Raw genomic sequence first — 72,089 nt, 5'->3', positions numbered from 1 at the left:
TGTTTGATAATATGTCAAATTGTGTGATATACTTGGAAAATGTGAAATACTACCGAGTATTGGTATCGGCATTCCGTAGAAGATGGTTGAGACACGTGATTGGGAAAAAGGTCCCGTTGAACCTTAGGAATGGATTAGGATACAAGTGACATGTCACCAGGATATTTGGGCATCCGAACTCGTTGAGTTGAGTCCGAGTTCGAGAGATGTAACTAGGCATCCGAGCTCGTTGAGTTGAGTCCGAGTTCACTTGTGGATGCGAACACCCGAGCTCGTTGAGTTGAGTCCGAGTTCGCTTATGGGCGGGTTACATGGTAGCTTGGCTACATATGTGGCACTTTTGTGCAAACTTTCCATGTATCCGAATTATATTCCGATGTGTTCAACGGGTAAAGTTCTACTCAAATGGAGGAATACTAGAGATGAAAGGGACGTATTGATGAGTGTTGTGAAATGGATACTTTGAACAGGTATGTACTTAACCCTCGGGTTGAAAAATCGATATAACAATAATATGGTAAGATGATAAATGAAAATATGATATGAATGTCTTGGTGATGATTATGCAAATGATGTTTTATGTTTGCTTATATGGTTATGTTACTTGCTATTTGCATGTGAACTTACTAAGCATTTATGCTTACTCCATCCTTTTCATTCCTTGTAGTTTTGACAAGCCAGCTTGAAAATCGGGAACGGTCGGAGGTTCGCTCACACTATCTGTATACCATCTTGGCATAATGGCTTGTATATTTTGAGTATGGCATGTATAGCATTATAATCATTTTGTATATATGGTCTTATGATATGGTTATTGAGTGGTATGGAAATGCTTGGTAATGATTAGCCATTGGAATGGCTAATCATGATCATATTTGGTGTTATGTATGTCAAATTGCTAGCTAATCCATGGAAACCATGAAATAGGTAAAATTTACCATAAAATAGATTCTAACAGCAGCAGTGATGTAAATTTGAAAAATCACTAAAAATAGTAGAAATGGAATTAAATGATGAGTATATTATGAAATTGAAGCTTAATGAGTCTATTTTAATATGGATTGAACAAAATAGGTATATGAATTATATTTTATGAGATATTTGAATTTTTGTGAAATAGGGCCAGTGTGATTTCTGGATCCCCTTTTCTGACTTTAAAAATTTATAATAAATTGTAAAAATATAATTAGAAGTTATTCTTTATATGTACAGATTTCTTATTGAGCCTAATTTTAAGAGAAATAAACTTAATAGTCATTGAAATTCTTTACAGAGAGATATCTGATTTGTAATACACAGGGGTCAGAGCAGTCAAACCCTGAAATAGGGGAGACTTTAACTAATAAACTGTACTAATTGGCTCGACCAAAAATTCTATAAAAAAATTAATAAATAGATAAATGAGTCTATTTTCAGAGAAAATTGACGGAATTGGATTTCGAGTTTTGTAACTCGAGATATGAATTTTTAACCGACTGTGATGCAGATTACTAGTTTAACTGGAAATTTTAAAATGAAATTGTTTGAGCTGTTTAAGTAATGAATTAAGTCTGTTAACACCTCATGTTCGACTCCGGCGACGGTCTCGGGTACGAGGCGTTACAAGAATAAAATATGCTGACTTCGTCATATGATCGACAACCCAAATATCATCTTTCTTTCTCAGAGATAGGGGTAAGCTTGATACAAAGTCCATAGTAACGTGTTCCCATTTCCATTCCGGTATCATCAGTACTTGCAACAAACCAGAAGGTACCTGATGTTTAGCTTTTACTTGCTAACATACTAAACATCTCGATACAAAATATGAAATCTCTTGCTTCATACCTAGCCACCAGTACATCTGTTTCAGATTGTTGTACATTTTAGTGCTACTAGGGTGAATGGACAAATTACCACAATATGCTTCATGTAAAATTTTCTAAATTAACACTGTATCCCACGGTACACAAACTCTACCTCTAAAAAGCAAGCAATCATCGGACCCAATATGAAAATATGAATCAGGAGTCGAACTCGACGACGCTTAGAACCAGACGACACTGCTTCATGAACTGAGCCTTGCACGTTGCATTGTACTTCATCATAGTCGGCTCGGTTGGAATTCATCACTATAAGAAAACATGTTTTAAAACAGTCAAGAGATATCACACTATCATAGGTTATATAATAGCATGTATAGCTAGAATCACACATCCTACATTCAGTTCGAGAATGGACTAAACCGTATCTTTGATACCAATAAATGTAACACCCCTAGCCAATATCCATTGCTGGATTTGGGCTACGAAGTATTACCAGAGCATAACATCATATACTGAGCATTTTATTATCATAAACAAATCACATCGTAAATCATAGCAACAACAACCAAAATTATGCATACAGTCCCTTTTACGAGCCCTTGAGGCCCTAAAAAGACATTGGAAATGAATCTGGACAAAATCAAAAACATATGAAATTTTTTAGAAAAAGGAAAAAAAATTCAAACTCCAGGGGTCACACGGCCAAGAGACACGCCCATGTCTTAGGCCAAGTGGGCATTCAAAATAGGGACACACGGCTGTGTCCCAGCCCGTGTCCGAACCCATGTAACCCACTAACTTGGGTCATACGGCCAAGCCACAAGCCCGTATACTAAGCCATGTACCCTTTGAAATAACCCCATAAGCCCATGTGCTAGGTTGTCTAAGAGCTTGACTTGCAACCCTTAGAAAGCTACAAGGGACACACGGCCATTTCGTTTGGCTGTGTGTTACACACATCTGAGACACGCGCCCGTGTCTCTGCCCCTATGGACGAAGAATAGGCCATTTCCAAGCCATTTTTCTCACTCAATCTCACACCTCATGCATAAGCCAATTGCACCTATAATCAAGCATTCAAAACACACTTTACATATGCATATTCAAGCTTACACAACATAGAAACTATCCATTCAACTAACATGGCAATATGGCAGCTCAATTTCAACAATCAAACTTACCTAAACACCTACCCATTTCATTCATCAATTAAACTACTAATTGAACAATTTCAATATCACATTTGCCTTGATATTTATATACCAAATCTAGCCATTAACCACATCATAAACTACCTCAATCCATGCCAAACAATAATTCATAATTGACCATTATAAACATCATTTCATTTCCATCATTTTAACCACCACGTCATCAAAATAACAACCACACATAAAACCATATATATATTCATAATATCATACCAACTAGTTCATCATCCAAAATGACAAATACACGAGCCACACATAACGGTTAAAGTCATCAAACAAGACACCTATACATGCCATTATAATCGTGACTCAAAATCATCAAAATCTACCGATTTAGCCGATGGATAGTATGATGGATCTCTGACAAGCTTCCAACCCTTACGAGCCTCTGGTTATCTAGAAATGTAGGAGAAATCACACAAGTAAGCATATAATGCTTAGTAAGTTCTTAAATCATAAACAATACTTACCATTTCATTATAAAAGCTTAAAGGTAATTAATGAACATATCCAACTTTTCTTGGCAGAAGCCTCAACACTAACAACAATTCACATCAGTGATTAGCACATAACTTAATCAAATTCATTACACAACAAAGAGCTCCCTTATACTTTCCATATAAACATTCATACTATTATGAACATACTAGAAATCTTTAGTCTCTATCATCTCATACCTTTCTCATGCTTTCATGACATTATAAATCGAAGCATATACTGATCCTTCCCTTTTTATATACCCGTTGAACCACTAGAATAATATCAGATACTTAGGAATCTCACACACTATGTGCTAATACGTGGTTGAAACCACTACTATCTCATATCTCATATAATTGCTCTCTCTTGAGCCATAAGTGGGTCTGGTCACACAAGCTGTTAGCAAGGACATAGCTACACGGTGTTGTTCACACAAGCTATCAAGTAACTGCAACACATGCAGAAACTCAGCCATCGGTAAGACGTACAAGACCAACACCTGAAACACGGTAACCCCTAAAGACATGTCAATTGTATCCTATATAGTCCTAAGGTTTAAACGAGATCCAAAAGTTGCCGAAACTTCGTTGGATATTTTCATAGAGTTGTAATATCAATAAAGATAACATAAAATAGTTAAATTGAACATAATTCAATCTATGTCAATTAACGAACTTACGTTAAACGCGAACGGAGAAATAAGATCAATTAATCCAATGCTTTTTCTTTTCCCCGATCTAAATCCTTACGTTGCTTTTCTTGATCTATACAATCAAATTTAATTCATTCAACTTTCATTCTATTCAATTTAATCCAAAAATCATATTTTGACAAAATTACACTTTTGCCCCTAAAATTTTGAATTCATAACAATTTAGTACCTAACTCATTAAAATGGAAATTCATTCAATTTAGTACCAACCCATTATAGCCGAATATCACTTAGGCCCTTAGCAAACCCTAATTTCATTTATTTCACAATTTCACGATGAATAATTTTCTATTTTTCAATTTAATCCCTAATCGACAAATTCATCAAAATTTCCTTTACAAAAGTTTTTCAAATATCATCAAACATTCATTTTCATCCATCAAATAAAAAAAAACTAACATACTTTCATGGTAAAATCTAGATTTTTAACAATTTTGCAAATTAGTCCCCGGGCTAGCTAGATTAAGCTATAACGACTTTAAAAACATAGAAATCATTAAAAACGAGACCAAAAATCACTTACATGCACTAGGAAGTGTTGGCCGAATGCTTGGATGCTAAAAAATGGTGATTTTGCTCCTTAAAAATTCGGCTAGGGGAAGATGGACAAGGTAATTTGGTTTAATTTTACTTATTTTGTTTATTTAATTATTAAATTACTTATATAACCTTACTTAATCCCATTAATGATGTCCCAACTTGTCCACGACTAATTTTAATGGTCTATTTACAACATAAGGACTGATACTTTAATGTTCTATAGCTATTAAATATCTTTAGTTATTAGAACTCAACTTTTGCACTTTACGCGACTTAGTCATTTTTACCAAATTAAGCATGCAAACAGTAAAATTTCTTAACAAAATTTTTATAGGATGCTACTATCATGCTGCAAGCATTAAAATAAGAATAAAATAATTTTTTTAACATTGAATTTGTGGTCTCGAAGCCATTGTTTTGATTTTACTAAAAATGGGTTGTTATAGTACATGTCGTCTCGATCGACCGTGGGCCTTCTGTGGGGTCGGTATGTGGTTATATAAGCTATAAATCATGATTTCTATTAATTTGTTTGTATGAAACTTGACGTAAATGATTTCATGCATTGTGATGAGATAGATATGATCTGTTATGTATGAAGCATACTCTACATTTGTTAAATGAGCATGAATGTAACACCCCTCACCCGTATTCAACGCCGGAATAGGGTTATGGAGCATTACCACCCTTATAAAACAATTAAACATTTCTTTCACCTACATTTTCAAGTTTCATGAAATCATCATTCAAGCTCAATCACATTGTCCCTAATACGAGCCTACGAGACCCTAAACATGCTTTAAAAATGGTTCAGGACTAAATCGATAACTCAAGAAATCTTTGAAACACTTAGAAAAGTTTTGTAAAATACAGGGGACACATGCCCATGTGGCTGGGCCATGTGTCTCACACAGCCAAAGACACACCCGTGTCACAGGCTGTGTGGACATTCGAAATGGGATCACATGGTCATGTCCCAGCCTGTGTCTGACCCTGTGTAACTCTCTGACTTGGGTCACATAGCCAACACACATGCTCGTGTGATTAGCCCAAAATGGCCACACATGGCTGTGTGTCAGGTCATGCCGACCCTATAGGGTATACTGACTTATGCCACACAGCCAAGACACATGCCCGTGTGCTAAGCTGTGTGAAGCATACTGACTTGGTTTCATTTTCAACACCAGGGGACACACGGCCGTATAACTTGACCGTATGTCACACACGGCTGAGACACACGCCCGTGTCTTTGCCCATGTGGACAAAAATAAGCTATTTACCAAGCCATTTTGCCACCCAATTTGCATGTACCTACACCAAACTAAAATGGCACAATTCATGGCATAAAATAGGCATTCAGTCAACCTCAATCAAGCATATTTCATACAATTTCAATACCAAAGCTCATAATCTCAAATCATCAATATGGTCATTTTCAAACATGCATTATTTTACCTAAATTCACCAACATACCAAATTCAAAACTCAACCATTGGCTGCCTAAGCTAATAATCCACAATCTAACCATTCAACAAGCAACTATAAGCCACATCACAAAAGGGTATTAGTACTCTTATAATCACTTCACCAATTAAACCAAATATAGGTCAACTTACATGGCTTTACACAAAACCAAACCATACATCATTTACAAGCCAATTCAAATGGCTAAATTCATTGCAAAACTATGTATCAAAATGACTGTAACATATATACATGCCATATACACAAAATACTTAAGTTCAAAAGTACCAAAGTGATAGATGGATAGTGTGACGAAGTCTCCGACAATCCTCAAATCTGAGCTAGTTTGATTTCACTATAAAACATGAAAAATAAACACAGTAATCTATAAAGCTTAGTAAGCTCGTATGAAAAGAACTCAACTTGTCAAAGATATACAATTTAAACAATTTATCTTATAAATATACAACTCATGTCAATACACAAACCAATCACATTTTCAATCATAAAGTTAGATGTGAACTTCACAAATTTCTTCAATTCAAGCTTATACGATTCATGTACGTACTTGTACCTGTTGAACCATTTGAAATACTATCGGATACTAGGGAATCTCGTACCCTAAGTGCCACATATATATAGCCGAAGCTATCCCAATCTCATATCACATATAATTCTCACTCTTAAGCTGTCAACAGGTCTACTCACACAAGTTGACGGTCATGACGAAGCTACATGGTGCTGCTCACACAAGCTGACGAGAATCCGCAACACATGCCGAATAACTCAGCCACTGATAGGACGTATGGACCATCACCCAAACACAATAATAACCCTAATGACATGTCATTTGTATCCAAATCTATTCCTAAGGTTCAATCGAGATTTCTCACTTGCAGAATCATCGTTGAGTATATCCGCATTGTCGTATTCTCAATTTATGCAATATCAAAATATTTAAAAACACAAATATAGGAAATCTTATTACATACGAACTTACCTCGGATGCAAAAACGGTGAAACGAGTCGATTAATCCAAAACCTTGTTCTTTCCCCGATCTAAGTCTATATTTCACTTTTCTTGATCTATATAATATCAAATTTAGCTTATTTAATAACCTCTATATTCAATTTAGTCCAAAATACACTTTAGAGCCACTTTACACTTTTGCCCCTAATATTTCACATTTTTACAATTTAGTCATTATTTCATAAAATCATAAATTCATGTAGTTCAACCAAAACCCATGCTAGCCAAATTTCAATTAGGTCCCTAGAAGTCCATAATTTTCATTTATTTCATAATTTAACCCCAAAATTTCATATTTCACAATTTAATATCTAATTGGACATTTTACTAAAAATCACTTAACATATGTTGTTTATCTAACAACAAGCTTGCATTTTCTACCATTAAACATCAAAATACATCAAAATTCATCAATGGAAAACCCTAAACCTTTAACAATTATGGAAATTAGTCCCTGGGCTAGCTAGATTAAGTTGCAACGATCTTAAAAACATAAAAATCATTAAAAATGAGAAAAATTCACTTACCAGTTTAGCCTCAAAGTGATCGAACCCTAAATGCTTAAAAATGGCTTTCTCCTTTTTAGTATTCGGTTGAATATGAAGAAACAAAAAGATGATGACTTATTTTATGTTATTTTTACTTAAGTTTATTTTACAAATTACTATTTTAACTATTAATAAAAACATCATAAATCATCTAACTTATGTCCATAATTGTCCACTCATGCTATTAGTGGTCTAATTACCATGTAAGGACCTTAAATTTAAGATTCCATAGCTATTAGACAACTTTAGCTATTAGAACATAACTTTTACACTTTATGCGATTTAGTCCTTTTATCAAATTAAACACCCAAATAATAAAATTTCTTAACGAAGCTTTCACACAACTATTCTATCATACTATAAACATTAGAATAATAATAAAATAATTATTTCAACTTCAAATTTGTGGCCCTGAAACCACTATTCTGATTTGACTAAAAACGGGCTGTTATATTGTATGATAAGTAAATTTCAGTATATGATATATCTATTATTTTGGTTTATGTCTGATCATGAGGTGGGACATATATTATGTGGAGGAAGTGTTCTATGTGAGGTGATATCTTGCCATTATACCGGCAGCACTATTGTGTTTATTCTAAAAAGTGTCATAAGGACACTAAGTGGTGTGTAGGGCTAGGTGGGTGTTTTATACTGTAACACCCTTAACCCGTATCCATCATCGGAAAAGGGTTACGGAGCATTACTGGAGTTCTCAAATCAAACGAATATAAATTTCAAACATTACAAATCATATCAATAATCATATTAAAACCAATCTAAAGCATACATCATGTTCCTTATACGAGCCCTCGAGGCGCTAGAAACACATTAGAACAAGTCAGGACTAAATCAAAAACTTAGAGAATTTTTCAAAAAATAGTGAGAATTTTCAACACTGTAGGGATCACACGGCCGTGTGATTCACACAGCCAAGAGACACACCCGTGTCTCAGGTCGTGTGGGAATTCAAATTAGGGATAAACAGCCATGTCCTAGCCCGTGTCCATGCCCATGAACTCACAGACTTGGGTCACACGGCCAAGCAACACGACCAAGTCAGAGAGTTATACGGGTAAGGACATGGGCTAAGACACAATTGTGTACCTCACATCGAATGCTCACACGGCCTGAGACATGGACATGTCACTTGGCCGTGTGAGCCACACAGGCATGTGACCCTTGTATTAAAGAAAATTTTATAAATTTCATGAAAAATTCCCTAAGATCCCGATTTAGTCCCGACTTGATTCTAATGTTTAAACTGGGCCTTGAGGGTTCATTCAAGGGACAGTATGATTATTTTCAGATATGATTAGTAAATGATATGGATTATCTATATTTTTTATGTAAACTCTAGTAATGCTTTGAAACTCTTTCCGGTGGCAGTTATGGGTTAAGGGTGTTACATTTATTAGTATCAGAGCTATGGTTTTGTCGATTCTCAGACTAACGTAGCAAGTATGAGTTTAGCTATACATGCCATTATGTAATTTTTGATAGTGTGATATCTCTTGACCATTTTTAAATGTGTTTTTTCATCAAACCAAGCTAGAGCTGAATCCGAGGAAGTTGAGAGCACTGCTCAAGCTTCCGTTCAACGAGCTGTGTCTAATAGTAGTAGAAGACCCTATCTGAGGGCCGAGGTGAGGAGGCAAAAGAAGCCTTGTTTCAACTGATGAATGATGGTTCACTATATATTTAAGAACAACTCCTGTTGTACAACAACCTCCCCCACTTGCTTCTCAACCAGTTCCAGATATGCCACAGGGTGTTGAACATGTTAGAATCAGTAAGCCTCTAGTGGATAAAATTCGTAAGTATGGGGTAGAGGAATTTAGGGCTACTGCCGATGATGATCTAGAGAGAGCTGAGTTTTAGTTGGAAAATACCATCAGGGTTTTAGTTGAATTATCATGTGCATTGGTTGAATGTTTTAAATATACAGTTTCTTTATTAAAAGACACAACCTACCATTGGTGGAATACTTTGACTTTTATTGTACCAAGAGAAAATGTTACTTGGAAATTCTGTCAGACAAAATTCAGAAAGAAGTACATTAGTTAGAGATTTCTAGATCAGAAAAAGAAAGAATTTTTAGAGCTCAAACAGGGAAACATGACGTATCTGAATATGAGTGAGAATTTGTTCAGTTGAGCAAGTATGCCAGAGAATGGGTTCCAATCGAGGCTGATATGTGTAAACATTTTGAAAAGGGCTTAAATGAAGATATCAAGTTGTTGATTGGAATTCAAAAATTAAGGAAATTTGTTGTATTGGCTGATCGAGAACACAAAGCCAAGGAATTAAGTGAGGAAAAGAAGCAAGCAGAGAAAGAAGCTCAGATTTCTTGTAAGAGATTTATGGGCAAGTCACAATCATCTACTGCATCAATGCGTTTTCTGGAAAAGAACGAGGTTCCTAACGCTCTAATACGAGATCTCCGTCTCCATCCATTACAAGTGTAGGGAGTGTTGGATGTCTTAAACCAAGATGCAAAGATTGCAATAAATTACATTTCAGTGAATACTACATAAGAAGTGAAGCTTGTTTTAGTTGTGGTTCTTTTTACCACTATCTTAGAGACTGCCCAGAAAAGCCTATAAAAGATGTTGTTTAGACCTCTAGGCCAAGTAATCCTGTCTTGAGAGGCAAACCACCTCGACAACCCAGCAATGTTAATGGTAACTGAGGTGTGACAAAAGATTCAACAGACAAATCTGAAACCAGAGCATCGGTAAGGACATATGCTATACATGCAAGAGAGGATGCTTCTGCAGCTGGTGTTATTACTTAGGCTTTTTCTCTTCTTGACACTGATATTATTGTTTTAATTGATCCTGGTTCAACACATTCATACATATGCATGAATTTAGTGTCTGTTAGAAATTTACCTGTTGAATTCACTAAATTTGTGGTTAAAGTTTCAAACCCCCTAGGCTAGTATGTTGTGGTTGATATAGTTTGTAAAAACTATCCGTTGATGGTAAAGGGTTATTATTTCTTGGCTGATTTGATGCTACTGCCCTTTGATGAATTTGATGTAATTTTGGGAATGGATTGGTTAACCCAACATGATGTAGTGGTGAATTGTAAACAAAAATACATTGTGTTGAAATGTTAGAATGGTGAATTACTGCATGTTGAATTTGATAAACTGGATGGGTTATCTAATGTGATTTTATGTAACACCCCGAACCCGAGACCGTCGCCGGAGTCGAACACGAAGTGTTAACAGACTTCAAACCACTTATTGAGAATTTCCCAGACAAGCTGCCAATCTGTGTACTAGTCGCTTCAAAAATCATAACTTGAGTTTTGCAACTCGAAAATCAGTTTTGTAATTTTTGCCTGAAACTAGACTCATATGTCCATCTACAGATTTTTTTCTAAAATTTTTGGTCGAGCCAATTAGTACAGTTTATTAGTTAAAGTCTCCCCTGTTGCAGGGATCGACTACACTGACCTTTGTGCGTTACGAATTGGATATCTCCCTGTAAAGGGCTTCAATACTGATGCCGTTTGTTTCTGTAGAAACTAGACTCAGAGAGGAATCTACACATATATGGCATGACTCCTAATTATCTCTGGTTAATTTACAATGATTTTCCAAAGTCGGAACAGGGGATCCAGAAACCGTTCTGGCCCTGTTTCACGAGAACTTTAATATCTCTTAAAATAGAGCTGATATGGTCGTTTCGTTTCATCCATATGAAAATAGACCCATCAAGCTTCGAGTACGTAATTTTTTTTTAGCTATTAATTCCACTTCTACTATTTTTAGTGATTTTTCGATCTCATATCACTGCTGCTGTCCGCAACAGTTACTGCAGTAGACTATGCCAATTTCATGAATCCTTCCTTAGCCTTACTAATCATCCATCGTGACGTGACACAAATTATGGCCACCTTATCAAAATTAAGGTTTCTAAGACTCGTGGCTATAGATTCTAGCATCCCACTCAAACGACCACATAGGCCATTTTCACATGGCTTAAAGTTTACAACCCCAAAATTTAATAAAACAAAATAGCCCATACATGCCAAATGTTCTCCTAAGTCGACTAGGAAGACAATACCAAAAATTGCTCGCCGGTGTGATGACTTCGTTGACGGTTACGAACACCCAAAAGGAGACGAGTCCAAGAAACCTAAAATGGGTGACAAGAAAACACCGAGTGAGTTTATAACTCAGTAAGTCATAAGCATTCCACAACCATCCATTAATAACATTATCATAAAATGAAATAATGAAACAAGGCCAAGTGTTCTAGCCATACCGAACTATACCATAGTTCCTTAGATCCTTCGGATCAATCTCATACCAAGTCATACATTTACATTTCATATACTATTCAATAGGATATTTGAAGCAATTTCCATACATCATTTCATTTCCGCAACAATCATGCAATTGAAATCATCACATAGATTTAAATCTTACCAACTCCACCCGAGCATGAACATAGCATCTATTAGCCATGAACTCAAGGTACTTACTCTTTCCGCTGTCCATACTCATCTCGATAGAGTCACACCTCCATATAAATATTCAATCGGAGATATATGTAGAGTTCGCACACATAGTGCTTAATACTCAATCACGCACACTTAGTGCCATGTGATTCAAGCCCGTACACATAGTGCCATATAGTCCAAACTCGCACACTTAGTGCCATACATTACAAGCTCGCACACTCGGTGCCAATCTAAATCACCGTACACATCTATTTCTCGCACACTTAGTGCGAAGCAAACTTCCTACACATTTCACTATCTCTTTTACGTTCAACATTATCATCTTTTCATACACATACATTTGTATATATTTCATCTCATTAAACACAATTGCATAGATATTACAATCATTTAAGCAATATCAAATATATGCTTAATGACTTACCTTGTGTTGGGTAAAATAGTCCAAGTCGGCTACTCGATGACCTTCGTCTTTCCCTTGCTTGATTCTCCTTCTTTAACTCCTTGAGCTTAATCAATAAATCAACTAGTTTAACCATCTTGCTAAACATTCATAATTCAATTACACATGCATATGTATGTTTGTATATTCGGCAACCATCCTCACTTATTACCCATTCAGTCAACAATCTAAGCCAAGAAAAGGCTTCAATATGGTTGCCTCTAACCGAATACATGCACACCAATTTCCCCTCATGTGGCGAATATGCATGTCCATGTTGAGGCCATTTATGCACTTATTACCACACAAAAACAGCATACATTTTACTAACTAATACCTTTCCATATTGTAACTCAATACACATCTATCATTTCCTTCATAACCGAAACATCATCATAAGTAAGTATATACCTTAAGATAGTATATATGTCATGCCAATACATCATGCTCAAACATATATACATATATGTATGCTAGAGCCGAATCTCAAGTTGATTGTAACTAAACATGAACATGATTTCGAAACACAAATCTTACTCTCCATGCAAAGAGCATAAATCACACTTGGGGATGTACCATGGCCGAATACATCACAACAACATAATTTTGGTCATGATTACACAAAGAACTTAGTATATCATTCAAAAGCGCTCAAAGAAAATCTAAGAGTCCTCAATCCACCATCACATGTATCATCATCAAGCTTCATATTTAACATGCAATGGCATTAACTCAAAATCCACCTTGGCCAAATACCATCCCCATGATATAACAAAGATTTGAACCATGGGCTAATAAGAACATCAAGTTAGCAACCAAAACATGCATGAATCTCATGGCACAACATCAAACATACCTTAATCTTGATGCAAATATAGCCAAACCTCTTCCTAATCCTCTTCCAACCCAAGCATGAAGCAAAATTCCTCCCTTCCCCTCTAGTATTTTCGGTCAAGAGAGAATGAAATGGATGAGCAAAATTTTTTTCTTTTCTTTTCTTCCATGTACGGCAATGGGGGGGGGTTTCACTCACACACACATTTTTTTTCCTTTCTTTACTACCCATGCTTATTTGTTTATTATTTCCCCCTAATGCACCAACAAAACATGTTTCATGACATGTTTAGCCCATACTCCCTTGTCATGGCCGGCCATCACTTGTAAAAAGGGGTATTTGACATGCAAGGCCATTGTTTTGCATGCATGCTTTAATTAGTCATCATACATTTCCCCATCATACTTTCAAAGTTTTCTACTAGGTCCTTTCTAGTGAAATTCACATTCATAACTCTAAATTAAAGCATCAAAATGTCACACATGAGTTAACACATATTATAGGCATCAAAATAAATATCAAATTATTTTTATGCCTCGGTTTTGTGGTCCCGAAACCACATTCCGACTAGGGTCGTTTTAAGGTGTCACAACTCTCCCCACTTAAGAAATTTTCGTCCCGAAAATCTTACCGGTAAATAGGTTTGGGTAACGCTCTTTCATAGAGTTCTCGGGTTCCCAAGTAGCTTCTTCCATCCCGTGTTTGAGCCATAACACTTTTACTAACGGAACCCTTTTGTTTCGCAACTCCTTCACTTCACGAGCTAGGATACGAATCGGTTCTTCTTCATAACTCATATCGGCTTGAATTTTAACCTCTGATGGACTAATTACGTGCGATGGATCAGACCTATAGCGTTGAAGCATCGAAACATGAAAGACGTCGTGAATCTTTTCAAGTTCAGGGGGCAAAATCAAACGATACGCAACTAGACCGACTCGTTCGGATATCTCATATGGCCCGATGAACCTCGGGCTCAATTTGCCTTTACGGCCAAATCTGAGTATCTTTTTCCAAGGCGAAACTTTAAGAAACACTTTATCTCTCACTTGATACTCAATGTCTTTTCGTTTCAGATCCGCGTATGACTTCTGACGATCGGAGGCTATCTTGATTTTCACGGATTACTTTTACTTTACATTCAAACATCTTTAATCAAATCCACTCCAAAATTTTGTTCTCACCGAGCTCGGTCCAAAACAATGGTGTACGGCATTTATGCCCGTACAAGGCCTCGTAAGGCGCCATCTTAATACTTCATTGAAAACTATTGTTGTGGCGAATTCAATCAAAGGTAAGTACTGTTCCCATGAACCATCGAACTCGAGGATGCAACATCTCAACATATCCTCAAGTATCTGAATTATCCGCTCGGATTGACCATCGGTTTGGGGGTGAAAGGCGGTGCTGAAATGCAACTTGGTACCTAAAGCTTCTTGCAATTTCTTCCAAAATCGCGAGGTGAACCTCAGATCTCTATCCGACACCACAGAAATCGGTACCCCGTGTAATCTCACAATCTGAGAAACGTACAATTCAGCTAGTTTATCCAATGAAAAATCCGTAAGCACGGGGATAAAGTGAGCCGACTTAGTCAGTCTATCAACAACAACCCAAATCACATCCTTCTTGCTCGCTAACAATGGCAGTCCGGACACAAAGTCCATTGTGACTCGATCCTATTTCCATTCGGGTATCGTAATCGGCTGAAGTAATCCTGAAGGCACTTGATGTTCCGCTTGCACTTGTTGACATATTAAACATCTCGAAACAAAGTCGGAGATGTCTCGTTTCATACCATGCCACCAAAACCGACGTTTCAAATCGTTGTACATCTTCGTACTCCCCAGGTGGATTGCCATTCGGCTACAATGGGCTTTGTTTAGAATCATTGAAATAAGTTCTGAATTCTTTGGAACGCACAGACGACTTCTGAACCTCAGACAATCGTCATCACCAATATGAAACTCCGATTCCTTGTTCGGAACACACTCAGCCCGTTTTGCAACCAACTCATCATCAACTTTCTGAGCTTCACGAATTTGATGAATCAACAATGGTTTGGCCTTTAATTGGCTACTAACACATTGTCGGGTAGAATAGACAAGTGTACATTCATTGCTCGTAAAAGCAAGCGGTGATTTCCGCTTAAGGCGTCCGCAACCACATTAGCCTTTCGGGTGATAATCAATGACAAGCTCATAATCTTTTAACAACTCGAGCCAACGTCTTTGTCGAGATTTAAGTCTCTTTGAGTCATCAAATATTTGACACTTTTGTGATCCGAATACACATGGCACTTCTCACCAAATAAGTAATGTCGCCATATCTTTAAGGCGAATACGATGGCGACCAATTCGAGATCATGGGTCGGATAATTTTTCTCATGTGGCTTTAATTGTCGCGACGCGTGAGGCCACAACTCGACCTTCTTGCATTAATCGCAACCTAACCCAAGTAGGAGGCGTCACTATAAATGACAAACTCTTTGCCGTGTTCAGTTGCACTAAAACTGGAGCTTCCGTTAAATGAGTTTTCAATTGATCGAAACTTTTCGACACTTTTCCGTCCATTCAAACTTGACATCCTTACAAGCGGTTTCGTCATGGGTGTGGCTATCATCGAGAATCCTTTTACAAACCGTCGGTAGTAACCAGCAAGTCCCAAAAAGCTCGAACCTCGTAATATTTCTGGAGGCTTCGGTTAAGTATAGCTGAAATTTTACTCGGTCGACTCGAATACCGATGCAGATACCACATGACCCAAGAAGCTAACCTCTCTTAACCGAACTCACACTTGCTGAACTTAGCATATAACCGCTTATCCGTAAAATTTGCAACACTAATCTCGGGTGCTCGCATGTTGGTCTCATCTCTTGAATAGACCAAGATGTCGTCAATGAACACAACTCTGAAGCGATCCAAATATGATCCGAAGATCCGATTCATCAAATCCATAAATACCGCGAGGGTATTAGTGAGCCCAGCGGCATCACTAAGAACTCGTAGTGACCATATCTCGCTCAAGGCGGTTTTGGGTATATCCGAATCTCGGATTCTGGCGATAATAGCCCGATCTCAAATCTATTTTTGAAAACACCGAGGCTCCTTCAGTTGATCGAACAAATCATCGTCTGTGATATGAGATATTTGTTCTTTATTGTCACTTTATTGTCGACGATAGTCGATGCACAACCTCATGGTTCCATCCTTCTTTTCACAAACAACACTGGTGCACCCCAAGGTGAAAAACTCGGGCGAGCAAAACCTCTATCCACCAACTCTTGCAACTGAGCTTTCAACTCCTTTAATTCCGTTGGTGCCATACGATACGGAGCTATCGAAATTGGTGTGGTCCTGTACAAGCTCAATACCAAACTCTATCTCCGAGCAGTGGCAAACCCGGTAATTCTTCGGAAAAACATCCGGTATTCACAAACCACCGCCTGATTTGGGTTTTATTTCTAACTCCTTATCATCAAGTACATACGCAAGGTATGCTTCGCACCCTTTTCTTACATATTTCTGGGCCAACATTGATGATATTACAGTTGGCAACCCCTTCAAGTCCGTAGACTCAACTCGGATCATCTCATTATTTGCGCATCTCAAATCAATAGTCTTGCTTTTGCAATTCACAACCGCATCATGCACGGTCAACCAATCCAACCCAAGAATAACATCAAATTCATCGAACGGCAAAAGCATCAAGTCCGCCGGAAAAGCAGAACCTCGAATTACTAGGGGCATTTCTTACACTTTGTCGACCAAGACGCGTAACGACCCAAGGGATTTGACACCGAATTACGAACTCGATGAGACTCAACGGTAGAGTCTTCTTGGATGCTAAGGTTTCACATACATATGAATGAGTAGAGCCGGGGTCAATCAATGCAATCACACTAGTATCAAAGAGAGTGAAAGTACCGGTGATAACGTCGGGGAGGATGCCTCCTCTCGTGCTTGAGATAGCATATGCTCTAGCAGAGCACGAGTCTCGGATCGAACAACCGTATCGAGACCCTCTCGATTACCACCCCTACCTCTTGAAATCCTCGGGGTCTACCTCTAGCCGTCGTCCCACTAGATCTTGCACCTTGCATCTTATTCTTCTCATCTAGCTCCGTGCAATCTCTAATGAAGTGGTCCTTGAACCGCATCCATAATGAGCCCTATTAATGACTTACCCCAACATTCACCTATGTGTCGTCTTCCACATTGGGGCATTCGGGCTTTTCTTGGCGATTATTGCCCACACTAGCTATCGATGTAGCTCGTGAGTCCATCGATGGTCGTGCTCTAATGGAAATCCCGATGCGCCTCGACTTATTTGTGTCCTCTCGAACTTCTTTACATGAAAATGGAGCCTTGCCCGTCGATCTTTTAAGATTATCTCTAGCTTCAAATTCAGCCTTCCTCTTCTCCCTTCCGAGCTCTTACGCCTTGCGAGCTCGTTCAACTAGTGTTACAAATTCTTTTATCTCCAAAATACCCACCAGTAGCTTTAACTCTTCATTCAATCCCTCTTCAAATCTTTTGCACATAGCAACCTCATCAGCCACACACTCCCGAGCATACCGACTAAGTCTTACGAACTCATGGTCGATTCAGAGATACAATCATACGACCTTGCTTGAGCTCCAAGAATTCCTTACGCTTTTGATCGATGAACCGTTGACTAATGTATTTCTTTGAAATTCGTTTGGAAGAAATCCCAAGTAACTTGTTCCTTTGGGACTATGGAAATTAAGGTCCTCCACCAATAGTAGGTGAGTCTCTAACAAGGATATAGCACACTTAAGACATTCATCGGTGTGCATGACAGTTCATCAAACACTCTAATTGTGTTATCAAGCGAACTCAGCCCTTTCGGCATCATCAGTAACTATGGCCTTAAACTCCTCACCCCACGCTTCCTAATCAAGTCCACGGTGGTTTACTCACCTCACAGGATCAACAAGCGATGGCATTACGGTCTCTTGGGGTGGATTATTTACATTCGGAATGGTTGGACAGCCGGATTGGTTCGGGCATATTGCGCGACCCACTCGTTCATCATGGTGAAGAAGGCTTGTTTCGCCCTTCATCTTGGTTATTCGCGGATGATCGAGGCTCAACAGCGGTGTCCCTTGCGCAGAGCAGCCGCTACACTTTCAACGTCATCCGCCAAGGGTCTCTACCGGGTTCCATTTGCTAATCAAAACAAAAATTTCAACCGTCGAAGTCATCACATTTTTAAGCACTAACACATTGGCATGTATAGCTAGACTCACACGCGCTTCATGAGTCTTAGAACCGACTAAACCATAGCTCGATACCAATAAAATGTAACACCCGAACACGAGGCTGTCATGGGAGTCGAACACGAGGTGTTAACAGACTTCAAACCACTTATTGAGAATTTCCCAGACAAGCTGCCAATCTGTGTACTATTCGCTTCAAAAATCATAACTTGAGCTTTGCAACTCGAAAATCAGTTTCGTAATTTTTCCCTGAAACTAGACTCATATGTCCATCTACAGAATTTTTCTAAAATTTTTGGTCAAGCCAATTAGTACAGTTTATTAGTTAAAGTCTCCCCTGTTGCAGGGATCGACTACACTGACCTTTGTGTGTTACGAATTAGATATCTCCCTGTACAGGACTTCAATACTGATTCCGTTTGTTTTTATAGAAACTAGACTCAGAGAGGAATCTACACATATATGGCATGACTCCTAATTATCTCTGGTTAATTTACAATGATTTTCCAAAGTCCGAACAGGGGATCCAGAAACCGTTCTGGCCCTGTTTCACCAGAACTTTAATATCTCTTAAAATACAGCTCATATGGTCGTTTCGTTTCATCCATATGAAAATAGACCCATCAAGCTTGAGTACGTAATTTTTTTAGCTATTAATTCCACTTCTACTATTTTTAGTGATTTTTCGATCTCATATCACTGCTTTCTTTATGCAATGATTCTGCAGAGACTATGCCAATTTCATGAATCCTTCCTTAGCCTTACTAATCATCCATCGTGACGTGACACAAATTATGGCCACCTTATCAAAATTAAGGTTTCTAAGACTCGTGGCTATAGATTCTAGCATCCCACTCAAGCGATCACATAGGCCATTTTCACATGGCTTAAAGTTTACAACCCCAAAATTTAATAAAACAAAATAGCCCATACATGCCAAATGTTCTCCTAAGTTGACTAGGAAGACAATACCAAAAATTGCTCACGGGTGTGATGACTTCGTTGTGATTACGAACACCCAAAAGGAGAGGAGTCCAAGAAACCTAAAATGGGTGACAAGAAAACACCGAGTGAGTTTATAACTCGAGAAGTCATAAGCATTCCACAACCATCCATTAATAACATTATCATAAAATGAAATAATGAAACAAGGCCAAGTGTTCTAGCCATACCGAACTATACCATAGTTCCTTAGATCCTTCGGATCAATCTCATACCATGTCATACATTTACATTTCATATACTATTCAATAGGATATTTGAAGCAATTTCCATACATCATTTCATTTCCGCAACAATCATGCAATTGAAATCATCACATAGATTTAAATCTTACCAACTCCACCCCGAGCATGAACATAGCATCTATTAGCCATGAACTCAAGGTACTTACTCTTTCCGCTGTCCATACTCATCTCGATAGAGTCACACCTCCATATAAATATTCAATCGGAGATATATGTAGAGTTCGCACACATAGTGCTTAATACTCAATCACGCACACTTAGTGCCATGTGATTCAAGCCCGTACACATAGTGCCATATAGTCCAAACTCGCACACTTAGTGCCATACATTACAAGCTCGCACACTCGGTGCCAATCTAAATCACCGTACACATCTATTTCTCGCACACTTAGTGCGAAGCAAACTTCCTACACATTTCACTATCTCTTTTCGTTCAACATTATCATCTTTTCATACACATACATTTGTATATATTTCATCTCATTAAACACAATTGCATAGATATTACAATCATTTAAGCAATATCAAATATATGCTTAATGACTTACCTTGTGTTGGGTAAAATAGTCCAAGTCGGCTACTCGATGACCTTCGTCTTTCCCTTGCTTGATTCTCCTTCTTTAACTCCTTGAGCTTAATCAATAAATCAACTAGTTTAACCATCTTGCTAAACATTCATAATTCAATTACACATGCATATGTATGTTTGTATATTCGGCAACCATCCTCACTTATTACCCATTCAGTCAACAATCTAAGCCAAGATAAGGCTTCAATATGGTTGCCTCTAACCGAATACATGCACACCAATTTCCCCTCATGTGGCCGAATATGCATGTCCATGTTGAGGCCATTTATGCACTTATTACCACACAAAAACAGCATACATTTTACTAACTAATACCTTTCCATATTGTAACTCAATACACATCTATCATTTCCTTCATAACCGAAACATCATCATAAGTAAGTATATACCTTAAGATAGTATATATGTCATGCCAATACATCATGCTCAAACATATATACATATATGTATGCTAGAGCCGAATCTCAAGTTGATTGTAACTAAACATGAACATGATTTCGAAACACAAATCTTACTCTCCATGCAAAGAGCATAAATCACACTTGGGGATGTACCATGGCCGAATACATCACAACAACATAATTTTGGTCATGATTACACAAAGAACTTAGTATATCATTCAAAAATGCTCAAAGAAAATCTAAGAGTCCTCAATCCACCATCGCATGTATCATCATCAAGCTTCATATTTAACATGCAATGGCATTAACTCAAAATCCACATTGGCCAAATACCATCCCCATGATATAACAAAGATTTGAACCATGGGCTAATAAGAACATCAAGTTAGCAACCAAAAACATGCATGAATCTCATGGCACAACATCAAACATACCTTAATCTTGATGCAAATATAGCCAAACCTCTTCCTAATCCTCTTCCAACCCAAGCATGAAGCAAAATTCCTCCTTCCCTCTAGTATTTTCGGTCAAGAGAGAATGAAATGGATGAGCAAAATTTTTTTCTTTTCTTTTCTTCCATGTACGGTAATGGGCGGGGTTTCACTCACACACACATTTTTTTTTCCTTTCTTTACTACCCATGCTTATTTGTTTATTATTTCCCCCTAATGCACTAACAAAACATGTTTCATGACATGTTTAGCCCATACTCCTTGTCATGGCGGCCATCACTTGTAAAGGGGTATTTGACAGCAAGGCCATTGTTTTGCATGCATGCTTTAATTAGTCATCATACATTTCCCCATCATACTTTCAAAGTTTTCTACTAGGTCCTTTCTAGTGAAATTCACATTTATAACTCTAAATTAAAGCATCAAAATGTCACACATGAGTTAACACATATTATAGGCATCAAAATAAATATCAAATTATTTTTATGCCTCAGTTTTGTGGTCCTAAAACCACATTCCGACTAGGGTCGTTTTAAGGCTGTCACATTTTAGCTATATCGGCACAAAAATATATCAGAAAGGGATATGATGATTATCTTGCATATGTGCTAGATACCAAAGTATCTGAGTAAAAAATTCAATCAGTGCTTGTTGTTTGTGAATTTCTGATGCATTTTTGGAAGAATTACTTAGTTTACCACTAGTTAGAGAAGTGGAGTCCTCTATTGTAATAGCCTAAAATTGGGTCTAGTTGGAACAGAGGTTTCGGGACCACAAAATCTGAGATATAAATAATTATTTTATGATTATTTTGAGGTCTATGATATTATTGCATGATTGTGTGAAAATTTTGTGAAGAAATTCTATGCATAAAGTGCTTAATTCGAAGTTAGGGACTAAATTGAATAAGTTGCAAAACTTGCATTCTAGAAGTTTCTAGTATGAAATTGATTTGAAATATTAATTAGGAGGTCTTAAATAGAAATTTTACCAATTTCTAAGTTATGGACAAAAATTGGACATGGATGGAATTTTTGGAAAGTTTAGTACTAAGGGTATTTTGGTCATTTAGGGGTAAAATGAATTAAAATACAAAATTAAAAGCCAATTTTGCTCATCTTCTTCACCATGGACGTGTATACCAAGGGAGACTCCATGGCTAGGGTTTTCAAGCTTCCCAAGCTCAATTGTAAGTCCGTTCTAACCTTGTTTTTCAAGTTCTTTACGTTTTTGGAGTCCCGGTAACTTGATTTAGCTTATGCTGCAATAATTCAACCTAGGGTTCATATTTGGAAAAATACCCATAGGTAAAATTTGTGTATTCTGGTGTTTTATGATACAATATGAGGTTTTAAATTATGTTAGACAACTTGTGCTACTCGGTTTTAAGTGAAAACGAGCAAAAGGGCTTAATCGGTAAAAATACCTAATAGTCATAAGTATATGTTAGAGTGAGAATTTGATGTTGCCATAGAAGGGAAAAGTGACCATCATGTCATAAAACATAAGAATAAGGGATGAAGTTTAATTCCCGAGCCTAGGGGCAAAAGTGTAAATATGCAAAAGTTTAGGGGCAAAATTGTAATTTTTCCAAAGTTTGAGTTAATGACTGTTTTGAATAGTACATTAATTAAGTAAGTAAAATATGATGTTTTAGATCCCGGAAAACGAGATTTGAACCTAGAATGAGAGAAAAATCGAAAATTGGGAAAGTTGGTAAAATGGTCGTTTTAATATCAAGGTAAGTTCATATGTATAATAAGCATTAATTTATGCATGTTTCAATGGTAAATTGATATATTTACTATGATATCCGAGGTGTTGAAAGTATGTAAGTTGCTATGATAATAATACAACAATAATCTTTGTAATTTATATTTGAAAGTTAAATTTAGTGAATTAATTGAATTATGTTAAATTAAATGATTATGGTGCCAAGTTTATGAATTGATTTAAAAATATGTCTATGGTACATGAAGTGCATTGAATTATCATACATAAATATGATTTCTATGATTATGGATATTATGGGAAATTGTAAGTTCATATGATTTTTAATAAGACAATGTGTAATTTAATGTTATTGCGTTGATATTAAATGAGATGTAAGTTTATATGTAAGTAATACATCACTATTACTTGTATTATGATATTTTATAAAATATTGGAAATATGTTTGTGGATAATTACTTGATTGGTGAAATTGTTGGAAAAGAGAGAAATCCGGTTGAACCTTTGGAAAGATTGGATGATCAGATGGGATGTAGCTAGGTCACATGTATAGTCTTTGAGTGCACATCATGTGTACATGAGAGCTACAAGACATTATGATGTAGCTAGGTCGCATGGGTGATACTATGTGTACACCATGTAGACAAGAGAGCTACGGGATATATGTAGCTAGGTCACATGCGTGGTTCCCCGGTTGAACCTTGGAAAGATTGGATGATCTGAGATGGTATGTAGCTAGGTCACATGTATAGTCTTGAGTGCACATCATGTGTACAAGAGAGCTACAAGACATTATGATGTAGCTAGGTCACATGGGTGATACTATGTGTACACCATGTAGACAAGAGAGCTACGAGATATATGTAGCTAGGTCGCATGCGTGGTTCCAAGTGAAGGACACCATGTAGACAAGAGAGCTATGAGATAAACTGGCTAGGTCACATGGGTGGTACTAAGTGTTCACCATGTGTACAAGAGAGCCGAACTATATGATGGGTGGAGCTATGTGCTGAAACCACCAAGTATCGAGGATTGATCCGAAGTGTTCAACGGGAGACTCTCTATGTATTGCTTTGTGAGTTTTGTCATGAATATGTGCAGGAACTTGGTTATGCGAATGATGTGTTCATTAAGTGACCAGGATGTGGTAAGGTTATAAACAAGTAAGTTATACATGAGGATGATTTTATGGTGACCTTGTGATCATGGGCCTATACTTGTGATGTATGAAATGTGGTGAGAATGATTTGTGATATGTATGTTAAAATGAGGTTAATACAAAGAAAGTGTGAAAGAGTGAATTAGCAATAAAACTGTTTTGGACAGTAGCAGTGATGTGATTTTGAAAAATCACCAAAAATAGTATAAATTTAATCAGAGACTTAATGAGATATAAAATTAAAGCTTAATGAGTATATTTTCATATAAAAGAAACATAGAAAGCAAAGGAGTTCTATATTTTGAGATATTTATGTTTTCATGAGACTGATTTAGAATGATTATGTGATCCCCTGTTCTGACTTTGGAAAATCACAAAAATTTGGAGAAAAATAATTAGAGGCTAAAAATTATATTTTTAAAATCCATAATGAGTCTATTTTCAAAATAAATCAACAAGAACATTATCCGAGTTCTGTACTATGAGATAATTATTTTTTAGTGAAGAGAGGTCAGAACTGTCAGAAAGTAAAACAGGGGAAATTTTAATGAATAAACTGTACTAATTGGCTAAACCAAAAATTATGAAAATTTTATGATGGAACAATATGTGAGTCTAGTTTTAGGGGAAATTTATGGATCTTAATTTGGATCTCTGTAGCTCGAATTATAAATAATTAAGTGACTATGAGTCGTGTGGACAGTTTGATGTGATCATTTATTAGTAAATTGTGAAATCGTACTTACAAGAATGCTATATACATTAAGGATGTAGAATGGAGAGGAGGAGGAAAATAAATATATGTGGAATACATGGAAACTATGGTATATGAAATATTGATATAATGAAATAAATGATATGTGTTTATAAGAAAACAAAAAGAGAATGTTATGTATCATGACATGTATATATATATATATATATGACTAGTCTCAATGCAATGCTTGTTGGGTATGGAATTGAATTGAAATGTTTCAGGCAAACATGTTATTCTGCGCATCTAAATCATGGTATTTTATAAAGATATGATCTAGCTTTAAATATGAATGCTTGATGATTAAGTTGAAGATATTTGGTAAGATGATAATCTTGGTATAAATGTATAAGTGGTACTATAATAAACAAGGTAAAATGAGTATGAGAGACACATGTATGATGACATACAAATGCTATGTTTGTGGTTTAATTGAGGATGTATAATCATTAAATGAATACCATGTTATATGCTTTTGATTTTGTATAAGTGTGTAAGAGATCAAGGTTGACCAAAGCTTGGAAAATAGCCTAGGTATATTCCACACAGGCAGAGACACAACCATGTGTCTCAGCCGTGTATGGAACACGACTTTGGGACATGGGCGTGTGGAGCCTTAAAGCATGAAATTTCCAAGATTTTCGTAAGTTCTCAGTTTAGTCCCAAACCCTTTCTAAAGTATGTTTTGGGCTCCGTAGACTCAAATAAGGGACTATGTGTAAGAGAATGAACGCTTTGAAATATGAATAAAATTTTATGGCTCGTATTTTAGTTTAATGTTTGTATGTTTGTCTGGTAATGCCTCGTACCTTAGCCCGGCCTCGGATACGGGTAAGGGGTGTTACATCTATAGACCTTGTTCTGGGGACACAACCAATATGCATAGCACCCTACAAAATGGCTCCTACCAAATTGAAAAAGTTGAAAGTACAGTTGCAAGAATTGACTAACAGAGGCTTTGCTCGACCTAGTTTTTCACCTTGGGGTGCACCAGTTCTGTTTGTAAAGAAGAAAGATGGATCATTGAGACTGTGTATTGATTACAAACAATTGAATAAAGTCACAATAAAGAATAAGTATCCATTGCCTCGTATTGATGACCTATTTGACCAGTTGAAAGGTGCCACTATTTTTTCAAAGGTTGATCTCCATTTTGGCTATTATCAGCTATGGGTGAAAGAATAAGATGTTTCAAAGACAACTTTCAAAACCAAGTACGGACATTATGAGTTTCTTGTAATGCTATTTGGTTTGACAAATGCACCTACGATATTTATGGATTTGATGAACAAAATCTTCATATCATATTTAGACAGGTTTGTGGTGGTATTTATTGATGATATTTTGGTATATTCTCGAGATGAAAATGAGTATGTTGAACATTTGAGGATAGTGTTGCAAACTCTACGTGATAAGCAATTGTATGCCAAATTAGTAAATGTGAATTTTGGCGACGGGAATTTAGTTTCCTTGGACATACAGTATCTGCAGAAGATATCCAAATGGATTCAAATAAAATTTCAGCCATTGTTAATTGGAAGACACCAAAGAACGTGTTTGAAGTTAGAAGTTTTCTGGGATTGGCTAGATATTATCGAAGGTTTGTAAAAGGATTTTCAATGATAGCTTCTCCAATGACTTGTTTGTTGGAAAAAGAGGTGAAATTCGAGTGGACTGATAAATGTCAGCAGAGCTTTGACAGATTGAAAACTTTGTTGATAGACGTACCTGTGCTAATTCAGCCTGAATCAGGTAAAGAATTTGTAATTTACAGTGGTGCATCGTTGAATGGTTTAGGTTGTGTATTGATGCAAGAACACAAAGTAATTGCCTATGCTTCTAGATAGTTAAAACCACATAAGAAGAACTACCCAATACATGATCTAAAATTGACAGCCATTGTCTTTGCACTAAAAATCTGGTGACATTATCTGTTTGGTGAAAAATGTCACATTTTTAATGATCATAAGAGCTTGAAGTATCTAATGTCATAGAAAGACTTGAACTTAAGATAGCGTAGATGGCTTTAGTTATTAAAAGATTATGATCTGGTTATTGACTATCATCAAGCTAATGTGGTTGCAGATGCTTTGAGTAGAAAATCCCTATTTGCTTTGTGAGTGATGAACACCCGATTGTCTTTATCTGATGATGGTTCAGTTCTAGGTGAGTTAAAAGCTAGACCCACATTTCTACAATAGATCTGTGAAACTCAGAAGGGTTATGAAGAATTACAAGCTAAACGAAAATAGTGTGAGTTGAATCTTGGTTCATAATTTCAGATTGGGTGTCATGATTGTCTGTTATTCAAAGGCAGGATATTTGTATCGAAGAACTCAAAACTGGTACAGAAGATTTTACTTGAAGTTCATAATAGTAATATGTCTATTCATCCTAGTAGTAATAAAATGTACAATGATTTGAAAAAGATGTACTAGTGGCTAGGAATGAAATGGGATATTTCTGAATTTGTATTTAAATGATTAATATGTCAGCAAGTAAAAGCTGAACACCAGCTGCCTTCGGGATTATTATAGCCAGCTACAATACCAGAATGGAAATGGGAAAGAATTACCATGGATTTTGTATTAGGGTTACCCCTGTCTCCGAAAAAGAAAGATGCCATTTGTGTAATCGTTGATCGGTTAACAAAGTCTGCACACTTTATTTCAGTAGGCATGGACCTTTCCTTGGATAGATTCGCTGAATTATATGTTTCTAAGATTGTTAGATTGCATGGAGTGCCTGTCTCCATTATTTCGGATAGAGATCCTCAGTTTACATCTTAATTTTGGAATAAGTTGCAAGAAGCATTGCGTACTCATTTACATTTTGGTACCGCATTCCATCCTCAAACTGATGGACAGCCCGAACATGTTATATAGATTTTAGAACATATGCTTTGGTGTTGTATTTTGGAATTTGAAGGTAACTGGGAAAAGTATTTGCCTTTGGTTGACTTTGCATACAATAATAGTTATCAGTCTAGTATTAAAATGGCATCGTATGAAGCTCTGTATGGTCATAAATGTATAACTCCATTGTATTGGATAAAGCTTAACGAGAAAAAGATACACAAAGTTGACTTGATCCATGAAACGAAAGAAAAGGTAAAGGTGATTCGAGATAGTTTGAAAGCGGCCTCTAATCGTCAAAAGTCTTATACCGATCTTAAATGAAAAGAAATAGAATTTCAGGTCGGTGACAAGGTGTAACCCCCCTAACACATATCCGTCGCCAGAATAGGGTTATGGAGCATTATAGGAGTAATATCATAAACAATCATACAATTCAAACTAAAATTCTCATACTAATTAAAAATCATTCAAATTCAATCATATAGTCCCTAACACGAACCTTCGAGGCCCAAAACTAGCATTATAAGTGGTTCGGGACTAAATTGAATACTTACTAATTTTTTTAAAAAAACATAGAAAATTTTCAACTGCTGGGGACACACACCCGTGTGGACAGGCCATGTGTCTCACACGGCCAAGAGACACGCCTTTGTCATAGGCCGTATGGACATTCGAAATCGGACCAGATGGCCGTGTCTTAGCCCGTTTCTGACCTTGTGTAACTCTCTGACTTGGGTCACACGGTTAACCACACGCCCGTGTGACTAGCCCGTATACCCTTCGAAATGGCCTGACACACCCGTGTGCCTGGCTGTGTGATAGGCTATGTGAAAACTGGAGGGTATACTGACTTGTACCACATAGCCAGGCCACACGCCCATGTGCTAGGCCGTGTGAAGCTACTGACTTGATTTCTAAATAAGTACCAGGGGACACACGACTGTGCCACCTAACCGTGTGTCACACACGGCTGAAACACATGCCCATGTCTCTACCCATGTGGACAAAAATAGGCTATTTTTCAAGCCATTTTTCTTACCCAAATTTGCGTCAACCTAAACATATCAAATGGCATATGACTATATCATTATTAGGCACTTAAACCATTCACAACCAAGTCCAAATCAATCTATGCCAATACCAACAATAACAATGTTCATAAATTCACAATTAGGCATTCAAAATCATACCAATATGACTCCCAACAATCACCTAAATGATCAAACTTACTTAGTAGACTTTGTGCCTAAATCAACATGTATGCCATATCTCAAAATTCAACCATTTGGTACTCAAAATACAAATACACAATTAAGGCCTTCACATAGCAATTATAAACCACATATCAAAGGGCCATTTACACATATTTACATATCCAAACATATTTCATGGCAATCCAAATACACACAAGATGAGAATAACTACATATATACATACATATTGTAACACCCCAAACTCGACACAGACGTTATGGCAAGATCTGATGTGTCGCATGGACTTACGACTTAGTATGCATTCGTTGGTTTAAGTGATTGGGGTAGTCTTTGTAAAAACAGCGGTTGAATGAAAAGCCGGTTTATCAATCTTTAGGCTATCCATTTGTTGTGGTTGTTGAGTCTTGGAAATGTTCATTAATTTTGAAAACCCGCGCAGCCTAACACTAGTAGTTTCGACATAGTATAAATATAATCAGAAAATAAAACTATTGAGGAAAAAGAATTTAATTAGCAGCCTTATTACAACTTAAAACCCAAAATTAAATCAGAATATAAAAATAATAAAAAAAAAACAAACTTAGAAAAACCAACTTTGCAGATGATGTGGCCACTCTGAATCCCTCACAGCTCTAAGCCCACTATGGTTGGGGATTTCCTGCAGAAATAAAAATAAAGGGTGAGTTCGGTAAACTCAGTGTGTAACATAACCCAACCATAGCCCAAAATAAATCAAACCTCAGAGTCAGACTTATCTGGGCCTTGGCCCAGTACAGAAATTAGAATGAAACCCATAAGCCCATAGCAGATACAGAACAAATATATCATGAATGTAGAAATCCTAACCCATAGCCATCCATAACACCCCCGTACCAGCCTTACACCATGTGGGGAGACTACTTGACCCACCCAACCGCTACACACCACAGAAATTGCAGTGAGGCTGCCAGATATTGTAATGAAGTCATCAAATATAGATATTGCGGCTAGGCCACCAGAACAGATATATGTTTGTGGCGAAGCCACCAGATTGCAAATGAGGTGCCGGTATTGTGTGAAGTCACCGAAGCAGAATATATGTGGTGAGGCCACCAGATTGCGTGAGGTCGCCGAACGCTTCCTCCATCAATATAAACCCATGTCCCATGCAATGAAATAATATGTCATGGCATACGTATCTGAAAGCAGAACATCATGCTTTTGAAAAAAATAACCCTAGGGTAAAATTGTAATTTTGCATGCATAAGGGTATTTGATAATTATTACCTATTGCTAAGGTTTCATGCTCATTCTAACGTTTACCAAGTAATCGAAGTACTAACCTCGTCTTTTTACCAAAGTGGGCCCGTTGGCCCATTGGCGTTTTGGCCCATTAAGCCCAAAAATACCGTTGTGCTAAAATGCACACTCTGCGGTCTAATCATCCAAATGCACCATATTCATTAACAAGCTTTCTCTCACGGCTTTCAGACGTCATGAGTTCTAAAATACCAAAATTTTGGTATTTCGGCTTTCTGGATTCGGTCTAAGGGAGGGTGTCGTTTACACACCTGGTTGATGACGATTGATCATGATATCTCCCATGCGATAATCCTGTTAGGAGACTGCAGTTAATCCGCGCTCCAAACACTCTTAGCTGATGCCCAACCCAAACGAGCACGTCACAAAGCGAAAGGGATCAGCCCAGAAGGGTATGCCTACTTTCCTCATGGTTTGCTCTATTTAAAGCCAGCTCTCTATCTACTCTTATGTTAGCTTCCCGATGTGGGATCCCTCCATCACCAGAGTTTAAAACCAACACCAACTCTTGCCATCCCAACATAGAAAAATAATCAACCTTTGCATGCCAAGGGGTTCGAACCAAAGTCCTCTCACATACCAACTCACGCCACCACCACTAGGCCATCAACTCATTTGTGTCATAAATGCAACACATTAAACTTTAAAGCGCACCTACTTGCTTCCAGATTTATTGAAAAGAAGAACCAAAATATATTGCATGAGCCAAGACTTGAACCTTGGACCCCTTGCTTCTTCTATCGCGTCACTTCCTTGTCCCCTAAGTGGCGCTACCTTGCCACTACACCACACTCCTTTTTGTGTCATCTTTTACCCCTTTACTCTTAAAAGCCCAAACGCCAATTGCATCACCTATTCATAAAATTAAAATTCCAAAGACTACGACGGATTTAATTTAAGTTTGGGCCTTCCAAAGGCCCACTAACCTACTAAAATATATATTTTAACCAACCAGAACACACACACAAATTTTTTAAAAAATCAAAGAAACACAGAAAACCCAAAAATTAGGGCATTACAACTCTACCCTCTTTAAAGAAATTTCGTCCTCGAAATTTTACCTGAATCAAACAGACGAGGATATTGTTGATGCATCGGCACTTCTGGCTCCCAAGTAGCTTCCTCTCTACCATGATTACGCCACAGCACCTTTACTAGCGGAACTGATTTCCTCCTCAAAATCTTAACATCTCGATCCAAAATCTGCACAAGTTCTTCCTCCAAAGTCAAGTCTATTTGGACCTCGATCTCTGCAACCGACACAACATGAGTAGGGTCAGAACGATACCGCCTTAACATGGAGACGTGAAAGCCATCATGAATCCTATCCAACTCTGGAGGTAGCTCCAACTGATAAGCCACTGGACCCACTCGCTTAAGAATCCGATAAGGCCCAATGAACCGCAGACTTAACTTGCCTTTCCTCCCAAACCTTAATATTTTCTTCCAAGATGAAACCTTCAAGAAAACCATATCACCCACAGAGTACTCAATTTCCTTGCGCTTCAAATCTGCATATGACTTCTGTCTATCAGATGCTTCCTTCAACCAGTCTCTAATCAACTTGACCTTATCCTCGATTCGCCACCGACTCGGGTCCAAGAACACATCGTTCACCCAACTCGGTCCAACAACTAGGTGTACGACATCTTCGCCCATACAGTGCCTCATAAGGAGCCATTCGAATACTTGCCTGATAACTGTTGTTGTATGCAAACTCTGCCAATGGTAAGTAATCCTCCCAAGCGCCTCGAAAGTCAATAACGCATCCCTCAACATGTCTTCCGAATCGAATAACCCTTCGATCGACCATCGATCCGAGGATGAAAGGCTGTACTAAAGTTCAACCGCGTACCCAACACCTCATGCAACTTTTTCCAAAACCGATATGTGAATCTAGGATCTCGATCAGAAATAATCGACACTGGCACTCCGTGAAGTCGCACTATTTCCGCCACATACAATTTGGCTAACTTTTGAAGTGAATAATCAATGCGGACAGGTTTGAAATGAGCAGATTTGGTCAACCTATCCACAATTACCCAAATTGAGTCCTTCTTCGATGGTGTCAAGGGTAACCCACTCACAAAATCCATGGTTACCCTCTCTCATTTCCAAAGTGGTACTTTCACTGGCTGCAAAAGTTCGGAAGGTAATTGATGTTCAGCTTTCACTTGCTAACAAGTCATACATTTTTCCACAACTTCCGTTACCTCTCGCTTCAATCCAGGCCACTAATACAACTCCTTTAAGTCACGATACATTTTACTCCCTCCAAGATGCATAGCACACAGACCTCTATGAGCTTCTTTCAAAACTGCTTGCCTCAAGTCAGAGTCCTTCGGAATACAAACTCTACCTTGTTAAAACAGAACTCCCTCACTGTACAGTCTGAACTCAGAAGTATCCCCATTCTTAGCCTGCCGAAATTGAGAAACCAGGGACTCATCCCTCGATTGTTTTTCCTTAATCTCATCCACCCAGGTCGGCCTAACCTGCAGTTCTGCTAACAGACTATCGTCGTCATACGGACTCAAACGAGAAAACATGGCTCTCAGATCAGATACAGTTCTACGACTTAGGGCATCAGCCACCACATTAGCTTTGCCTGGGTGATACTCAATCGCACAGTCATAATCCTTAAGTAACTCTATCCATCTTCGCTACCTAAGGTTCAGCTCCTTCTGAGTCAGCAATCACTTAAGACTCTTATGATCTGTGTATATAATACACCTTTCTCCATACAGGTAATGTCTCCAAATCTTAAGCGCAAAGATTACCACTGCCAACTCCATATCATGAGTAGGATAGTTAACTTCATGTGGTTTAACCTGCCGCAATGCATAAGCAACCACTTTACCCTCTTGCATCAGCACACAGCCCAACCCTACATGTGATGCATCACTGCATACGGTAAAATCTTTTCCAAACTCCGACTGAATCAGTACAGGTACCTCGGTCAGAACTTTCTTCAGCTTCTCAAAAGATTCCTGTTGTTTCTCAGTCCAAACAAATGGTACTCCCTTCCTTATAAGCTTTGTCAAAGGCACTGCCATCACAAAAAATCCTTCCACAAACCTTCTATAGTACCCAGCTAAACCCAGAAAACTTCAAATTTCCGACACTGACCTCGGTGGATTCCATTCCAGAATCGCTTCAATCTTTCGAGGCTCCACCTTGATCCCTTCAGCAGAGACAACATGCCCCAAGAAAGTTACCTCTCTCAACCAGAACTCACACTTACTGAATATCGCATAAAGCTCCTTCTCCTCGGACTTGCAAAGACAATCGAAGATGCTCATCATGCTTCTCCTCAGTTTCAGAATAAACCAGAATATCATCAATAAAGACGACCACGAATCGATCCAAGTATGGCTGGAACACTCGATTCATCAGATCCATAAATGCCGGAGGTGCGTTCGTCAATCCAAATGGCATAACCAAGAACTCATAGTGACCATACCGAGTTCTGAATGCCGTCTTGTGAATATCCACCTCCTTAACCCTTAACTGATGATACCCAGATCGAAGGTCAATCTTGGAAAATACTGAATCTCCTCTAAGTTGGTCGAATAAATCATCGATTCTCGGTAGTGGGTACTTGTTCTTAATCGTCAGTTTGTTCAACTGCTGATAATCGATGCACATCCGAATTGACCCATCTTTCTTCTTTACGAACAACACTGGTGCTCCCTACGGAGACACACTTGGTCCAATGAAGCCTCTATCCAATAACTCTTGAATTTGGGCTTTCCGCTCCACCAACTCCTTCGGTGCCATCCTATAAGGTGCAATAGACACCAGTACCATTCCAGGCAACAAGTCGATTCCAAACTCAACCTCTCGGTTCAGGGGCAAACCCGAAAGCTCCTCTGGAAAAGCATCTTAAAAATCCTTGACGGTTCTAACTTTATCCACTGTCAGATCCTCAGTTTTTGATTAGCTTACAAATGCCAAATAAGCCTCACATCCCTTTTGAATCCACTTCTCGGCTCTCAATGCTGACACCACATTAGATAGATAATCCCTACGCTCGCCTATCACCAAAACCTCCTCATCCTTTGTGGTCTTTAACATTATTTGTAATATCCTGAATTAGGGCTTAATCGGAATAGTGGTTTCATGACCAAAAATCCGAGATAGAAATAATTATTTTACAATGATTTTGATGTTTATGATATGATTGCATGATTGTGTGAAAATTTAGTGATGAAATTCTATGCCTAAAGTGCTTAAATTGAAAGTAGGGACTAAATCGAATAAGTTGAAAAACATGCATTCTAGAAGTTTTTAGTATGAAATTGTTTTGGAATATTAATGAGGAGGTCTTAAATAGAAATTTGACCAATTTTAAGTTCATGGAAAAAATTAGGACATGGAAGGAATTTTTGGAAAGTTTAGTAGTAAGGGTATTTTGGTCATTTAGTTATTAAAATGAATTAAAAACAAAATCAAAAGCCAATTTTTGTCCATCTTCTTCACTAGGCTGAAATTTCAAGGGTTCTCCATAGCTAGGGTTTGTTTCAAGCTTCCAAGCTCCATAGTAAGTGATTCCAAGCCCCGTTTTTAATGTTCTTTACGTTTTTAGAATCCCGGAAGCTCGATTAAGCTTATGCTAGCAATAATTCAACCTAGGGTTTATATTTGGAAAAACACCCATAGGTGAAATTTGTGTATTTTTGATGTTTTATGATAGAATATGGGGTTTTAAATTATGTTAGACAACTTGTGCTACTCGGTTTTAGTGAAAACGAGTAAAAGGCTTAATCGGCAAAAATACCTAATAGTCACAAGTATATGTTAGAGAGAGAATTTGATGTTTCCATAGAAGGAAAAGTGATTAGCATGTTATAAAACATAAGAATAAGGAATAAAGTTTAATTCCAGAGCCTAGGGAAAAAGTGTAATTATGCAAAAGTTTAGGGGCAAAAGTGTAATTTTTTAAAGTTAAGTATTAAATCTTGTTTTGATAAATGTATGTATTAAATAAGATTAATTTGGTATTATAGATCAAGAAAAATGAGATTCAAGTCGTGATCGAGGAAAAGAAAAGATTGTGGACTAAATTGCAAAATCTTTATATTTTGGTACCAAGGTAAGTTCATGTGTAAATAATGTAGCATAAATGTTATTTTTAAGTTATTAATGTTAATTATATGATATGCTGATTTTTAATCGTGAAATATTATGCTTTGTGGTTAATGTTGAGTAATATGCAAATTATGTTTACTACTTGATAAATATGAATTGCTATCGAGTATCGGTTCCGATATTCCATGGAAGACGGCAAACGTGAGATCTAGGGAAAAAGCCCGTTTGAACCTTAGGAATAGATTAGGATACAAGTGACATGTTACTAGGATGGTTGAGCATCCGAACGCGTTTAGTTGAGTCTGAGTTCACTTATGGATGCAAATGTCCGAACTCATTGAGTTGAGTCTGAGTTCGTGAGATGTAACTAGGCATCCGAACTCGTTGAGTTGAGTCCGAGTTCATTTATGGATGCGAACGCCCGAGCTCGTTGAGTTGAGTCTGAGTTCACTTAGGGGCAGGTTACATGATTTCTTGATTACATATGTGGCACTTATGTGCAAATTATCCATGTATCCGAGTTATATTCCGATGTGTTCAACGGGTGAAATTTCTAGTTTAATGGAAGAGCACTTAAGATATAAGTGACGTTTTGGGTAAGTGTTGTGAAATGGACACTTTGGACAGGTATGTTCTTAACCCTCGGGTTGAAAATAGATACAACAACGATAAGGTGGTAAGATGATGAATGATGTTTAAAGATGTGATATATGTTTTGGTGGTACCATGCTAAAGTTGTTTGGTATATTTGTATTGTTATGTTACTTGTTATTTACATATGAACTTACTAAGCATTTATGCTTACTCCTTCCTTTTCATGCACTGTAGTTTTGGACAAGCCGGCTAAGGAATCGGGACAGGTCGAAAGTTCGATCACACTATCCAAAGGACTTTTATCTTGGTAAATGGCTTGTACAACTACTTAAGTATGGCATGTATAGCAATATACATATTTTGTGTAAATAATTTTATGATATGGCCATGTTTGGTTGAGAAAATGTTTGATATTGATAAGTCATGGTGATGGCTAATTTAGATCATGTTTGATATCATGGAAGTTTAACAGTTATCTAGTTCATAAAAATTCATGGAAAGATGAAACTTGCCTTAAAATAGAATATTGCTGCAGCAATGACATGAATTTGAAAAATCACTAAAATAGTATAAATAGAACTAAATGATGAGTAAGTTATGAAATTGAAGCTTAATGAGTCTATTTTCATATGGATTGAACAAAACAGGAATATAAATTATATTTTATGAGATATTTAAACTTTTACGAAATAGGGCGAGTGATTTTGGATCCCTGTTCGACTTTAAAAATTCATAATAAATTTTACTAAAATAATTAGAAGTTTTTATTTATATGTACAGATTCCTTATGAAGAATAGTTTTAATAGAAACAAACCTCATAGTCATTGAAATTTTTATAGAGATATATCTGATTCGTAATAAAGCAGAGGTCGAGGCGATTGAACCTGAAGCAGGGGATATTTTAATTAATAAACTTTACTAATTGGCCCAATAAAAATTTTAGAAAAAAATTAGTAAATAGATATATGAGTCTAGATTCAGGAAAAATTTACAGATCTTGATTTCGAGTTTCATAACTCGAGATATGATTTTTCTTGTAACTATGACGCGAGTAGCTAGAAAGCTGTGAATGTAGAAACAAATGATTTGAAGTTCTTAAATTGATAAATTATGTTCGGTAACCCCTCAAGCTCGACTCCAGTGATGGTCTCGGGCGTGGGGGCATTACATTATTCGCTTAGCAGCACAATCTAAAGTAGCCCTATGCTTAACAAGCCAATCCATTCTCAAAATGAGATCGAATTCTCCGAAAGGTAGCTCCATCAGATCTCCAGAGAAAACTTTTCCTTGAGTTTCTATAGGCACATCTCTATACAGTTTATCTACCCTAACCGAGTGACCCAAAGGACTTAGTACAGATACCCCACTCACGGTCTCCTCAGAGCGCACACCCAGCGACCTAGATATAGCACATGCAACATATGAATGGGTAGATCCAACATCTATCAACGCAGTGTATGGCATACTGGAAATCAGAAACGTACCAGTTATGACGTCAGGTGCATCACCCTCCTCTCGGCGACGAGCTGCATACACCAACGCCGGCTGACGAGCCTCAATAAATCCAGCACCCTTGCCAGGCGCTCCTCTTCCTCGACCGTTTTTATTACCACCTCTACCTTGCCCACGTCCTCTCAGAAACTGTGGTCCACCCCTCACTGTTGAGCGACCCTCTGCTCTAAAACTTGAACCTGATCTGGTTTCTGGGGACAATATTTAACTCTATGCTCCATTGATCCGCATCGAAAACAAGCACCAGAACATTTCCAACACTCGCCCATATGCATCTTCCCACAATTCCTACAACCCTGCGGTCTAACAACATTCATCGGTATTGCTCGAACTGGCTCCATTACCTTTGCTCTCTTAACATTCCTGTTCATACCACCTGAAAGTCCTGAATCTCTCCTAAAACGGTTCCAATCTTTCTCACGATTCTGTCTTTCTGTATGCTTCACTTCCTTAGCTATCTTAGCTTTCTCCACTAAAGCAACGAAGTTACGCTCCGTCTGCGGAGCAATCAGCACCCTAAGTTCATCTCTCAGACCATCCTCAAAGCGTACGCTACGCTCAAACTCTGTAGTGACAATCCTAGAAGCATACTGGCTCAGTCTCAGAAACTCAGACTCATACTCAGCCACTGACTTACTCCCTTGGACCAGATTTAGATATTCTTTCTGGCGAGCGTCCACGTAACTAGCCCCAACATACTTTTCTTTGAAAGTCGTCTTAATGACTCCCAAGTCACTTGTCGCCAGGAGTTCCATCTCTCACCATGAGCCACCACTGATAAGCCTCATCCCTGAGTAATGATATGGCTCCCTTCAGCTTCTGCTCCACAGAGTAGTCCAGATCATCCATAATCCGCTCTGTGGCTTCTAACCAATACTCAGCCACATTCGGAGCTACACCAGTTACGCCCCTAAATATCTCTGCTCCATTGGCTCGAAGCCACTCAGAAATAGACCCTCGAATTTCATTTCCCATACTTTCCCCAGCAACCCTTTCCAAAACTCGGAGCATTGCCTAGGATAGAGAATCGTCCCTGGCACCTCGATCATGAGACTCTACCTCCATTTCCGGTGTTACCGGTGCATCTGTTACCGACACATGTCTTCAAGACGAAGATTCAGCCTGAGCATTACATCGGCCACGTCCACGACCTCTTCCACTAGCTGCTCGTGTACTCATTCGTATTATCTGATTAAGAATTTTATGAATCAGTTTAATATTTCAGTGTTTATTACAGATGTCTTATGAATAACAGTAATTCAGAGTTTGAGTTTGTTTCCTTTTGCGGTAGCCTAGCTCTGATCTCGATCTACTTATCAGAGTTTCTATAGTTCCAGTGTTACCCTAACTAAAGTACCATGATAAGGTTTTGTACAAGCATATAACAAATATTTCAAAAACAATTAGAAAGACTCAAAAAACTTACAGACTTGGGTTGGAGATTCGGTGTGCCACCTTCTAAAAAAACTTAATTTTAGAAAACTGATTTTAATCTTTAAAATCATCTATTTGTAAAGAGAAAATATTGTAAAAATTCTCGAAAATAATTTATAATCAAGTTCCAAAAAAAAAATGATTTTCGAAAACCATTATTCAGTGTTTCTTTACAAACTCCCATTTTTAGACCCGTTCCACAGCCGAGTTGTTGCAACTTGGCTCTGATACCACTAAACGTAACACCCCAAACTCGGCCGAGACATTATGGCCAGATCTGACGTGTCACATGGACTTACGACTTAGTATGCATTCGTTGGTTTAAGTGGTTGGGGTGTTCTTTGTAAAAACATCGGTTGAATGAAAAGTCAGTTTATCAAACTTTAGGCTATCCATTTGTTGTGCTTGTTGAGTCTTGGAAATGTTCATTAATTTTGAAAACCCGCGCAGCCTAACACTAGTAGTTTCGACATAGTATAAATATAATTAGAAAATAAAACCATTGCAGAAAAAAAATTTAAATAGCAGCCTTATTACAAATTAAAACCCAAAATTAAATCAGAATATAAAAATAATAAAAATAAACTAACTTAGAAAAACCAACTTTGCAGATGATGTGGCCACTCCGAATCCCTCACAGCTCCAAGCACACTATGGTTGGGGATTTCCTGCAGAGATGAAAATAAAGGGTGAGTTCGGTAAACTCAGTGTGTAACATAACCCAACCATAGCCCAAAATAGATCAAACCTTAGAGTTAGACTTATCTGGGCCTTGCCCCAATCGTAAATTAGAATGAAACCCATAGGCCCATAGCGATCTGAACAAATATATCATGAATGCGAAATCCCAACCCAGAGCCATCCATAACACCCCGCACCAGCCTTACACCATGTGGGGAGACTACTCGACCCACCCAACCGCTACACACCACGAAATTGCGGTGAGGTTGCGGATATTGTGTGAAGTCACCAGATCTGAATATTGTAGATAGGCCACCGAGCAGATATATGTATGTGGCAAAGCCACCAGATTACAATGAGGTCGCGGTATTGTGTGAAGTCACCGTATCAGATATATGTGGCGAGGCCACAGATTGCGATGAGGTCGCGTAACGCTTCCTCCATCAATATAAACCCATGTCCCATGCAATAGAAATAATATGTCATGGCATACGTATACAGAAACAGAACATCATGCTTTTCAGAAAAAAATAACCCTAGGGGTAAAATTGTAATTTTGCATGCATAAGGGTATTTCAGTAATTATTACCTATTTCTAAGGTTTCATGCTCATTCTAATGTTTACCAAGTAATCATAAGTACTTACCTCGTCTTTTTACCAAAGTGGGCCCGTTGGCCCGTTGGCCCGTTTTCGACCCATTAAGCCTAAAAATACCGTTGTGCACGAAAATACACACTCTGCATTCTAATCATCCAAATGCACCATATTCATTAACAACTGTCTCACGAGGCCAGACGTCATGAGTTCACAAAATACCAACGTTTCGGTATTTCGACTTTTACCAATTCAGTCTAAGGGAGGGTGTCATTTACACACCTGGTTGATGACGATTGATGGCGATATCTCCCACGCGATAATCTTGTTAGGATACTGCAGTTAGTCTGTGCTCCAAACAATCTTAGCTGACGCCCAACCCAAACGAGCATGTCACAAAGCGAAAGGGATCAGCCCAGAAGGGTAGCCTCCTCTCCTCATGGTTTGCTCTATTTAAAGCCAGCTCTCCATCTACTCTTATGTTAGCTTCCCGATGTGGGATCCCTCCATCACCAGAGTTTAAAACCAACACCAACTCTTGCCATCTCAACATAGAAAAATAATCAACCTTTGCGTGCTAAGGGATTCGAACCAAAGTCCTCTCACATGCCAACTTACGCCACCACCACTAGGCCATCAACTCATTTGTGTCATAAATCCAACACATTAAACTTTAAAGCGCACCTACTTGCTTCCAAATTTATTGAAAAGAATAACCAAAATATATTGCAAGAGCCAAGACTTGAACCTTGGACCCCTTGCTTCCTCTGTGGCGTCACTTCCTTGTCCCCTAAGTGGCACTACCTTGCCACTACACCACACACCTTTTTGTGTCATCTTTTACCCCTTTACTCTTAAAAGCCCAAACGCCAATTGCATCACCTGTTCATAAAATTAATATTCCGAAGACTACCATGGATTTAACTTAAGTTTGGGCCTTCCAAAGGCCCACTAACCTACTAAAATATATATTTTAACCAACCAGAACACACACACAAATTTAAAAAAAAATCACAGAAACACAGAAAACCCGAAAATTGGGGCGTTACACATATACCAACATATGCCAAATCAAGTCATATTACATGACTAATTACATAGCCAAAACATATAGGCTTTCATTAGCCAAAATAACCTATACATGTCATATAACCAAAAATACACAAGTTTAAAAGTACCAAAACAACGACTAGATAGTGTGATGAGATCTCTGATAACTTCCAATCTGAACAAGCTTCAAAATCACTATAAAACATGGAAAAGTAAACAGAGTATGTAACAACCCGTTTTTAGTAAAATTGAAACAGTGGTTTTGGGACCACAAATTCAAAGTCAAAATAATTATTTTATTATTATTATAATTTTTACAGCATGACTTAATGATTGTGTGAAAGTTTCGTTTAAAAATTTTATCATTTGGTTAGTCAATTTGATAAAAAAGACTAAATCGCGTAAAGTGCAAAAGTGATGTTTTAATAGTTAAAGATAGTAAAATGATTTGGAATTTATGTATTTGAGGGATTTATGTAGCTATTATACCATTTTTTAATTAAATGGACAAAGGTCGACATGAGATTAAGTGCTTTGAATATTAATAGCTAAGGTTAAGTAAGTAATTTAGCAATTAAATTAATAATAAGCAAAACCAAAGTCCAAATTTTGTTCATCTTTCTTTCTAATTGCTAAAATTAAAGAGGGAGAAACCATTTTAGGGTTTGAAGCATTCAGTCACTTTGGTGTTCAATTGTAAGTCCGTTTTTGTCCTTTTTTTCAATGATTTCTATGTTTTTGATAGCGTTGCAACTAGGTCTAGCTAGCCTAGGGATTAAATTGCAAAACTGTTAAAGATTTTGAATGTTTCCATGTAAGCATGTATTTGAAGTTTCTTGATAGATTATGAATGCTTGTTGATAGATATACAAGTTTTGTTAAGTGATTTTTAATAAAAATGCAAATTATGAGCTAAATTGTGAAATGTGTAAATTTTGGTGGTTAAAATGTGAAATAAATGAAAATTTTGGGCTGCTATAAGCATGATAAATATTTGGCTAGGCTTGGGTTGTGATGAAATTGAATGAATTTTGTTTTACGAGCCTAGGGACTAAATTGTAAAAATGTTGAAATATTAGGGGAAAAAGTGAAAATGTGCTTTAATGAGTGTTTTGGATCAAATTGAATAGAGAGATAATTAAATAAGCTGAATTTGATATTATAAATCAAGAAAAGAGAAATACGGATTTTGACTGGTGAAAGAACAAGGTCTTAGATTAGTTGACTTGTGTCGTCATTTTTACATTCGAGGTAAGTTCGTATGTAATAATCATGGTTATAATTATGCTTTAAATGCTTTGATATTGCATAAATTGCGTATACAAGACTACAGTTGTATTTGACGATGATTCGACTAATTATGTGCACTTAGTGTGCGAATTCGAGATAGTGTCGGCTATATATTTTTGCACTTAGTGTGTGAGATCGATATAGCTTTAGCTATATATATATATATTGGCACTTAGTGTGCAAGATTGATACAACTTCGGCTATTTACTTGGCACTAAGTGTGCGAGTTTCCTGAGTATCCAAAATATTCCGAATGGTTTAAGGATATGTCAAAAATGTGAATGAGTATGAGTTAAATACGGGAAGGTACAGGTATGTACATGAACCGAGTAATATAATGAAATGATGAAATATTGTGGAAATTATATCTAATTTGGTGAATGCAAATGTGGTAGGTTGGTGATTTATTATGAGATATGTTATGTTATGTTTTTGGCTTAATTTGAGTTTTTATGATGAGTTGATATAAATGCTATACAAACTTACTAAGCTATAAAGCTTACTTTGTGTATTTCCCTGTGTTTGCTAGTGAATTAAAAGCTAGCTCGGATTCGAGGATTGTCAGAGACTCCATCACATTATCAAACTATCACTTTGGTACTTTTGAGCTTATGTTTTGGTTATATGGCATGTATAGGGACTTTGGTTATTTTGGTATATTTGGTAATGTGTTGTGCCATTTGAAATGGCTTGTAAATACTTATGCTTTGGTTTGTATATATAGCCATGAGAGTTGGCTTATTTTGGTTGGGTTGAATATGTATATAAATGTATGTATGTAGCTTATGATATGAATTTGAGGTTGGTTTTGAAATGTTTATGTATAGTAGATATTGTGGTTGTCAAATGATAGAAATTTGAGATGATATATTCTTGTGAAATTGAGCATAAAGATTCATGTTTAGAAATACTTACATAGTTGAATTGTATAAGTGTAGTAATGCTTACATGTTTAGAAATGTTTAGAAATGCTTACATGTTTAGAAATGGTATATTATGGTATTGATATGTTTTTGTATTGGTCAGTGTTTGAAATGGTTTAACTGATGTATGATTGAGAGTAGTTGAATGCCTACATGTGCCATGTTTTGTGCTAATTGGGTTATTGTAGATATATGATAATTTGGGTGATATAATGATTTGGGTGGCAAAATGGCTTGGTAAATAGCCTATTTTTGTTTGCACGGGCAGAGACACGAGCATGTGTCTCAGCCGTGTGTGACACACGGTTACATTACACGATTGTGTATCCCCTGGTGTTGAAATTAAAATCAAGTCAGTATGTTCCACATGGCTTCACACACGAGCGTGTGACTTGGCCATGTGCCATAAGTCAGTATACCCTACAGGTTTGGCATGGCCTAGCACACAGCCTATCACACAGCCTGGTACACGAGCGTGTATGGCTACGTTTAGGGCACAGCTAGCCGCATGGGTGTGTGTGTTGGCCGTGTGGCCCAAGTCAAAGAGCTACACGAGGTCGGACATGGGTTGAGACACGGCCATGTGCTCCCATTTCAAATGTCCACACGGCTTGTGACACGAACGTGTTTGTTGGCCGTGTGAGACGCACAGCCGTACCACACGGACATGTGTCCTCTATTTTAAGAAAAAAATTCTAAGTGTTCTATGAGTTTTCAAAGTTATTGGTTTAGTCCCAAACCATTCCTAATGCATGTTTTGGGCCTCGTAGGCTCGTATTAGGGACATATTATTGTGATTGAATGATAATTGTATGAAATGTGAAAATGTATGCAAAGTGAATGTTTAATTGTTTTATAAGTCTAGTAATACTCCGTAACCCTATTCTAGCATTGAATAAAGGTGAGGGTGTTATAGAGTAAGCTATTAAGCTTAGTAAGCTCGTATGGCTAATAAGTAGAACTTTCCAGTCATTCACATTATAAAGAAGTATAAGTAAACATAGGTAAGTTTCAATCAGTCCAAAGGTGAGCACATAATCACAACCATGTAAATCATGTATAAATACATCAACAATGAATTTATTAACATAATTCACAAAATTACCTGAACTGGCTCGTATCATCCCTTATAAACTCGTATAATCATCTTTACCCGTTGAATCATTTGGAATACTATCGGATACTCAAGAATCTCGCACACTAAGTGCCAAAACTTGGTCAAAACCATCTCAATCTCATATCTCATATCAATGCTCACTCTCGAGCTATCACTGGGTATGCTCACACAAGCTGACAGTCAAGACATAGCTACATGGTGCTACTCACACAAGTTGACAAGTAACTGCAACACATGCCAGAAAACTCAGCCACCGGTAGAACGTATAGGACCAGCACCCCAAAAACACTGTAACCCCTAATTACATGTCATTTGTATCCTATCTATTCCTAAGGTTCAACCAGGATTTGTACATTTTTGATAACTCGCCAAGAATTTCTGTGGATCATATCATCTGAATTATAACAATTTAGCATTCAACATATATAATTTAATGCTTATTAAACATACGAACTTATCTTGATCACAAAAATGACGTAATAAAATCCACTAGGCCAAAACTTTATCTTTCCTTCGATATAGTTCCGTACGAGGCTTAACTTGATCTAAATAATGAAATTCAATCCATTTAGTATTCATTCTATTCAATTCAGCCCAAAATACTTTTTTTACAAATTTACACTTTTACCCTTACTATTTTAACTTCATTACAATTTAGTCCCTAACTCATAAAAAATGCAATATCATGCAATTTAATCCACACCCATGCTAACCAAATTTCATACATGCTTATAGCAACCCATATATTTCACATCTTCACACTTTTAGCACACAATTTATCACATTTCTCAATTTAATCCCTAATTTGCAATTTAATTCAAAATCACTTAACAAATGTTGTTTATCTAGCAACAACTATTCATTTTCTACCATTAAACTTCAAAACACATACACATTCATCAATGGTAAAACCCTAGACTTTTAACAATTTTGCAAATTAGTCCTTGGGCTAGCTAGATTAAGCTACAACCACTCCAAAAACATAGAAATCATTAAAAATGAGATGGAAAATTATACCATGCAAACTATGAGAGATGGTCGAATGAAAGAACCCTAAAAATGGCTTCTCTTCTTAAAATTTTTGGTTGAAGAAGAACATAGAAAGATGACCTTTGTTGTTTAATTAATTTACTAACATGTATTTATTAATTTACTAAAATAAGCTTAACATATAACCTTTATAATTTCATTTTAATGGTAATAAAAGTCCACTCATAATAAAAATCGTATAATTACCTCATAAATCTCTTAACTATTTAATTTCATAGCCATTTAGTACCTTTAACTTATAGAACTCTAATTTTGCACCTTTTTAGATTTAGTCCTTTTCACTGAAGTAAGCATGCAAACGTCAAAATTTCATAACAAAATTTTTATATCTCACTATTAACATGTTGTATACATTAAAATAATAATAAAATAAATATTTTGACCTCGAACTTGTGGTCCCAAAACCACTATTCTGATTTGACTGAAAACGGGTTGTTACACAAGGTATTGTTAAAAGTATCACCATGGAAGAAAGTTCTCCAGTTTGGCCGTAGAGGAAAACTGAGTCCACGGTTCACCAGGCCGTATGAAATCACAGAAAGAATCTGACCTATTGCGTACCGATTAGCATTACCACCACAGCTTGATAAAGTTCACAATGTTATCCATGTGTCAATGTTACGATGGTATCGATCAGATCCTTCACATATTATTTCTCCGATAGAAGTTGAGATTCAGCTTGATATGACTTACAGTAAGGAACCGATCAAAATCCTGGCACGTGAAACAAAAGAATTAAGAAATAATAAGGTAGCATTAGTGAAAGTTCTCTAGCAACAACATGGTATCGATGAAGCTACCTGGGAACTGGAGGATACCATGAGAAAACAATACATGAATCTTTTTACCGGTAAGATTATTGAGGACGAAAATTCTTAAAGGGGGAGTGTTGTAACAACTCATGTTTAGTGAAATTGGAACAGTGGTTTCGGGACCACAAATTTAAACTGGAAAGAAAATTTATTTTAATATTATTACATGATCTGCATTATGATAGGAATGTCATATGAAAATTCTGATAAGAAAATTTTACCGATTATGTGCTTAATTATGGAAAGGACCAAATTGCATAGAATGCAAAAGTTGAATTCTAATAGCTAGAAGAATCAAATAGTTATGAAATTCAAAACTTGAGGTCGTTATTTGGTAATTAGACCATTAAAGAAAAGTTAGTAAATGTTTTTGATACACCGTAATTTATATATATTTTTATCCCATGCTTAGAACATTTATGGATGGTTTCTCCTTAGATTTGGTGAATTCAATGCTCCTAATCCTTTAGTTTCATGTTTTATACTTAGGTGAGCATAGGAGAGTAAAAAGAGCGAGAAACGGGCTGAAAACGGAGAAAATGGACCGACATGGGAAATTAACATGGCCTGGACTTCCTCACATGGGCGTGTCACACGGCCTTGTCCATTTGGCAGGATCGAAGCATGACTTACACGGGTAGACTACACGCCAATGCCTCTTCAACAGCCTTGACCACGGGTTGCAGTAACGGGCGTGTCACTACCAAGCCCAAGTATAGCCCTATTCGGAAAAGGCCACTTTTGAGGGCTCTTAGGCCTACTAAAGCCTATTTAAACACCGGAAAAGGCACTTAGAACAGACACGTAGAGTAGGAAGCAAGAAATTACTCAAGGTAAGCCAATTGGTCCATCTCAGATGCCGGATTCATCGTCAAGACCGAAGATCTCCCTTCAATTTCCATTCAGGGGTTTTGGGTTTTCTTTATGTTTTGTATTCATTATTCTGCTGAGATATTTTATTTTATAATTATGAACTAAACCCCCTAAGTACCTAAGGGGAATGAAACCTAAGACAGATCTTGTTGCTATTATCTGAATTTTATGATAAATATTTGACTTGTTCTTAATTATGTGTTCTTAATTCTTGTTTTAATATTCCAAGATATTGATTCAAGTTAATGCTCTTATTCAGAGGAGGAAAAGACCCTGTCTAAGAGTAAATTTGTCATAATTAAGCGGAGTTGATTGCACGCCTAGAGATAGGGTGATAAGATTTTGCCAGATTAGGATGAAACCTAATAAGGGGATCCATAGATCGAGTTAATGCAACACTAGGGCGTTAATTAGAAAGAGATTTCAATTAAATCAACCTAGGGTTAGACGTTATTAGTCTCAAGAGAGACAATAATATAACTTAGGGATCTCTATGGATCAAGTCAAATAAGTAAATCGTCTGATTCTGATTCAAATATCAAGTCAAGTCTAGGTGGATTTTTCCTTGGGTATTGTCTTAATTAATCAAATTTTCCCAAAAGCTTTTCCCCAATTTCTCTCTGTGCATTCTTAGTTTAGTTAATTAGTTTAGATAAAAAGTCCCTTAATTTTTAGGATAGATAATAAAAAGAAAGAAATTATTAGTACTATTGGTTCCTTTGGGTTCGACAGTCCGGTCTTGCTAAAGCCATACTACTGTTTGATAGGTACACTTGCCTTCATCGTGATAATAGTTAGTTTCAAGAATGATTAATTATAAATTTTTAAAACCTGTCGCGAATATCACGTATCAAGTTTTTGGCGTCGTTGCCGGGGAACTAGGATATTAGGAACACTCAATTTTTATTACTTTAGCCATTCTACTTTATCTGCAATTTAAATTTTTATTTTCTTTTCTAATTTTTCTTTTATTCGTTCTTGGCAGGTTTTTATAGTGTATGACTAAAAGAAACCCGTCGGAACCGTTACTGTTTGATATTAAGATCGATCGCACAGTTCGCAAAAACTGAAGTGAAATAAGGCGAAGCTTACGATACACAGAGGAAGGGCAAGAGGACGATACTTCAACCACAACCGAGGAGATGGATGAAAACTAAGAAAATCTGCTACCTCCTGGGATTGTTGCTGATCCAGTAAATCAGAATCTTGCTCCACGTACTATGCATGATTATGCTAAACCTTGTTTAACAGGAACTGAATTGAGCATAGTTAGGCCTGCTGTTGCTACAAATAATTTTGAACTGAAACCTAACACCATTCAAATGATCCAACAGTTTGTTCAGTTTGATGGTTTACAGAACGAGGATCCCAACGCTTACTTGGCAAATTTCTTAGAGTTTTGCGACATTTTTAAAAGCAATGGCATTTCTAATGATGCCATTCGCCTTCGGTTGTTTCCCTTTTCATTGAGGAATAAAGCTAAACAATGGTTGAACTCATTACCACAAGGGACAATCACTACTTGGGAACAAATGACTGAAAAGTTTTTATTAAAATATTTTTCGCCGACCAAAATAGCCAAATTACGTAATGATATATCCTTTTTTGTGCAAATGGATTTAGAAACACTATACGATGCATGGGAGAGATACAAGGATCTGTTGAGGAGGTGCCCTCACCATGGGTTACCACTCTGGCTACAGGTTCAAACGTTTCACAATGGACTGAATCCTTTGACTCGACAGATGATCGAAGCAGCCGCTGGCGGAACTATCAAGAATAAGACCCCTGACGATGCTTATGAATTTATAGAAGAGATGTCATTGAATAATTATCACTGGCAAGTCATGAGGACAAAGCCAACGAAAATAGCTAGCATTTTTAACGTCGATTTGGTCACCATGCTCTCTAATTAGGTAGAACTTTTGAATAGAAAATTTGACGGTTTTCTTGGTTTTTCACAGGTTCACCTAGTAATGCAGTGCGAAGCAAGTGGAGGTGGATCAAGAAATTCAGAATACCCACCCTATGGCCACAACATGGAGAACAAACAATTAAATTACATGGGTAATAATCCTCGATCTCAAAATAATCCTTATAGTAATAATTACAATGCAGGTTGGAGGAACCACCTAAATTTCTCATGGGGAGGCCAAGGGAATCAGAGACCACCACCTCCAGGCTTCCAACAACCACCCTACCAACAAGAGAAAAATCCAAACCCTGAGGAGGTGCTAACAAAATTCATCTCGGTGTCAGAAACTCATTTTTAGAATACCGAGAAAGTACTTAAGAATCAACAAGTATCGATCCAAGGGCTCGAAACTCAGATAGGTCAGCTCGTTATGTTGATATCTGAACTACCACAAGGTAGCCTGCCAAGTAACACTGAATCTAACCCAAGGGAGCAACTCAATGCAATTACCATTCAAGATGAGGAAGGGTTAGTTGCACCTGAACCAGAATCGAGGCAAGAAACTGTGGTAAGTAAAGGGAAAGGTGCAGTGGACCACAATGACCAAAAACCAGTAAGTAAAGAGTACAAACCTCGTGTGCCATATCCCAATGTGACAATGAAAGACTGACAGACGAACAATTCGGTAAATTCCTTAAATTATTAAAGAAGTTACATATTAACTTACCATTTATTGAAGCTCTTTCGCAGATGCCAAACGCAGTCAAATTCCTAAAAGAGCTTTTAACAAATAAGCAGAAGTTGGATGAGGCGTCGCATGTGGAACAAAATACGGTTTGCTCAGCCATATTGCAGAATAAGATGGCCAACAAATTAAAAGATCTAGGGAGTTTTATGATTCCCTGTTTAATTGGTAGCCTAGATGTTAATAATGCTCTGCCTGATTTAGGGGCTAGTATCAATGTTATGCCTTACAAAATGTTTAAGAAACTAGGTCTTGGGAAACCCAAACAAACTAGGATGAGTATTCAATTAGCCGATAAAATAATCAGATTTCCTAGGGGGATTATTGAAGATGTACTCGTTAAAATTGACAAATTTATATTCCTAGTTGATTTCGTTGTTCTAGACATAGAGGAGGATAGTAACGTTCCTTTAATTTTAGGGAGGCCCTTTTTGGCAATCGCTAAAACAATAATTGATGTTGGCATAGGTGAACTCACACTTTGTGTGGGAAACGAAACAATCACACTTCAAGCTCATAATACGAGTAACACATCAAAACATGAAGGTGGTTGTATAAATCATTCTACTAAAACTGACCATGTGGTGCAACTTACTTTGCAGGAAATAAGTTCGAAGAACCTACATGAGCCATGTTCAAGCAACAACAAAGGACCTATCTATGAAGAACGAAGGCTACAAATCAAGAAACTAGATGAATAGTGGACACATAAACCGAGGACACACAATAAACCAAAACCACGCTATAACGATCTCAATGTCGCACCAAATCAACTTAAGGTTGGAGACAAAGTACTACTAGATGTAGTAGACCCTCACATTGCCACTTTTGAACCTAACGGAGCAATCCCTCTTACGGTACTCAGTATTTTCCCATATGGTACAGTCGAGGTAATTCATCCCAAATTCGACACTTTTAAGGTAAACAGTACTTGTCTTAAACCTTAAGTTGATAAAATTGATAGCAGGGATAAGGAGTGTAAACTCCTCCCACCACCATGACCATGCACCAGAAAGGTAAGTCAAGCTTAGACTATACATAAGCGCTTCTTAGAAGGAAACCTAAGCACTAACGATGATAACTTCTTTAAAAATTTTAGTTTTAACATCTGATCACTAACTGAGTCATTGAAACACAGGTTCTCTAATCCACATGGCAGGGCACACAGGCGTGCCTTAGGTCGTGCCCACACCACGAGAGGAGACACGGCCATGTGTTACGGTCGTATGAAAATAGGGAAAAATTTTTCCTTAGCACAGGATCCGATAAGTGGCCACGACCGTCCGACATGGCCGTGGGCAAGTCTGTCAAACCAACACGGGCGTGCGACACGCTCGTGCCTAGGAACTGTGGTGGAAACTAAAAATTTAGCACGGTCATGCGACATGACCGTGCCCACCACCCGTGCTCAAGACTGATAAAACAATACAGAATTGCGCAATGGAACACAGGCGTGGGAGAAGTGAACAAAGTAGGACATGGTCTTGCGACATGGCCGAGGGCACCAACACGCCCAAAGAGCATGGGCGTGTGCGAGTCTCAAACGCGCCCAAATTTAAAAAAATTACGAAACACACTGGAAAAAAATTAGGGCACACGGGCGTACCCCACGACCATCTGCCCCAAAATCTATATAAACCCCTCACTATTCATCATCCCCTTCCTAAAAATACCTAACCCTAGTCGCTGCAACTTCATATGCCCTACCTACCAGGCCCGTGCGCCGACTACAACACCACTTTAGACGATCCAAAGCTCCTCCCTCTTGTGTATACTATGTCAACCTCATGTGGCAAGAAGACCGCCATCCCCACTTCGAAGAAAAAGAAAGGAGCAACGTCTTCCTCGGGTCCTACCGTTGAGATCCATCACCCTTTCCTCCAGTTCTCTTTGGGACCCCAGGAGGAACTATTTCAGATATTACGGGCCCAACCCCTAGGTGTAGGCCACTGCATTGACTGGACCGCACTCGAACAAATTTCGATGGTTGACGCGATTTGAGCCCTCTTGAAAATTGAACCGTGGGGGCTCTTCTTTGAGATCATCAAGCCAACATACCTCGAGGTCACGATGGAACTTTGCTCAACCTTTCATATTCAAGTCGTCATAACAAACTTCAACAATCTTGGAACAGTCCAATTCTGCCTTGGTGGTCTAGTGCAGCAGTTGAGCGTACTAGAGTTTGGAGTTGCACTAGGGCTGTACACGGAGGAGTTCATGGATGAAAACGAACTCGACACCCTCCATCGCCACATTTATTACTCTCCCTCAAAGTGCTGGAAGGACCTCGTCCCTATCTCGGCCACCTATGATCCTAGCCGCTTTAAGGCATCGGCCCTCGCCCCATCCCTGCGATACCTATACGCCATCTTGGCCCACACTCTAACAGGACGGTGAGAGAGCACCGGTATCGTCAACACTCACGACGCCTATTTCTTATGGAGCATGGTGAACGGGCACGTCTTCGACCTTGCCTACTTCATTGCCCTCGCCATCCACCATCAAACAGAGTGAAATAGGAGAGAAGTCATCTCTATCGGGCCCTATGTGACTCGATTGGCTTGGTACTTTGGGCTCCTCAACACAGTGGCACAATCATCCTCCCTCACTTTCATCGACCAGATGTCCCCATAGGGCATCTCGAGCATGCTACATGTGAGGATGATCGAGAAACGACGTGGCACCTACTCTCCTCAGTACCGTCTCATCTAGTCCACTGAGGAGGAGGACCCAAAGGACATTACTGATGATGTCCCTCAATGTCATGAGGACCCACCATTTCAGCCACCACCCATCCATCGTCCAGTTCATGCGGCGGCTTCATACTCTGACATCTCTGAAGGCCTTACTTGATTTGAGTAGCAGTGTTTTCAGCGTTTTGATCACATTGATGCTACTCTTCATCAGATTTTTCAACAGCTTCATATCTCATCATCACCACCACCTCACGAACCATCCGACAATGATGATGTTTAAAAACTTTTTATTTATTATTTTTACTTTCACTTTTATCTTTATTTATCTTCTTTAGGTACTTTATATTTCATTTTCCTTTAATATTAGTTTGATTTTAGTTTTTACAATTTTTATTTTCGGTTATTTCATTACGAGTAATTATGCTTCCTTATATTTCCTAAAGAGTTCATGATTTTATCACAGTCATAAAGAGCTCCAAAGCTTATCATCAAATAAGAACTAAAAACTCCACTGGTAAAGGTTCGCCACGACTACCATGTCCTGCTCGACCACGACCATAGCTACTACCAGATATAATACTCTTTTGGCATAGGACTGCTGGACTAATGAACCTCTACCACCACCGGAGTATCCTCCTCCACTTTCATCATTGCCTTGGCCAATTATTCTCCATAACTCCAATTCAAGGAGTTCATTCATCATTCAGGAAGTTTCACCTCTCTCCCTATCTTATGGTTATATAACTATATTTTTCAATATATCCATCTTTGCACATTGATGGCAATGTACGTATTAAGTGTGTGGGGTCTTTTATATCATCATTAGAAATCCCTGAATTTTGTCTTATTCTCACGTGAATCACTCATATCACTATTAGAATGATTTTTAATTAATTTATGATTTTTATTGATATGTCTTGAATTAAAACATAGGCATTTATGCATTGATTGTTTAAACTTTAAAACATTAGGGAATAAAGCATGATAAGTTGATTTTTGAAGAATTAAGAACTTTTAGGTTGCTTCCTTAAGTTTAGGTATTATCTTGAGTTGAAATTCACAAGTTTAAACATCAAAAAGCCATAATTTTTGTGAGATCTTGAGCCTTTAGAGTATATTTTATTTCTTTCATGCTCACTTTTATTATGAGTGTGTTTGTAACACCCCTTAACCGTGGCCGTCACCGGGGTCGAATACGAGGTGTTATCGGGCTTAATTCATCATTTATACAGCTCAAACAATTTATTTTAAAACTCCCAGACAAGCTGTCAATCTGCGTTATAGTCACTTAAAAATTCGTATCTTGAGTTACGAAACTCGAAATCAAATTTTGTAAATTTTTCCTGAAACTAGACTCATATATATATCTAATAAAATATTTGTAGAATTTTTGGTTGGGCCAATTAGTACAGTTTATTTGTTAAAGTTTCCCCTGTTTCAGGGTTCGACTACTCTGACCTCTGAACATTACGACTTAGACATCTCCCTACATAGGGCTTAAATGCCTATGCCACTTGTCTCTAATGAAACTAGACTTAATAATGAATCTGCACATATAAAGGATGACTTCTAATTATCTCTAAAAAGTTTATGGTGAATTTTCAAAGTCAGAACAGGGGATCCAGAAATCGCTCTGGCCCTGTTTCACAAAAATTTAAACATCTCATAGAATATAGCTCATATGGTCATTTCGTTTCTTCCATATGAAAATAGACTCATCCAGCTTCGATTACATAATTTATTCATTATTTAATTCCATTTATACTATTTTTAGTGATTTTTCAATTTCACATCACTACTGCTGTCTGCATCTATTATTAGAGTAAATTTTACCTATTAGAGTAATTTAACATACATATCACCAAGTATGATCATGACTAACCATACCAAAGGCTAATTATTACCAAGCATTTCCTTACTACTCAATAAAAATATCATGAGTGTAACACCGGAAATGATTAGCCATGAAAAACGGCATAATAATCAAATAGACTTTAACTATTACTTATAACTAAGTATCATAAGACCAAATCCAACTTAACATTTATGCCATTTTTGCATGGCTAAAAGTATACATACCAAAGTTCAAACAAAACATAATAGTCTATACATGCGAAATGTTCTCTTAGACCAACTAAGAAGAAGATACCAAAAGTTGCAAGCTGGTGTGATGACTTGACGATGGTCCCGAGCACACAAAAATGGATCAAAGGAACCTAAATAAGTGACAAATAAACACACCAAATGAGTATATAACTCAAGAAGTCATAAGCATTACATCGCCGTCCATTTATAAAGTATCATAAAAGAAAACAAACAATGCAAGATTAGGTACTCCATCCATACCGACTATGCTATAATTTCACGCACATTTATCATTACATGCTCTCAACTAGCCAAGCCTCCATTGACATCTCGTATGATATTCGATATGATATTTGATGCATTTCCACACATCATTTTATTTTCGTTTAGATTATACTAATAATAGCATTTCATCTATTCCACAATAATCTTATGTTCCTAACTTCAAATATAATAGCCACATAGGTTCAAGACTTACCGAGCTCAGTTCCAAATATAAACATAACGTCTATTCCTCATGAACTCAAAGTATCTACTCATTCCGCTGTCCATGATCTACTCGATAAAGTCGCACACTTAACGTTAATAATTATTCGAAAACATATAGTAAGTCCGCACACTTAGTGCTTAATAATCAAACTCGCACACTTAGTGCTATACAATTAAACTCGCACACTTAGTGCCAATCTCATTATCGTAAATGTTTATACCCGCACACTTAGTGCCGAAATCAACAACTCAATACATCTCACTTCTTTTTGCACTCGATAATTTTGTCACTACATGCATTTATATATCATTCCATTCGGCATAAGTACATAGGTATTATGATTATTCAAATCAATACAAAATATATGCTTAATAACTTACCTTGTGTTGGGTAAAACGGTTCCAACTCGGCTACTCGATGTTCTTTCCTTTGCCTTTGCTTGATTCTCCTCCTTTAGCTTCTTGAGCTTAATCAATAAATTAACAAGTTTAACCGTCTTGCTAAATATTTATATCAAAATATTAATGATTTCATATCATAGGAGATACATGACTAATTCTTATCTTCCTACCATATGTTTTTGAGCTATTCGGCTAATAACCATATGCTATCACCCTACTATCAATAATCCAATCACACATGCATATATATATATAATTGGACATTCAGCAACCACCCTTGCTAATTACTCATTTTTAGTCGATTATATATATAATCCAAAAGTAATATTACGAATGGGCATACATTTATATATATATATATATATATATATATATATATATAGCCGAATGTGCAAAACTTAGACTCAACATCACCTATGCTCTTAATTTGATGGCTGAATATGCATATATATATATGATATCAACTATACTATCATCTTTAATTCATCTAAACACAAAATTCCATCTCATGAACACTTGACCGAATTTTTGCTAATCTAGCATGGCTTCACATCTATTTGTAACATCCTATAAATCCACATATACCACATTTCTACATAAATTTTCTTTCACTTTTCCACTACTTCCATTCACAACATCAAAAGCACCATACTCTTAGCATTTACCTCTTCCTAACCATATGCCATCTAAGTACCCCTTTAGGTAGAAAATTAACATATGGGTTGTAATAAGACATTGGCTACTAACTAGATTTTCACAAGAATTTAGTAAAAGTAACATAAATCCTACCTTAATCAACCCCTTTTGAGTTTGCCGAATGTCTAGAGCATTTCTTCCTTCCTTCTCCTAACTCACGGCAATTGGAAAAAAAAAAAAAAAAGAAAGAAGATGAATACTCCCTCTTCCTTCCTTATTTTATTCATCTTTTCTTTTTAATTCCTTTCTTTAATTTATTTTAATTGTTAACTAATAAAAGAATTGCATTGAAATTCAACCTAGTGGATGGGGCATCATGGCTTAGCCGGCCACTACTTGGGTTTTTGGGCAATTTGACATGCAAACCCAAGTTTCCTCACTTTGTTATTATTTGATCCTTACATATTCCCCTATCATATTTTCTTAAGTTCTCAACTAAGTCAATCACATGAAATTCACATTCATAAGTCTAAATTAAAACATCAAATTTTAACACATGCACTAATACACATAGAGGATATGCAACCAAATTTTAAATAAATTTTGGGACTCGGTCTTGTGGCCCCGAAACCACATTCTGACTAGGGTCGAATTAGGACTGTCACAACTCTCCCTCACTCAAAAATTTTCGTCCCCGAAAATCTTACCAGCGAATAAATTTGGATAACGTTCTTTCACCGAATCCTCGAGCTCCCAAGTAGCTTATTCGACCCCATGTTTATGCCACAGTACCTTCACTAATGGGATTTTCTTATTTCGCAATTCTTTTACTTCACGTGTTAGAATGCGAACCGGTTCTTCCTCGTAACTCAAATTAGATTGAATCTCGATCTCAAATGGAGTAATTATGTGTGATGGATCAGACCTATATCGTCGAAGCATCGAGACATGAAAAACGTTCGGGGGGTAAAATAAATCTATATGCAACTGGACCAACTCGTTCGGATATTTCATACGGCCCAATGAACCTCGGACTCAATTTGCCCTTACGGCCAAATCTGAGTATCTTCTTCCAAGGTGAAACTTTTAGAAATACTTTATCTCCCACCTGATACTCAATGTCTTTTCGTTTCAAATCCGCGTACAACTTCTGACGATCTGAAGCTGCCTTCAGACTTTCACGAATTTTTTTTACTTTCTGCTCAGCATCTTTAATCAAATCAACTCCGAAAATTTTACTCTCATCGAGCTCAGTCCAAAACAACGGTGTACGGCATTTACGACCGTACAAAGCCTCGTAAGGTGCCATCTTAATGCTTGATTGAAAACTATTGTTGTAAGCGAATTCAATCAAAGGTAAATACCGTTCCCATGAGCCATTAAACTCAAGGATGCAACATCTCAACATATCCTCGAGTATTTGAATTACCCGTTCGTATTGACCATCGGTTTGGGGATGAAATGCGGTGCTAAAATGCATCTTGGTACCCAAAGCTCCTTGTAATTTCTTCCAAAGTCGCGATGTAAATCTTGGGTCTCTATCCGACACGATAGAAATAGGTACCCCATGCAATCGGACAACTTGGGAGACATATAATTCTGCCAATTTATCGAGCAAAAAATATGTACGGACAGGGATAAAATGAGCAGTCTTTGTCAATCTATCAACAATAACCCAGACTGAGTCTTTCTTATTCTATGTCAATGGTAAACCAGATACAAAATCCATTGTTACCCAATCCCATATCCATTCGGGAATCATGATTGGCTGAATTAATCCCGAAGGCACTTGATGTTCTGCTTTCACTTGTTGACATATCAAACACTTCGACACAAAGTCAGAAATGTCTCGTTTCATACCAGGCCACCAAAACTGACGTTTGAAATCATTGTACATTTTCGTGCTACCCGAGTGGATAGACATTCGGCTATTATGAGCCTCATTCAAAATCATCGAAATAAGTTTCGAATTTCTTGGAACACATAATCGACTCTTGAACGTCAAGCAATCATTGTCGTCAATCCGAAACTCCGACTCCTCATTCGAAGCACACTCAGCTCGTTTAACAACCAATTCATCGTCGACTTTCTGGGATTCAAATATTTGTTGAATCCATAATGGTTTGGCCTTTAATTCAGCTACTAGCACATTATCGGGTGAGACGGACAGGTGAACATTCATCGCTCTCAAAGCAAATAGCGCTTTACGACTTAAAGCATCGGCAACCACGTTAGCCTTGCCCGGGTGATAATCAATGATAAGTTCATAATCTTTCAACAATTCAAGCCAGCGTCTTTGTCGCAGATTCAGATATCTTTGAGTCATCAAATATTTAAGACTTTTGTGGTCCGAGTAAATATGACACCTTTCTCCAAACAAGTAATGTCGCCATATTTTCAAGGCGAACACTATGGCCGCTAATTCAAGATCATGGGTCGGATAGTTTCTCTCATGCGGCTTTAATTGTCTCGACGCATAAGCCACAACTCGACCTTCTTGCATCAACACACACCCTAGCCCAAGCAAGGATGCATCACTATAAATGACAAACTCTTTCGGACTCATTTGTACTAGCACTGGAGCTTCAATTAAACAGGTTTTTAGTCGATCGAAACTTTCCTGACAACTTTCTGACCATTCAAACTCAACATCTTTTTGAAGTAGTTTTGTCAACGGTGCAACTATCATCGAAAAACCTTTTACAAACCGTCGGTAGTATCCGGCAAGTCCCAAAAAGCTCCTAACTTTAGTAACATTCCTCGGAGGTTTCCAATCGAGTATGGCTGAAATTTTGTTCGGATCAACTCTAATTCCCGATGCGGATACGACGTGCCCCAAAAAGCTAACCTCTCTCAACCAAAATTTCCATTTACTGAATTTCGCGTATAACTGCTTGTCTCGTAAAACCTGTAATACTAATCTCAAATGCTCGGCATGTTCAGCTTCATCTTGAGAATAAATTAAAATATCATCAATAAACACAACCACAAACCGATCCAAGTATTGTCTGAAAATTCGATTCATTAAATCCATGAATATCGCAGGGCATTAGTAAGCCCAACGGCATCACTAAGAATTCGTAGTGACCATATCTCATTCTAAAAAAGTTTTGGGTATGTACGAGTCTCTAACTCTCAACGATAATAACCCGCCTCAAATCTATCTTTGAAAACACCGAGGCTCCTTCAATTGATCAAACAAATCATCAATACGCTGTAACGGATATTTATTCTTTATTGTTACTTTATTCAAGCGACGATAGTCGATGCATAACCTCATGGTTCCATCCTTCTTTTTCACAAACAATCTTGGTGCACCCATGGTGAAAAACTTCGGTCGAGCAAAACCTCTATCCGTCAATTCTTGCAACTGAATTTTCAATTCCTTTAATTCCGTTAATGCCATACGATACGGGGTTATCGAGATTGGCGTGGTACCAGGTACAAGTTCGATGCCAAATTCTACCTCTCGAACAGGTGGCAACCCCGGTAACTCCTCAGGAAAAACATCTGAATACTCACAAACCACTGGTACCGATTCGAGTTTCCTTTCCGTCTCTTTGCTATCAAATACATACGCAATATATGTTTCACACCCCTTCCTCACATATCTCTGAGCGATCATCGAGGATATTATTGCTGGCACTCCCCTTAAATCAGTAGACTCAACTCGGACTATCTCATTATTTGCACCCCTTAAATCAATGGTTTTTCTTTTGCAACTCACCACTGCGTCATATACTTTCAACCAGTCCATACCAAGAATAACATCAAATTCATCAAATGGTAAAAGCATCAAATCGGCCGGAAAACAGGATTCTCGGATTATTAGAGGGCATCTCTTACACACTTTGTCAACAAGCGCATATTGACCCAAAGGATTTGACACTCGAATTACGAACTCAGTAGACTCAATAGGCAGAGTCTTACTGGATGCTAAAGTCTCACATACATAAGAATGAGTAGAGCCAGGGTCGATTAATGCAATTACGTTAGTATCAAAAAGAGTGAAAGTACCAGTGATAACATCAGGGGAGGATGCTTCCTCTCGTGCACGGATGGCATATGCTCTAGCAGGAGTACAGGTCTTAGATCGAACAGCCGTATCAAAAGTCCCTCTCTGACTACCACCCCTACCTCCTGAAATCCTCGGTTGTAACACCCTGATCCCGTGGCCGTTACCGGAAATCGAACACGAGGTGTTACCGAGCTTACTTCATTTATTTCCCCCAATTTTTTTTTCAGGCATGCTGGCTAACTGTATCGTAGTCGCTTTAAAAATCATATCTTGAGTTCTGAAACTCAAAATCCAATTCTGTAAATTTTCCCTGAAACTAGACTCATATATCTATATGGTAGAATTTTTGTAGAATTTTTGGTTGGGCCAATTAGTACAGTTTATTCATTAAAGTCTCCCCTATTTCAAGGTTTGACTATACTGACCTCTGTGCATTTCAACTTAAATATCTCCCTGTACAGGGCTTCAATTCCTATACCGTTAGTCTCTAATGAAACTAGACTCAATGATGAATCTGTAAATATAAGGTACGACCTCTAATTAATTCGATAAAATTTATGGTAAATTTCCTAAGTCAGAACAGGGGATCCAGAAATCGCTCTGGCCCTGCTTCGCGAGAATTTAAACATCTCTTAACATATAGCTCATATGGTCGTTTCGCTTCTTCCGTATGAAAATAGACTCATCGATCTTCGATTACATAATTTATTCATTATTTAATTTCATTTCTACTATTTTTAGTGATTTTTCAATCTCACATCACTGCTGCTGTTTGCATCTGTTACTAGAGTGAACTATGCCTATTTCATGATTTTCCTTGGTCTAACTAATAATTCATCATACATGTCACCAATTATGACCATGACTAGCCATGCCAGAGGCTAATCATCACCGACCATCTCCCTACTACACTATAGCCATATCATGAGTATAGCACCGAAAATAAATCAGCCACGACATATGGCGTAATAATCGAGTAGACCTCAACCAATACTCAACCAAAACCGAATTACTAAGACTTGTGACCAAACATCATAAAACCAAATCCAACTGAACATTTATGCCATTTTCGCATGGCTAAAAGGTTACATACCAAATTTCAAACAAACATAATAGCCTATACATGCCGAAATGTTCTCCTAGACCAACTAAGAAGAAAATACCAAAAGTTGCTAGCCGGTGTGATGACTTCGACGACGGTCCCGAGCACACAAAATGGATCAAGAACCTAAATAAGCAACAAATAAGCACAACCAATGAGTACATAACTCAGTAAGTCATAAGCACTACTCTACCGTCCAACAATAATAATCATAAGTGAAAAACAAATAATACAAAATTATTTTTTTTTCCAACCATAACAAACTATGCTACAATTTCTTAAATTTTTGGTTCGATCTCATGCCAAGTCCTTCAATCAAATCAAATGCCAAGTCAGCCCAATCGATTTAGATCCATTTCCTCAAGTTTGGAACAACGATGCACTAGATAAATTTATGCATACACCGCACAACCTCAATTTCGATATTTAGTTATTAGCTCAATCACTTACCTCGTTCATGCACAATTTATATCAACAACCGAATGTTGAACACATAGTGCTTATTATGTTTGCACACATAGTGCCATAGTAAATCGCACACATAGTGCATTTGAGATTCCCTCGTGCTTCAACCTCCCAATCGGCACACATAGTGCCACATAATTTTGCACACATAGTGCCCTATGTTGTTTCATCATGGTAAAGCAATTTACTTAACTCAAATTGTACATATGGTCATATTAATAAGTAGGAGAATCACTCTGAAAATATCTATCCAAGGAGTTCTCACAAAAGTGCTTAAGGACTTACCTTGTGTTGGGTATGACAGTTCGACCGGCTACTCGATGTCCTTGGCTTTGCCCTTGCTTGATTCCCTTCTTTAACTTCTCGGGCTTAATAAATAAATTAACTAGTTTAATCATCTTGCTAAACATTTATAATTCAATTACACCTGCATATGTATGTTTGTATATTCGGCAACCACTCTTACTAATTACCCATTTAGTCGATTATACACATAATTAAAGGTAACATCACGAATGGGCATACTTATGTATATATATATATATATACATAACCGAATGTGCACCAAAAATTTGATTCAACATCACCTACATACTCACTTTGATGGCCGAATATATATATACATGTACAATGTCATCTATAACATCATCTAAACACCTAAATTCTTCTCATGCACACTTGATCGACTTTTGCCCAATCTAGCATAGCTTCACCTCTATTTGTAATATCATATAAATCCACATGTGACTACATTTCTTAAGTTCAACATCTTAATGCCCATTATAGCCACTCCCATAATCTAAATCTAAAATCGGCAACATCCCTTTCAACTATGTTGGCGAATACTCATTCTCTTCTTAGTCCTAAATTCGCACCTCCAACAAAATGACTTAACAACTTCAACTTTCATGCTAACATAACAAGCAACTTAGCACATCCATATAACTAACATGTTAATAGCATCAAGGTATCAACTAAAATTTTTAAGCTTCTTTGTCAAATCCCAACTCTCCAACAACCCCAAATCCAACCATGGGATAGATAGAATTCAAACTAACAACCAAAAATATACATGAATTTAAAGGAATAACTTCAACATACCTCAACCTAGATACAAGTATGGCGAACTTCTCCAAAGCTTTCTCTCTTTCTTTTACTTGGTTTTTCGGCTAAAGGATAGCAAGGATGAACACACCCTTTTTTTTTGTTCATTTTCTTATTATTAATCTTTATTTCTCCTCTATTTTAATTACTTACCAATATTAAATAATAAACAACATAATCTTGGAAGAATGAAGCCATGCTTGGCGGCCACTCAACATAATTTGGGCATTTTGACATGCAAACCCAAATTTTCATATTTCAATACTATTTGGTCCTTACTTATTTACCTATCAAAATTTTCTAAGTCTCTCAACTAAATCCTTTCAAGCAAGATTCACATTCCTAAGATAAAAATTAAAACATCAAATTTTTATACAAGTACTACCACACATATAAGGTATGCAAATAAAATTTTAACTAAATTTTATGACTCGGTTTTGTGGTCCCGAAACCACATTCCGACTAGGGTCAAATTAGGGCTGTCACATCGGTGGTCTACTGTAACACCCCGTACCCGAGTCCGTTACCGGAGTCGAACACAAGGTGCACACAGACTTAACTTAATCATTTCACAGTCCTTTTAAAATTTTCCAGACGAGCTGGTTACTGCGTCACTGTCACCTTAAAAATCATATCTTGAGTTCCAAAGCTCGAAAATCAGTTTCGTAATTTTTCCCTGAAATTAGACTCATATGTCCATCTACTATATTTTTTCCAGAATTTTTGGTCAGGCCAATTAGTACAGTTTATTAGTTAAAGTCTCCCATGTTACAGGGGTCGACTACACTGTCCTTCGCGCGTTACAACTTGAATATCTCCCTGTACAGGGCTTCAATACTGATGCCGTTTGTTTCTATAGAAACTAGACTCAAAGAGGAATCTATACATATATGGCCTGACTCATAATTATCTCTGGTTAATTTACAATGAATTTCCAAAGTCGGAACAGGGAATCCAGAAACCGTTCTGGCCCTGTTTCACGAAAACCTAAATATCTCTTAACATACAACTCATATGACCGTTTCGTTTCTTCCATATGAAAGTAGATTCATCAACGTTAATTTAAATAATTTATTCTCCATTTAATTCCATTCGTAAAAATTTTAGTGATTTTTCAAATCCACACCACTGCTGCTGTCAGCATCTGTTTTCAAGGTAACTTTACCTATTTCGTGGTTTCCATGGACCAACTAGAGTTTTGTCATACATAGGTCTACCTATGATCATGTTTAACCATTCCAAGGGCTGATCATTGCCCAACACTTCCATTCCAGTCCATAGTCACATCATGAAACCATATATACATACATAAACACAAATGGTCTAATGCCATACTCCACTTCTACGAGCCATTTTCGCATGGCCGTACACACATACATCACAAAAGTACTTGAAAAACAACAAAGGGTAGTCCTATACATGCCATATCTAGAGTTCAACTAAAGAGTACCAAAAGGGCTTTGATAGTGTGGATGACTTCGACTTCGATGATCCCGAATCCGATAGCTAACGAGCAAAATCTATAAAACAGAGAGCCAAAGCAACGGGGTAAGCATTTTAATGCTTAGTAAGTCTCAAGTAATGAAATCAGCTTTGACTAAAGTATTACATTCACATAGCTAAATGAATCACTTTATTAATACACATTCTCATAATCATACTTACTTCACACTTCATCAACATATACACACGAGGTATCAACCTATCTAAGAGCCGAAAGTTCGTTAGTCGATTGAACGAATACTATTTAGAACGGATCGACTTTTCCGATGCACATGTAAACATACCTTATCGTATGGGTTTTTCGAGCGTATTAATTGAATTTATTACAGCACCAAAATGCTCACCTTCAACCGAGCTTCTTCGGAATTTAACGGATATAACCACAAGCACAATTGCCTTGGTCTTAACCCGGATTTGGTAACTTGCACAAATGCCTTGGTCTTAGCCGGATATAACAACTCGCACGAATGCCTTGGTCTTAGCCGGATATAATCACTAGCATAAATGCCTTGGGACTTAACCCGGTATTATTCAAATGCTCATGTACACATATATCAATAATCACGACACATCCATATTTCATTGTCGTTACTAAGGCTCAAACACAAAACATTTATCAAACCTTTCCAATTTCGGCTCAATAGCCACACACAAAGAGCATGATTTCAATTGACTTTATAACTTAGTCCCTACGCACACTTGGCTGTCCGCCATAATAGGACAAATCATTTCAATATAATTCAAGTAGGGTCATTACTCGAAGACTTACCTCGGACGTGGTCGAGCGATTTCGACGGCTACTCGACTACTTTTTCCTTCCCTTTATCAGATTTAGCTCCCCTTTGCTCTTGAGCTTAATTTAACAAATAAATTGATTTAATCATTTGAGCATCGAAAGAGGAATTCAAGGTACTTAGCCCACATATTTTCATTAGACATTAAAGTCACATATGTACGGAAATCATGAATCAAACTCAACACATTAGTTAGTACTCTCCTTAGTCAATTTTCTAAGCCAAGAATAGGCATCAATATGCTTGCCTCTAACCGAATGCATGCACACCAATTCCCTCATGTGGCGAATATGCATGTCCATGTTGAGGCCAATTATACACTTAATACCGCACAAATACAGCATACATTTTACTAACTAACGCATTCCATATTGTAACTCAATACGCATCAATCATTTATTTCATAACCGAAACATCATCATATGCAAATATATACCTTGAGATGGTATATATGTCATAGCAATACATCATGTGCAAACATGTATATCTATATATATATATGCTAGAGCCGAATCTCAAAGTTGCTTATCCAAATATAAACATATATCCAAAGCTCAAATCTTACCTACCATGCAATATGCATGAACCATACTTATGGATATACGATGGCCGAATACACCACAACACCATACCGTTTCGATTTTGGTCATGGTTAAACAAAGAACTTAATGTCTTACTCAAAAATGCTAAAAAGAAAGTCCAAGAGCCATCAATCCACCATCACATGTATCATTAGCAAGCTTCATATTTAACATGCAATGGCATTAACACAAAATCCACCTTGGCCAAATACCATCCCCATGATATAATAAAGATTTGAACCATGGGCTAATAAAAGCATCAAGCTATCAACTAAAAACATGCATGAATCTCATGGCACAACCTCAAACATACCTTAATCTAGATACAAGTATGGCCAAACCTCCTCCTAATCCTCTTCCAAACCAAGCATGAAGCAAAAACCCCCTCCTTCTTCCTTAGGATTTTCGGCCAAGAGAGAATGAAAGGATGAACAAATTTTTTTCTTTTCTTTTCTTCAACTCACGGCAATGGGGAGGGAGAGAAGCCTTCACACACATTTTTTTTTCATTTTTTTATTACCCATGCACCTTATTTTATTTATTCCAACATGAAACACTTACACAACATGTTTCATGACATGTTTTGCCCATACTCCCTTGTCATGGCGGCCATTAGCAATTAGGGGGAAATTTGACATGCAAGTCCTCCTTTTGATTACATGCACTATTAGGTCCTTATAGATTAGCCTATCACATTTCAAAAGTGTCACACAAGTCCTATTGGCTAAATTCACATGAAATTTACTAAATCGAAACTTGAAATTTTCACACATTCACATATACATATTCTAGACAATAAATATTACGTCCAAACATTTGGTGACTCGGTTTAGCGGTCCCGAAACCACTTCCGACTAGGGTCAATTTTGGGCTGTCACAACTCTCCCCACTTAAGAAATTTTCGTCCCGAAAATGTTACCGTAAATAGGTTTGGGTATCGCTCTTTCATAGAGTTCTCGGGTTCCCGTGTAGCTTCTTCTATCCGTGTTTGAGCCATAACACTTTCACTAGCGGAACCCTTTTGTTTCGCAACTCCTTCACTTCACGAGCTAGGATACGAATCGGTTCTTCTTCATAACTCATATCGACTTGAATTTCAACCTCGATGGACTAATTACGTGCGATGGATCGATCTATAGCGTCAAGCATCGAAACATGAAAGACGTCGTGAATCTTTTCGAGTTCGGGGCAAAATCAAACGATATGCAATCGGACCGACTCGTTCGGAGACTTCATATGGCCCGATGAACCTCGGACTCAATTTGCCTTTACGGCCAAATCGAGTATCTTTTCCAAGCGAAACTTTAAGAAACACTTTATCTCCCACCTGATACTCAATGTCTTTTCGCTTCAAATCCACGTACGATTTCTGACGATCTGTGGCCGCCTTCAGACTTTCACGGATTACCTTTACTTTCTGTTCAGCATTTTTAATCAAATCAACTCCGAAAATTTTACTTTCACCGAGCTCGGTCCAAAATAATGGTGTACGCCATTTACGACCGTACAAAGCCTCGTAAGGTGCCATCTTAATACTTGATTGAAAACTATTGTTGTAAGCGAATTCAATCAAAGGTAAGTACCGTTCCTATGAACCACTTAACTCGAGGATGCAACATCTCAACATATCCTCAAGTATCTGAATTATCCGCTCGGATTGACCATCGGTTTGGGGGTGGAAGGCGGTGCTGAAATGCAACTTGGTACCCAAAGCTTTTGCAATTTCTTCCAAAATCGCGAGGTGAATCTCGGATCTCTATCGACACAATGAAATCGGTACCCGTGTAATCTCACAATCTGAGAAACGTACAATTCAGCTAGTTTATCCAATGAAAAATCCGTACGCATGGGGATAAAGTGAGTCGACTTAGTCAGTCTATCAACAACAACCTAAATCGCATCCTTCTTACTTGCGGACAATGGCAGTCCGGACACAAAGTCCATTGTGACTCGATCCCATTTCCACTCGGTATCTTGATCGCTAAAGTAATCTCGAAGGCACTTGATGTTCCGCTTTCACTTGTTGACATATTAAACATCTCGAAACAAAGTCGGAGATGTCTCGTTTCATACCATGCCACCAAAACCGACGTTTCAAATCGTTGTACATCTTCGTACTCCCCGGGTGAATTGACATTCGGCTACAATGGGCTTCATTCAGAATCATCGAAATGAGTTCCGAATCCCTTGGAACACACAAACGACTTCTGAACCTCAAACAATCATCATCATCAATTTGAAACTCCGATTCCTTGTTCGGAACACACTCAGCCCGTTTTGCAACCAATTTATCATCGACTTTTTGAGCTTCACGAATTTGATGAATCAATAATGGTTTGGCTTTTAATTCAACTACTAACACATTGTCGGGTAGAATAGACAAGTGTACATTCATCGCTCGCAAAGCGAACAGTGATTTTCGGCTTAAGGCGTCCGCAACCACATTAGCCTTTCCCGGGTGATAATCAATGACCAGCTCATAATCTTTCAACAACTCGAGCCAACGTCTTTGTCGCAGATTCAAGTCTCTTTGAGTCATGAAATATTTGAGACTTTTGTGATCTGAATACACATGGCACTTCTCACCAAATAAGTAATGTCGCCATATCTTTAAGGCGAATACGATGGCAGCCAATTCGAGATCATGGGTCGGATAATTTTTCTCATGTGGCTTTAATTGTCTCGACGCATAGGCCACAACTCGACCTTCTTGCATCAATACGCAACCTAACCCAAGTAGGAGGCGTCACTATAGATGACAAACTCTTTGCGAATCGGTCTGCACTAATCTTGGAGCTTCCGTCAAATGAGTTTTCAATTGATCGAAACTTTTCGACACTTTTCCATCCATTCAAACTTGACATCTTTTCAAGCAATTTCGTCATGGGTGTGGCTATCATCGAGAATCCTTTTACAAACCGTCGGTAGTAGTAAGCAAGTCCCAAAAGCTCGAACCTCATTAATATTTCTGAGGCTTCCAGTTAAGTATGGCTGAAATTTTGCTCGATTCGACTCGAATACCCGATGCAGATACCACATGACCCAAGAAGCTAACCTCTCTTAACCAGAACTCACACTTGCTGAACTTAGCATATAACTGCTTATCCCGTAAAATTTGCAACACTAATCTCAGGTGCTCCACATGTTCGGTCTCATCTCTTGAATAGACCAAGATGTCGTCAATGAAAACAACTACGAACTGATCCAAATATGGTCTGAAGATCCGATTCATCAAATCCATAAATACCGCAGGGGCATTAGTGAGCCTAAACGGCATCACTAAGAACTCGTAGTGACCATATCTTGTTCTGAAGGCAGTTTTGGGTATGTCCGAATCTCGAATTCGCAACTAATAATAGCCCGATCTCAAATCTATTTTTGAGAACACTGAGGCTCCCTTTAGTTGATCGAACAAATCATCGATACGTGGTAACGGATATTTGTTCTTTATTGTCACTTTATTAAGCTGACGATAGTCGATGCACAACCTCATGGTTCCGTCCTTCTTTTTCACAAACAACACAGGTGCACCCCAAGGTGAAAAACTTGGTCGAGCGAAACCTCTATCTGTCAACTCTTGCAACTGAGCTTTCAACTCCTTCAAAATCTATAAAACAGAGAGCCAAAGCAACGGGGTAAGCATTTTAATGCTTAGTAAGTCTCAAGTAATGAAATCAGCTTTGACTAAAATATTACATTCACATAGCTAAATGAATCACTTTATTAATACACATTCTCATAATCATACTTACTTCACACTTCATCAACATATACACACAAGGTATCAACCTATCTAAGAGCCAAAAGTTCGTTAGTCGATTGAACGAATACTATTTCAAACGGATCGACTTTTCCGATGCACATGTAAACATACCTTATCGTATGGGTTTTTCGAGCGTATTAATTGAATTTATTACAGCACCAAAACGCTCACCTTCAACCGAGCTTCTTCGGAATTTAACCGGATATAACCACAAGCACAATTGCCTTCGGGTCTTAACCCGGATTTGGTAACTTGCACAAATGCCTTGGTCTTAGCCGAGATATAACAACTTCGCACGAATGCCTTGGTCTTAGCCCGGATATAATCACTAGCATAAATGCCTTGGGACTTAGCCGGGTATTATTCAAATGCTCATGTACACATATATCAATAATCACGACACATCCATATTTCATTGTCGTTACTAAGGCTCAAACACAAAACATTTATCAAACCTTTCCAATTTCGGCTCAATAGCCACACACAAAGAGCATGATTTCAATTGACTTTATAACTTAGTCCCTACGCACATTCGATCGTCCGCCATAATAGGACAAATCATTTCAATATAATTCAAGTAGGGTCATTATCAAGACTTACCTCGGACGTGGTCGAGCGATTTCGACTGACTACTCGACTACTTTTTCCTTCCCTTTATCGATTTAGCTCCCTTTGCTCTTGAGCTTAATTTAACAAATAAATTGATTTAATCATTTGAGCATCGAAAGAGGAATTCAAGGTACTTAGCCCACATATTTCATTAGACATTAAAGTCACATATGTACGGAAATCATGAATCAAACTCAACACATTAGTTAGTACTCTCCTTAGCCGAATTTTCTAAGCCAAGAATAGGCATCAATATGCTTGCCTCTAACCGAATGCATGCACACCAATTCCCCTCATGTGGCCGAATATGCATGTCCATGTTGAGGCCAATTATACACTTAATACCACACAAATACAGCATACATTTTACTAACTAACGCATTCCATATTGTAACTCAATACGCATCAATCATTTATTTCATAACCGAAACATCATCATATGCAAATATATACCTTGAGATGGTATATATGTCATACCAATACATCATGTGCAAACATGTATATCTATATATATATGCTAGAGCCGAATCTCAAAGTTGCTTATCCAAATATAAACATATATCCAAAGCTCAAATCTTACCTACCATGCAATATGCATGAACCATACTTATGGATATACCATGGCCGAATACACCACAACACCATACCGTTTCGATTTTGGTCATGGTTAAACAAAGAACTTAATGTCTTACTCAAAAATGCTAAAAAGAAAGTCCAAGAGCCATCAATCCACCATCACATGTATCATTAGCAAGCTTCATATTTAACATGCAATGGCATTAACACAAAATCCACCTTGGCCAAATACCATCCCCATGATATAACAAAGATTTGAACCATGGGCTAATAAAAGCATCAAGCTATCAACTAAAACATGCATGAATCTCATGGCACAACCTCAAACATACCTTAATCTAGATACAAGTATGGCCAAACCTCCTCCTAATCCTCTTCCAAACTAAGCATGAAGCAAAAACCCCTCCTTCTTCCTTAGGATTTTCGCCAAGAGAGAATGAAAGGATGAACAAATTTTTTTCTTTTCTTTTCTTCAACTCACGGCAATGGGGAGGAGAGAAGCCTTCACACACATTTTTTTTCATTTTTTATTACCCATGCACCTTATTTTATTTATTCCAACATGAAACACTTACACAACATGTTTCATGACATGTTTTGCCTATACTTCCTTGTCATGGCCGGCCACTAGCAATTAGGGGGGAAATTTGACATGCAAGTCCTCCCTTTTGATTACATGCACTATTAGGTCCTTATAGATTAGCCTATCACATTTCAAAAGTGTCACACAAGTCCTATTGGCTAAATTCACATGAAATTTACTAAATCGAAACTTGAAATTTTCACACATTCACATATACATATTCTAGACAATAAATATTACGTCCAAACATTTCGGTGACTCGGTTTAGCGGTCCCGAAACCACTTCCCGACTAGGGTCAATTTTGGGCTGTCACAACTCTCCCCCTAGCCATTGTTCCACTAGGTCTTGCACCTTGCATCTTATTTTTCTCATCAAATTCCGTGCAATCTCTAATGAAGTGATCCTTCAAACCACATCTATAACAGGCCCTGTTAGTGGACTTACCCCAACATTCACTAATGTGTCGTCTTCCACATTGTGGATATTCAGGGTTTTTCTTGGCGATGG

General features: G+C 37.6%; 1 non-coding gene across 1 annotated transcript; it reads right to left on the bottom strand.

Moving 5' to 3' along the window:
• Window positions 1–49,095: 49,095 nt before the first annotated feature.
• LOC128289448 (small nucleolar RNA R71) lies at window positions 49,096–49,202 on the bottom strand. Its single transcript, XR_008279096.1, has one exon. It is a non-coding gene; the product is annotated as a small nucleolar RNA R71 (small nucleolar RNA).
• Between the last annotated feature and the right edge of the window lie 22,887 nt (window positions 49,203–72,089).

Source organism: Gossypium arboreum, chromosome 2 (assembly GCF_025698485.1).
Source record: "Gossypium arboreum isolate Shixiya-1 chromosome 2, ASM2569848v2, whole genome shotgun sequence".
Lineage (NCBI taxonomy): Eukaryota > Viridiplantae > Streptophyta > Magnoliopsida > Malvales > Malvaceae > Gossypium > Gossypium arboreum.
The sequence above is the reverse complement of the archived record's forward strand: the minus strand, read 5'-3'. Positions and strand labels throughout refer to the sequence as shown.